Source organism: Elaeis guineensis, chromosome 5, assembly GCF_000442705.2.
Source record: "Elaeis guineensis isolate ETL-2024a chromosome 5, EG11, whole genome shotgun sequence".
Taxonomy (NCBI): domain Eukaryota; kingdom Viridiplantae; phylum Streptophyta; class Magnoliopsida; order Arecales; family Arecaceae; genus Elaeis; species Elaeis guineensis.
The window spans coordinates 93351816-93419737 of NC_025997.2; the positions used below are offsets into that span (position 1 = coordinate 93351816).

A 67922-nucleotide genomic window follows, 5' to 3' on the forward strand; every position below is an offset into this window, starting at 1 on the left:
GCTCTCCTTGATTAGCAATAATTGGAAGCATTTTTGAAGAATCATTATTATTTGTTTATCCTGGCTTTTAATCATGGATTAACTATTACTGTTGTGAAAAGACATGTATAATTTTTTAATTATCATTTTAATTTACATCACTCTGCTTTATGTGAAGCTCTTCTTGATTAGTAACGACTATAAGACTATTAAATTTGAATTTTATTATAATACCTAAATTTGATAGTCTATTATCATAATAAATATAAGTTGCTATTTAACATGCAATGCACATGCTGATTAACTAATGTTGTCAAATGATGCCAACCAAAAAATAAAATAAAATGACATCATATATTAAAAAAAAAGTAAAAAGAAAAATTAAAACAAAGTAATGTGATTTACATGTAAATTAAAAAAAAAGTACTTGAAAACAAGAAACAACGAAACAAGTACATTAAATACATGTGCCATACGGGTGATAAATTGCACATGGAGGAAATGTCCTTTTCTTTCTTGTTTGGCGGCAAGCAAAGCTCCTTTGCTTTGGTTCAACTTTCCATCCGGAGTCCAACAGTTGTCACAATTTAAAATGCCCACCAAGAAAGTACGACTTGGCACGTGTTCCACCCATTGCCATTATCAACTATTTGTATGAGCCCACTGACAAAACCTTCATTTCTAGCCGTCTGACATATGTCCACCTCAGAAGGGACCATTTCTTGCGTTCACATAACTCTAACCGTGTCAAGAAATCATACGCCATTTGAAGTTGTTTAAACAGCGACAATGGTACCCACTCGCATCTCGCCCAAAAACTAGCCTGACCCTTTCTCATCCCCAAACTTGAGGTTATCCTCTCCAAAGTCTGCGTACGCTAACTCGCAGATATTTCAAAAACTAAGGCAATTAGGTGGAACGGACAAGACATGGATCGGCTCGGATACGAAATAAAATATATATATATATATATATATATATATATATATATATATATATATATATATATAAAAGATAAATTAGATCTTGTTCGATCGGATCTCAGTTTTCATCCTGTCAGATTCCCTTCCGTTAAATCGGTGCATATCTTAAATCTTTTTTTTATAAGCTAACGGAGGAATTCGGAGGGCATTAGCTGAGCTGGTGTGTTAAAAAAAAAAAAAAAAAAAACAGCATTCCATGTGATGCGATGTGATCGTCACCGTCTCCTCCATCACCATCTTCTGATAACCCTCCCCTCCACCCATCTCCTCTCTTCTTCTCTCTCCCGTCCCCCACCCACGACTGCCATCTTCCGATAACCCCCTCCCCCACCTGTGCCTCCTCTTTTCTTCTCTCTCCCCCTCATCCACGGCCACCGTCTTTCGGTAACCCCCCATCCGCGCCTCCTCTCTTCTTTTCTCTCTTTCATGGTCACCATCTCGTCTCCTCCCAAGCCGAGTTTTCCATCCTGCAGCTGCCATCTCCTCTCCTCCCAAATCTCCCACCGACCACTAATGAATATTTTGTATGAATTATATTTAAAAAAATTTGTATTCTCATTGTTGTTTCTTATTGTTTGTGTTTATATTGAAAGAATAAACACAAACCGTAAATAACCCAAGATAGGATAAATACAATCGTGGGTAGTTTAAACACCAAATATTCCAGAATAATAAACAGAAACTCTAAATAATAAATACAAACTTGTAATAATAAATACAAATTCTGCTGGAATAAATATAAACTCTATAAAATAAACACAAACTCTGGGATGATAAACATAAACTGCCCACAGAACAAAGGACTCACGGAAATAGAGGACCCGCATCCTCTTCTTCCTCCTTCATTCACAACTTCTTCATTCACGAAACATAATTAATAAATCAATAAAATTTAAACATAAAATCGGAGAGATTGACAAAGGAACCTGAAATGAAACATGAAGGCATCTTCATCGCGTGTAAGCACCTACATGGGAATTGTAGGCACCTACAATTCCCATGTAAGCGCCTGATAGAAAACTGGGTAGGCAGCATGTGCAGATTTTAAAATTTTGAAAATATACAGTAAAAAATAAATCGGGTTAAATCCTTTAACCCCACATGCAAGATACCAAATCTAAATCTATCCAAGCCTAGAAGAAAGCACATATAATTAATCTAAAATTTAAGAAAAATATAAGATCATATCTCATTACCTTTGCGCGGGTAGAAATTCACTGCTTCAGATGATCTCGAACTTATAGAAGATGGAGCCGCATATGTGTCCGGCCTCAACGGGTATCCATCGGGATCAATCTCGAATTTTTCTTCTCATAGAAGATTCTTCTTCTCAAGAAGAACCTTGACCTTGAGGACTCTGATCAACTCTTTTGATCTTAACTGAGAGATCAACTCTTTGATCTGTAGCCTTCTTCTTCTCCTCGATCCTTGATCTCTAAATCATCAGAACTCCTTCTAGGCATATGAAAGAGAGAACACCCAATCTTTGGACATGGAAAGAAAGAATATGAGAGAGAGGAGGTACGGAGATGGAGAAAGAGAAAGTTTTCTTGATGAAAAAATAATACTAAGAAACCCTAAAGACCTCCCTTTAAATAAACATAAGCCCTAACACATATTAGGAACCCTGTCATCTTAAAAAGGTAGATCCTTATCTCATAAAAATCCTCTACCTTTTAAATATGACTTATGTCAAATAAAATCAGATATAAAAGGTAATTAATCAGCCCTTTTAAGCATGTACAATAGCCATCCATGGAATACATGTCAGGTGGTTGGAACGCCAACTCTTGGTGCCCCACAAAGGGATCTCCAGCCATAAGAGATGGGGCATGGACCCCACCCTCTCTCCTTCACGCCATGACACATAAGAGGGGGTGGGCCCCTCTAGGATATAGCGCTCAATAATTTAAAAAAAAAAATTACGTCACTCATTCTTCCATCTATTCTACATGCATACTTAGAGATAATTAGGAGATATGGAAGATATAATATTAGGATAATTATACCAACTAATTGACTTAATTAAATCCTCTTGGACTTATAATTAAGAGCCCAATTAAATCTAAATGAATTTAGGTTAGTTTGAAGGCTATGGACTTGATCAAATCAAAATCCCTAGAAGAATTAGATTTAATCATGTGCTAGCATGATTCTCATAAATCTAATAGAGTTTCAAGTAAATCTTAACCCAATTAGAACTTCATAAGCTCAATTGATAAATTCGAGATTAAATCTCTTAATGTGTGACCCCATAAATTTCATTCTATCTGGTCATGAGATATATTATGATCTCTATCACAATATCATCGAAACTCTTTGTGATGGATTGAAATATTTTTAATTCTACCCTTCGAGGACCATCGATCATCAAAATAACGCCTGATGAGTCTCACAATCCACCAGTGACACCTAGCAATATGTAGTGGTGACCTAGTAAAATAAAAATACGAACCTCTAAGTACAATTATCGTATGATTTAGTCCTTCTATCGTGAGTTCCGACTTGACAGAGGTCATAGAGAACTCGTCAAACTCCATCGTCAGTCTTATATAAGATTGGCTCGATTCGAGTTTATTTGTTAATCCCATGGAAACTCTTTTTCAATATTCATACTTGCTTTGGCCAAAGACTTTCTGAACTCAATCTCGCAAATCACATAGGACTTCTCTTTTTCTATCAAGATCGATAAATTTCATCTATATGCATCTTACTCCAAACAGTGAGCCTAAACCTACTAAAGCCAACATACACAGCAAGAAATGGCTAGGGACTAAGAAAATGTACAGTCAAACTCAATAACCATGTTGCGAATAGCCAATATCACCGCAAGTCAAAGGACCACTCATACCACTGCAGCATCAAGAAGACCACTGATGAGTGAGTAGACATCTATGTGGTTCTCATGTTGGTCATGCTCAGTGCAAGTTGTTCTCTAACAACCACCTGCACCTTCATCCCAGTGTCTATACACTGCAGACCCAAAACTCATCTACCTACAAGGAAGGTGAACCGTGCACCGATCTCAAATGGATTGATCACTGTCCTCCGTGATGATCCCTTATTCGGAAGCATTTAGAATTAACCATTAATTAATGTATGTCTCAAATTCTTAACTCTTTAAGAATATACAAAAATTATCTTTGTTAATTTCTAGAACAAATCATGGACACATAAGCATGATTGAAAAGAAAAAATTTTTTATTTATAATGAAAGTATTACAAGTACAAATTTAGACCCTAAAAATACATAATATGTCAGCCAACAATTGACTTCTATAGCATAAATCCAACAAACTTCCACTTAACCTAAAGCCAATTGACCATATACTTTAGATCCATCGTCTTAAGGTGAGCTTCAGTCTTCTGTTGGCTGAGAGGCTTGGTTAGCGGGTCTGCTATATTTAGTGCGGAGTCAACTCTCTGCATCTCGACAAACTTTTTCTCGAGGTATTCGCGTATGATGTGAAATCACCGCTTTATGTGTTTGGACTTCTAGTGAGACCTGGGCTCCTTAGCAAGGGTTATGGCACCGTTGTTGTCACAGTGCAGTACAATGGCATTTGATAGCATCAAATCTAACTCTGCAACGAACTTCTTGAACCAAAAGGCTTCCTTAGCAGCTTCAGAGGCGACGATGTACTCAACTTCCATAATCGAATCTGCAATGATTGGCTACTTGAAATTCTTCCAACTAACTACACCACTATTACATAAGAAGATACATCCCGATGTAGACTTTCTATCATCGACATCAGTCATAAAGTCTGAATCGGTGTATCCCTCAACTTTCAGCTCTGATCCTCCACCAAAGACCAACATTAAATCCTAAGTCCTTCTTAAGTACTTAAGGATATTTTTAACAGCAATCTAGTATTCTTCACCTGGATTTGCCTGATATCTGCTCGTGATACTCACGGCAAGTGCTATATCAGGATGTGTACATAACATGGCATACATGAGGCTCTCTATTGCTGAAGCATAAGGGATCTTGCTCATGCACTGGATCTCCTCAGGTGTGTCTAGATACATCTTCTTGGAGAGATGAATGCCATGTCTAAGAGGCAAAAGATCCCTCTTAGAGTTCTCCATGCTGAATCTTTTCAGCACCTTCTGTTGGGAATAATGTCCCAAAGCCAATCGTCAGCCTGTTGACGGTTGTGCTCATTTTTATATTTGTACATGAATTATGAATTAATAAAAATTATTTTGATATTTTTCATCATAAAATATTTCATCTTCTAATGAACTCCTATGTTGTGGTGAAGTCCTTAGGACTATTTAAACTCGACAAAGGAGGATTTATCATTTAGTCCTTAAATATGTTCGCGACCAAATGATACGTTGTTACCAAGGATGACAACATTTATCAAGCATAGGTCGTTGTGTGCCATATAGGTTGGTTATCCTCTTAACCAATGAGTGTGGAGACACTGGTATGGCATACAGGTGAGATGTAAAGGTACATCTATACTGAACGTGACCAACTCCGGAGCTATTTCTGCTGTCAAGATTTGCTCCGATGGGATATGGGTATAAATGTCCCTCCGACCTGAGACCGCCATGGTGACTTGCAAGCAACTCACTGGACTACCTGAATTTCTAATTCAGTGACGGAAGGCTGCTGGGTGTAGTCAAGTACTTGACTTGTCGGTGCGTGTGTCAAGATGGGATTGACCACTCCAGTTTAGAAGCTGTATACAGTCGTGTTTCAATTTAGCAAAACTTTAGCCAGGATAGTCCTTGTGAGGAGTCACAGGACTGTTTGAGTTGAGCACGATTCGGATGATCTGATCAGGGTTAACAGTTTAACCCTGAGTCGTCTTAAACACAGAGGTCAAAAGGATGAATTATACAGTAACCATATTCATGTAGGTTCTGAGTGTTGCGATTGTGATTTTTCGACCTATCCGATTGTCAGATACCATTGCTAGATGGTCACTTCGATTAGTACAGGAATTGGTTCCTGTGCTATCGGCTTAAGTTCGAACCTGCGGGGTCACACACATTAGAGGTTCCTATTTGATCTGATGGCTGGTGAAGAGTCCTACATGTCTGGGATTCTGTGATCGAGAATCAAGATTCTCTGATCATGAATTCCACACATTTTGGGTACCGGGGTCAAGAGTCCCACTAGTTTGGGACCCTTCGATCAGGGTTACATATCGATGAATTCTGATGTCCGATTATCCATCGGATTTGGACTCAATATTTATGAGAGGTTTAATTAGTGATTTGATCGTTAATTAACTCAATTTGATTGAGTAATTATTTTTGGATCAAATCTAATTGAATTGGATTTAGTTGGATTTGATCCGATTAGGTTAAGAGTTGACCTAATCGTCGAGATGGTTTGGTCTCTGATTTGATCAGGGGTTAGGCTTAGTCAATTCCTGATTTGATTAGGATTTTATTGAGCCTAATTAAGTCTAATTAAGTTGGGTTTAAATTAGTCTAATTGGATCTAACTTATTTGGTTCAATTAGGTTGGTTTAAATAATTAAACCACCTTGATCCAATCTCCATGCGCCACCTCACTTTTATTGCACCCATTTGAATTCATGAGAAGAAACTTCTCATAAATTTTTTTCTCACGCCAAGCCCTCTCCACGCCCCACTTTAATGTGCCATATGAATGGATAAGGATGATTGGTTGGCCATTCAAATTCAAAATAAAGTTTGAATTTGAATGGGCAATCAATCTTTGCACTTATCCTTTTTTTTACGTCCCATTTATTACATGAGAAAAGATTTCTCATGAAATCACTCCATGCACAATTTAAGCCACGCCTCATGCCTTTAGTGGATAAGGGATGAGTTGGTGTCCATATCGTAGCACATCAAAATTAATCTTACTCACTACTATGTAGATAGGGTGAGTCGGGATCGTATCCATAAGAATCTTAGACTGATTATTTCGAAAATATAAAAGAAAAGAATAATAGATTGCAAGAAACTAAGAAAGAAATATAAAAATTATAATAAAATTATTTTTCATTAATCAAATAAAGAAGCATACATAAAGAAAAAGAAATAAAATTGCGATACAAGATAATTGAACCAAGTTGATCTTCTCGCTGCACCCGATGGTGATGTGCTTTCTTAAATCTTTTCGTCTTCCTCCGTGTAGACAACAGCAAGATGACTGGAAGGCTTGGTACAGAAACTCCAAGGAAGAAAGGTAGATGGAGTATGGAAATATGAGAAAGAAATGATAGCGGCACTAGGATTAGGACCTCTCCTAGATTTGTTGGAAGGCGTGCTAGGGTTAGTACCTCCCTTAGACTTATGGAGAAGAAAAGAGATATGGGGGCAACAGCTCAGAGGGAAACTTAGGGTTGGCTTGATAGGAAGAGAGAAAGGAAAGATATTTAATAGAGGAGAGAAGGAGGAGATGATCCCCACAAGGGGGCTGATGTCTTGAGAAAAGAGGGCTAGGGGTGCCATTTAAAGAGTAAGGAGGCTAGGGTTCCATGAAAAGAGAGATGGAAGCGTGAATAAAAATCCTTAGATCTTCATATTGATTCTCTTCCATTGATCTTTAAGTCGTATTCACACTGGAATGGGAGCTGGTTGTCTGGTTCACTCAAGTTTGATCCAATTTGAGTCTAATTTGAGTCATATGAACCCAAACTCTCAATTACCTGCAAAATATACTAGAGAGCATTAAGTTTCAATAAAATAACATCAATTATTATAATATTTATTACTTCTAGCGACTTAAATTAAGTATTCATCAATGGTGGACTAGATTTTGAGGTTCTCAAAGATGAGATCAGCTTAGAGTCACTCAAGTTTGGATTGCATTGGCAATGCAGTTAATTTCAAGATTCTGGAAGCACTCTTTGCCTGCTCCCCCGCTCTCCAACTACTATGGGTGAACCATCATGTTTCAGTGGAGCAGCTTTGCCACCTCATGGCGTAGGTGCCGTAGCTCACCCACCTTGGCACCAAGTCCTTCAGGTCTGCTGCCACCGCCCAACTCCTACAAGGAGGAGGGAGTAGTGTGAGGGATCTAGCATGGACCCTTGCCACCTTCAAGTCACTTGTTTACTTCTCAGGCTTTCATGATGTGGAGCCAAGGGGAGTGAGAGAGAGGAAAGGGAGGGATTTGAAAAAACAAAGCATTCAAATCATGATGAAAAAAATCTGGAAACCCATTTTACCGATATTTGATGGGTCTAACCGCACGAAAAATCTGTCAATCCATATTAAATTGACCAAAAATATAGATGATAACATTATCATTTTATTAAACAAGTAATTTAGCATGTCCAACAATAAGTTGAAATAATTAAAATAAATTAAATGGTTAAATCATGTCATCCTCCGTAAGAACTAAAATATGCCGCATCTGTTATCTTAGCTGTCCAATCCATACCCTAAACCGGCGACATTATTATAATTAAAAGCATGTTATTATTAAAATTATTGTAAAGCTGGTACCAAATTTTTGCCGTCGCAAAAGGAGACCACATCAGAGGGACAGCGCCACGCGGAACAAACAAGAGAGTTGTGCACAAAATCCAACTTTTGTAGTGAACTGGATGAGGGAAACGATCCCCGCCTCCATCTCCTTTATAATTTATCCGCCGCCCCGAAGGAAACGGAGCTTGTTACAGAGGATTGCACCTGCGGCGCAATATACCGCATCTGCGTGTAAAGTGCCCTCGACGACGGTATTAAGAGCGAAAGAGAGGGGAGGCGCGAATCAAAAAGATGGCCGTGAATCCCGGCTTGGAATCGGAATCTGCAGCCGGAGATGGCGGCGCAGCCGATCTCCTGTATCCCCTCCTCCGAGCCGACGACGGCGATCGGGAGGGGGAGGAGAGGATGGGGATCGACGAGATGCTCCGGTGGCACGCCGGCGAGTTCGGGCGCTGGCAGCTGCGGCACTTCGTGCTCACCTCCGCCGCCTGGGCGCTGGAGGCCTTCCACACCATGGTGATGATCTTCGCCGACCGGGAGCCGGCCTGGCGGTGCTCCGGCGGCCCTTGCCCGGCCGACCCGTGCGGCGTCGGGCCGGACGAGTGGGAATGGGCGGGCGGTCCAGCGGAGTCAACGGTGAAGGAGTGGGGCCTCGTTTGCGGCGACAAATACAAGGTCGGTCTCGTCCAGTCCGGCTTCTTCGCCGGATGCATGATCGGTGAGTAAACCCCCCTTCTCTTCCGTTCTCGCGTTGTTAGCTGTTTCAGTAAATTACACTCGCTGGTCGTGATCGAACCTCGCCAGTGGTTCGAAACCGGGTTCTCCGTAGGGGTGGAGTTGGGTCTGATCTGATTACATAAGAGTGGGGTTGATCAAAAATTCATCGTTTCAAATCGGATTTATCCATATAATCTATTTTTTAAATAAATAAAATTAGGATTCACGTAAGTTTTTAACAATTTAAATGGATTAAATAGTATAGAAATAAATTAAATAGGATAGAAATAAATTAAATAAATTTTAAAATAAATAAAATAGATGTTAAATAAATTAAATAGATCAAAAAATGATTCGATATAATTATTAAATGATTCGGATTAAAAAGAATCAAATATCTAAATTTAAATCTACTTTATTATTTAGTTAATTAATTAATTTATTTATGATCTAAAATTATTTAGCTCTGATTGATGTTTTATGCCTTCTCTAATCTCCCTTATGGGTGGTTTTTTTTTTTTTTTGTTTTATGGTGGGCGATGTCCACGTGGACTCTCACCGGTACGTTAGTGGGACTTGTTGGTACTGTACCTTTCATGCGGGGCCAGCGTTATCTGCTCCAAAATAAATGGATGGTGGGATAAATTTCTCTGCCCGGTGAAATGACCATCGGATGGACATGGAAGGAAACGGAGTTAGAGTCTGTTAATCGACTTTGTCGTTTTGAATAATGATGTAATTGATGCTACCAAAGTAACGTGTCACTAGGCTACACCTACTTTATCAACATTTCAAATTCATGTGCATCCAGATTCCAGAGTCGTCATCCATATGTTAGATGCCAATTTGATGCTACGCGGGAGGCTGGGCATTGCCAAACCATGTTAGCGTTGGCCCAAACCCCCAGAATCTACGGGACCGTTAGATCTTTCTTTTGCATCTTTTTGTTGTTCGATCCATCATCTTTTTTTATTTTTCCGAACAAAAATTATAACGGACGGGCACTATCCAGTATTATATGGCATGTGATTCTTTTAATGCTATATTTATTCTTTTCTTACCTTATAGAAGAAATTCAAAGATTAAATATAAACGAAAGGATTCCTACTACCAACGTGAGTCCATCAATTATAAATCCACCATTCTCTTTTTTTTCCTTATCAACCATCTCCATCTTTCACTTCCTCATCAAACTATCTTTCCCATCCATGAATTCTTTCCTTTCCTACTGAATCCCTTTCTCCTCCTCCAATAAGTTAATCAATTTATTTAAAGTTATATATAAATCAACCACATAATGTATATTAGTAAATAATATTTTTAAAAACTATACATTAATTTATCTATAGGCATATATTCAATCATTACAATGGGTGCATCGGATAAACTTACAAAATATATCGGAAAGCAAATAAATATGTATCACTTAGTCATGTACTGTGTATTGGCGAACACAATATTTTAAAAATTGTATACCAATTCACATATATTATTAGAATATTAGATAACTATTTTGCTAAGTATGTATCACATAATCATGTAGTATGTATTAGAAAATACTATGTTTTGAAGATTATATATCGATTTATCTATAAATATATATTAGATTACTACTGGGTATATATCAAAGAATCTTGTAGTATCAGAAAGTCAGTGAATGTGTATCACTTGGTCATATATTGTATACAAATAAACTTCATATTTTATAACTATATATCAATTTATCTCAAAAAATGTATCGGGATATTATTTTACTAAACGTGTATCACCTAATCATATAGTATATATTGGTGAATATTAAGAGTGTGCATGATTCAGTTGAGATCAATTTAGGGTTGATTTTTAAATTGAACCGATTTGAATCGATTTTTTAAAATTGAAAGTGAGATCGAACTAACTATATAAAAAAATCGGTTTGGTTCGGTTTATTAGGTTATCAGCTATTGGGCTTATGTCAAGTAGACAACTTGTAGGATGGGCTAAATTGACAGTTTATGAAATAGGGTAAATAGTACTTTATGAGATGGGCTAAATGAATTAAAGATAAAAGCAATAAACTGATAGAGCTACGACAAAATATAAGTGAATCAGTGGTAGTTCATTTATAATATTATATTATATATATAATATACATACATACATACATATATACATCTATATCTATATGTGTATATTTGTGATATATATATATATATATATATTTCTATGGGTCAGTTTTGTTTGAATCATTTTTTTCTAAATTGAAACCGAAATCGAAACCGAACTCATTTTTTTATTTTTTTAAATTTTTAAACCAAAATAGAATTGAATTTGAAAGAAGGTTGATCCCAATCCAATTGAAATTAGTGGTTCAGATCGGTTTGATAGTTTAATTGGTTTTCTTACATGCCTCAAGTGAATACCATGTTCTCGAAACTATGCATAGATTTAGTTGTACATATTATATTGAGTTATTGCTGGATGTATATCAAAAAATTTATAATATATATAAATACTATATTTTAGAAATTGTATATCAATTTACTGATACTTTTATATTCATGGGAGGAGAAAAGAATTTAGATATGAGGAAGACTTAGCAAAAAAGAAAGAGGATGTGGATGGTCTCTCTTCAAATATAAATTTTTTAATTTTTTAACTTATGGAATTGATGAACTTCATTAGTAAGAAAAATTTTATCTCCATTTGATAGTCTCTCTAGATGGATAATTTTTTTTTTCATTTTATGAGTAAATATTTTTTATAAAAAAATATTTATCTATCTAAAGAAACGGAAGAACGTGGATAAGTCGATAAATGAGAAAGTTGATTCATTTTTTTATGACATATATCCAAAAAAAAAATTGGAGGGGGGGGGGGGGGGCTGGCTTTTGAGTATAAGTTATTGTTATAGGTACATCATAAACAAGTGCCTAATCTCTTCTTTCCAAAAGAAAGACCAACGCCCAATATATTTCATAGAATACAGTGTCCCAAATATGTGGCTTACAGAGCTCGAATGTCGGGTACAATCATATGAGTTAATAAATTTAAAAAATTAAATATCATGCATATTATTAGTTTAATTTTAGCTTAGTTAGTATTTTAGAATGGACATATATATATATAAATAACAAGAAGGGGATTGTTTTTTCAAACAAACACTTTTGATATGGTTTCTTGACGTTTAGAAGCAGACTTATCCTGACATATGATATTCATTGCCACGGTGATACTATGTCAAAATTATTATAATTCAATCAAAAATTAAAAATTGATGATTAGTATAAAACATCATTTATAAAAATTGATAAAATATATGATATTCAATAAATATAGATGTTTTCATTAGATTACGATGTCATCGTTATACCGAATATTTTCTCCTTGTCCACTCGGGGCAATGGTCTTCTGATTGCATTAACGTTCTCTCGGAAAATTGCTACTGTGTTATTGTATACCCTGTAGACAATTATAATTCTAAGACCGCTGTTCGTCTTCCTCGGCTTCTGTTTGGGTTCAAAAGGACCTGACATATTCTGTTTTGATGTCGGCTGAATGAATACGAGGGTTGGGAAGTCACGCACGCCTCCACTATTTGTCAGTGTCTTTATGAAAGCGAGGGCTGGAAAGTCAAGCACGTCTCCACTATTTATTGGAGGTTTTGTTGTTTTTTTCCGTAACATATTGTCGGAGCCTTAGACTGAACTGTCTTATTAAAATCTAGCACAAATTTAAGGAATCTTCGACTGCTAAAACCGTAATTACTAATGCCGTCTCTCTGGTCAGTTTTTGTGGTCTACTAATGTCGTAATTAACAGTGCCGTGCCGTGCCGTGCCATACCATATCCGTAAATGCCGTTCCGTGCCGTGCCATACCATACCCGTAAAGCCCTCTTCTGATGACCATCATCAAGTGTTGTACGATATTCTACGGTCCAAATATTGGAGGACGGAGAATTCGTGCTCTTCCTATGAAAATAGGTGGCAGTTTACCAGGTAGTTCCCTACGGGAAGACCTGTGTCACGGGATGCTTCCATGAAGGATGGTTTCCCCCACCCTTTTAACCCATAAACTTTCTCAGTGCCAAGTTACTTATGGAAATGGCATAGGCTAGTTTCCGGGAAATTCTTTGTATACAGTTTTCAATCTATCCCAATAGAAAATTGTAAAGGCTAGGATACCGGGAAACTTATAATATTGTACTTCAACGCATGAGACAGAGGTGTAAGAGGGACAAGAAAAATAATGAACGGAAGAAAAAGAATGCATATATAATATAACATACTGATAAATAATGTTTCTATGCTTAGCTCTCTGCATTTTAGTTTCTTTCCAATTTTCACCTTCTAGTTCTGCTCTAAATTTTAAGTTTTTAATATTATATACTTTTTTACTTTTTTTTTTTTTTTGACCTATCACCGGAGGCGCTAACTGATCCAACTAGTGAAGTCTTTATGTGATTGTAATAGTCTTTATGTGATTGTTTTTGAAGATGAATCAGAATTATTTTCCGTCCATTCTTGAGGTTCTATATTTGTTAGAACTACTCTTCTTCCACATCAATTTTCAATTTTTTGCTGAAAGTTTATAATATTTCAGGTGCTGGCGTCTTTGGCCACCTCTCAGATTCTTTCCTCGGAAGGAAAGGGTCCCTGATCATGGTCTGCATTCTAAACACCATCTTCGGCCTCCTAACGTCCATATCTCCAACTTACTGGGTCTACGCTACCCTCCGCTTCCTCACCGGATTCAGCACCGGCGGCGTCGGCCTATGTGCCTTCGTCCTTGCCACCGAGCCAATCGGCCCGACAAAGCGAGGAGCTGCAGGGATGTCCACGTTCTACTTTTTCTCCGGAGGCATCGCCCTCCTCTCCGGCATTGCCTACCTCTTCCCATCCTGGCGCTCACTCTACATCGTCACCTCTCTCCCCTCCCTCCTCTTTCTCATCGCCATCCTTCCCTTCGTCTCGGAATCCCCTCGGTGGTACCTCGTGCGCCGTAGAATCCACGAGGCCATGCGCGTCATCCGAGCCATCGCCAAGAGCAACGGCAAGCACCTCCCTAATGGAGTAACCCTTAAGCTTGACGACGACGACGACGACGACGACGACCAAGAAAACCTGAAGCGAAGCAAGAATGACCAACCCCTTAGCGAAAAGGCTGTTTCCGGCTCCATCGTCGACGTTCTCCGCTCGCCCACAACTCGAATTCGCCTCATCCTAACGGTTGCCATCAACTTCTTGTGCTCCATCGTGTATTATGGCCTCAGCTTAAACGTTGTCAACCTCAAGACCAACCTCTACCTCAGCGTCCTCCTCAATGCCATCGCCGAGATGCCGGCGTTTGTGCTAACAACGGTGCTGCTGGACTGGTTCGGAAGGAAGCCGTTGGGTGTTGGAACAATGTGGCTCAGTGGCGCCTTCTGCATCGTTGGAAGCTTGGTAGGTAGCGTCGGAGCGATGAAGATCGTGAGGATGGTGTGTGGAATAATAGGAATTTTTGGGATGGCGGCGACGTACAACTTGCTCTTTATTTACACGGCGGAGCTGTTTCCGACGGTGGTGAGGAATGCAGCGCTGGGATGTGCGACGCAGGCCGCACAGTTGGGTGCGATATTGGCTCCGCTGGTGGTGGTTCTCGGGGACGGCGTTCCGTTTGCCGTGTTTGGGGTTTGTGGGCTCGCGGGTGGAATGCTTGCCTTCTTCTTGCCGGAGACGATGAACCGGCCGTTGTATGATACCATGGCTGGGCTGGAAGAGGGAGAGAGCAGAGTTGTAGAGTGAACAAATTACGAGCCTCGTGTGATCGGAGTATCATTTTCGCCATGTTTTCGTTTTTTTTTTTTTTTTCTCCCTTCTTTTTTTCTATCTTTTCTTCTTCTTTTTTAAATAGTTGAGAGGCTTCGATTATTTTTCTTTTCGTGATGCATGGATTGAGAGAATGTGGAAAATATAATGATGTCTCCCGAAGTTTGCTTTCGTAATGCAGAAATTGGAAGATGCAACAACCGAAATATTAATGCAATTTTATGAACAGAGATGTGTAAAATATCAAAAAGCACTCAGCCAACAAATTACAGGAACCACACAATAGTTCGCAGATTTAAATGATTCTTCATGATTTATTCATGATTATTATTTATTACATCCTTAAAATGTTGGGGCTGTTGTTACTGTTTGACATGATTATCATTGTTTTTGCATTGGTTCGTACATGATTAAGAAAATTTACGCCTTTTCCCCTATTTTCTTAGGTCGTGACTCGCGATGCTTATTGGAACTCTTAACGATTGCTGCAATTATTCTCGTAAAATTCTCGGCATACTTTAAAAATTCGATTTCTTACCAAAGCACAAAAATTGTACGAGAGTATGGAAAGATAACAGGCATGGTGGAGAATTAATAAAAGTCCGACAATTCAACGAAAGTTAATGAATTACCTCATGATCTGGGCCCCAATTTTTTCCTTATAGAAATTATATTTATGAATTGTCATAGTCATTGAATATTTCATATATTTGGAATCTTTTCTTCCCCTCTTTTTAAAAGAGAATAGAGGAAGAAAGGAAGATCCACCATTATAAATTATGTAGGTTTAAATACTTAAGATTACACCATCCAAGATTTAAATGTTCATCCAATATTCGAATGTTCAAATATTTGAGAATTTACGATGCAAGATCAAAATCTAATTTACCCCCAAGGAGCCAAGGGGTGAGAGTGCCGGTGCCCACCGAGTTTAAGGTATTTGGGAACGAGCAAATTGTTTGGCCCAATAAGAATATTATAAATAATTCAAGAACAAGAAGGAATAGAAAAGAAAAAAATCTACACAAAGTTTCAACCATAAATAAGAAATTCACCCAAAGAAAATCTCGAAAAGCTAATCTTTCCGTGCTCTCACCTTTTGCTTTCGCATATGTGAGGTATGGTCTACTTCATCTTCTAACCACTATGGCACGGACTTTATATAGTTTTCTCTTTAATAAGCACCTTACAAAGAAAAGAAGATCCCATTCTATATAACTATATAAGTCACAGTTCTTTTTCACTTATAATTAATATGAGATTAATGATATCCTTTCTCCTACACTACAACATATAATATTAAGCAAACCATAGTATAAAAAATAACTTAAATACCAAGATAGTACTGCCAGTCATTGTGACCAAAATAGAGCCCTACAAGGCCGAAAAACCCATGCATGAATAGAAACAAGCATTGTGGTGCAATTAACTCGGACGCGTAAGTGGTCGAGCTGCACAAAATAGGAGAGTTTAACATAATGCCTGGGAAGGCAAACCCATCCCAAGACAATGCGGTCCTTAGTACTAGCAGTATGGATGATCTATCCAAATTGGAGACGTCTCATTGTGTCAAATTGCATCGGTGGCTACTTTAAGCTTCGCAATCAACAACCATCTGGTCGTTGGATGGAGTAGTTGCTGTGGTGGATGACTGTCGATTAGCTGTTGTGGGGTCTCATAGCCCTTCGCCTAACCCCTGGTCGACCGTTGCCTCCCGGCCATGGGACCGATCTACTTGGCTTGAATCCATGACCATACCAGCAGGTCCGGCCTCCACGGCCTATGCCGAAGCAACAGTGTTGATAGAAACAGTGCTAAACGAGAGCACTCTTGTGCTGTGGATCCAATTGGGATCCGAATTTACATCAGTGCTGGCTTTCTTTTCTTTGGAAGCCTGCAAGGTTACCAGCATTGATCATGAGGTCATCCTCCATACTCTCGACGGAAGTAGAGTTTGAACTCTGGTTCTTCTTAGCTTCTTTTTCTTTTTCTTTTTCTTTTTAAATATTTAATTTCCTTTTCCACCGGTTTTTACCAATGGACCAACAGTGAAAAGCTTGGACATTGCCGCTTCAATGGCCTATGAATTGATGAGGGTATTCGTTGCCCCACTGAAGCATTTACATGTCATCGCCTCTTGCTTGACACTGAATGATCAGTTGATATAATTCATACAAGTTGGCTAGTTGCATCTCTTGCTTATGCCATGTCACCTGAGTTTTAATTTTGTAAAAAGGAATTTGAAGGCAGATGCTTCTCACCCATATTCTCTCATTGTTCATCAGCTTAATGCTTGGAATCATCAACCAAAGAAAACTTTGGCCTGTGATCATAGGTTTTTATAGTATAACATCATCTCATAAAACTAAGACAACTGGGATGTGATGTGTAATAACTGCAAAAACTTTGACTAGTCAGCGAAGATCTAAAACCCTATTTTTTAAAGTCATATTAACAAAGGCTAAAAGAACCAATCATGAACAAAAGATGTCCACCAGGCTCTGTTGAATGGTTTATGATCTAATTTTCTTTCTGCACACAAGCTTTTTTGTAGCACACCATTATCTAAATCTCCATGCTGATTATTTTCACTGATACTGTACGTATATGTAAAATAGGCTGCTATCTTGTAGGCATAGCGAACACCCACTCAACAGCAGTATCGGTCTCTCTGTCTCATCCAATATTTCATTGCCTTTTTCCTTTAGATCAGTAGAAAGTAATGCTGAGATAGACCAGTGCCCAAGACCAACAACAGAGAACACTAAACCAAGAAAAATGAAAGCCAAGGGGTTGCAACGAGTGGTGGGCAAGCACTAGAAACAAACAAGTAATACAACTCTGGTCAATCTATCTCCCGTCAAAGATTTGTTGGATTGAGCTGAAATGATTAGAGAATCTTGCATGATATATTTCTTCTATCTTATTATACATTATTTTATTACTCTAGGCACTAAGTAAAATCAGAAGTATTTCTTTGATCATCTTGGCTACATCGGTTTGACTTTGTCAAATAAACCATCAAATGGTTGCACTTAACATAAGAGTGCTCACGATTGAGGGCTTTGCGGGAGGTAACGGAGCAGAGTATAAAAGGATGAGCAGCATTCAAAAGCTTCAACATTACACTTCAGTTTTTGTGCTAAGTAGATATGGTGGGTAGTTTAAAAATACCTATTTAGCTCTTTGAAAAGATAAGAAAAATAGCCATGATGACATTCTTCATGGGGGAAAAACTCAGAGCCACCCAACCACAAAAGTTTGCGATCTCCCTCATCTGTTTTTTACTTTCTACTAAATTATCTTTTGAAAAATTCACATCAAGATAATCTCAGGGTAGCTGACCAGCAGGCAAGACACACATTGATTACCGCATACTCATGGCTGCAAACAAGTTATCTTGCTCCACTTGCTTCAAAGTCAAATAAGAAATAACACCAAGAAAACATTTTTCTGTAATCCTTTCATTCTGATATCATCTAACATCAACAAAACCACAGAAGCCATCTGCTAGCTGCTTTAAAAATCTGATGATGTCCTTTTCTTTTAAAGTCATCCAAAAGGCTGAACATTAGTTGGACAGGCATTAAGGAACTAAAAAGCACCAAGAGTTACCAAGTAGAAAATTGAGTCCGGGTGAAACACCACAGTCCAAGGAAACCTAGATGAGAACTAAAAGACCCTGACACAGTAGTTCTGAATAAGCCAGTGGACTCTCATGGCCCTGCAACTGAGAAATGATGGATGATGACTTAACAATGAAAACAATGGATTCCTAGGTGATCACTTTAATAAACTTATTTCATAGACCAAACTCAATGATATAATAGATATTACCAAGAGGTTACTAGTCTTCTCTTGCTGAATATATTTACTCCTTAGAATACAAGTCAAGAAATTGAAGAAACTCACCATAAACTTCTAAAGCCTTGCCTGTTTTTAATATTAACTTTTGTACTTAAGAATATAGGTTTTCACAAATGCTGAAAAGCTCCTGCAAATTCTTAAGCCTGCATACTCTCTCTCCTGTTATTTGAAAAACATAGAAGTTCACAAGAGTTCCAGAAATTTGATATACATCTCCAATATATGCAACTGACATCTGATCACAAGGGCTCAAGCTATGAAACAACCTACCCATATAAAGCTGCACATACAACATGAAATTTGAGCAACCCTAAGCAACCTAGGAAGTATCTCTAGAAAAGGAATGTCCATTTTATCCAATATTTTTAAAAGCTGAGATGTCAGTCAGATCAGTGGGCAACTAAGACTGAAATGAGTTAGATCTTGATGAGTATATCAGATCTAGATAACTGGATATTGGCCTATAAAGTTAAATCAATATTAGCAACTAATTTTAAGCATTGATTTTGAGAAATCTTAATTCAAGAACTATTTAAGGAAATAAAAATTGGTAGGAGAACATTGGCTGATATGTTGTTATTGTATTGGTTGCTATATCTACATCAGCCAGGACAACAAGGGCCGAGATTTTTTATATACCATATTTTTGAGTGCCTGAGACTCATACAGACTGAGATCTTGGCCAAGATGAAAACATTGACTTCATCCTCGCAAATTAACCCTCATAGAAGAATTTCATTAAGTTCCAAAAGGCTCATGCAAATTAAACTTGTCAATTCTTGTTTTAACATAATTATTCAGATATAGCATTTCGCAAAAGTTTGGAGAGGCCTGAGATAACTCATTAGAAGTCTAAACACAAGGTATAAATACCAATAAACTCAACTAGAATTGCTCCGTAGAAGGTAATATTAAACTTGATCAACCTGTATAACCTAGAAGTACTTCCGCAGAAATCTTGCCATGCCCATCCTCCAAAACATAACCTATACACAATCACTTACCTAAAACCCATGACAATTACTCAGGAAATCCACCTATCTGCACACCCCTAAACCTACCAACCCAATGTTATGCCTAGACTCCCATGCAACTTAATACCATCCCATATTAGAAGAAGAAGAAACCATGTTGCTATCAGAATCACTCCTCCCACTTAGGCAATTAAAAATGACCCCTCCCACCCATACTGTAGCTTCTCCAGGGAACTCAACAAATTCATGCACCTTATCTGAGTCGATCTTGTAAACAAGAATCAGCAACTGACCTCTGTCACAGAACATGCCAAGATAGCCAGATGGTTTGTTCTAGTTCAGAATCAGTTTCACCAAAGACTGAAAAAGGATGAAGCACTTGGTATAAGGTATAGATCACCAATGGGTTTCTCAGTTGAAACTCCAACTCTTCCACCCCCTTCTGTCTCAGGAGTGCAATATTTTTTTTTCATTGCAGGCATGGAAATCTTTTTCCAGTTTCTGACATAATATATCTCTGAAGATTTTTGCTCTAGAGGAGAAAAAAGTCTGAATATCAGCTCTTTCAAATGACAATTAACTTGAATCATTTCAGATTGATAGTCTAATAATATCCATTACAACTGAATCCATATAAAAATGTTTCTGATTACATGTCCTATGGGTCTTCTTTTGATTTTCTGAACAGTAGGATGAAGGAAGATTTTGCCGTTCAAAATTTGAGATTCCAATTAAAAATAAAAATAATGGAAAAGTGCTTCTGTTCCACTCTTCTCATTACCATATTGTATGGCCCTTACTTTAAGCACCACCCTGGTTCAAATGGGATGTCAGGCAAATGATCCATCAAATTAGAAAGCATATGACATACAACTATATAAAGCTTTTTCTTGGATGTACATAAATCCAACTGTAAGTTTGAAAAAATATTCAGGAAATTTACTACAACTTATTTCTCCATTTACCTGTCTGCAAGAAATCACAATGCCCTTTCTAAATCTATAGAATTTAACTTTGCAAGCATCATTATGAAACTATGTCAAGTTGGGTTCTTCAACCCAATCTTGCAAGTCATGACATAGCTTAACTAATTCACATGAGGCTTCCAAGAAGGCAAATGTGTGCAAGCAACCAAGACTTTAGAAAAGACGAAATTCTCAACACAGGCAACTATTGTGCAAGTATCATAGATTCATATATGATCAACAGAAAACAAACTTAAAAACAGTTTTAGAAACTTGATCTCTTTAACGACATGATAATTTTGATGTTTACTACTGGGACTTTCAAACGGTAGCAATATCTGAAACTGCTTAGCTCTAGGATACCTTGAGTATATTTGGCATTGCTTCTCCTTAAGAAAAACAGAAGAAGCTAGAACCTAGATTTCCTAGGGTATATTTGGTTAGCCATTAAAAAAGTATTTTTTTTGCTTTTTGATTTTTAAAAATTAAAAATCAAAAAGCAATGTTTGGTAGCATCATGAAAAGCAAAAAACAAAAATTAAAATAATCAAAATAATCGCTTTATATGCAAAGCAAAAATTTTTTGCTTTCCAAAACTTGCTTTTCTATTTTTTTTGCTCCCCCATATCTAAAACACCAAACCAAAAGGTAAAGAGCCCGAACCCTTCTCCCTCGTCGAGCTCTTCACCTCCCCACCCCCTTCTCTCTCTCTTCCTGAACCCTTGTCCTTCGTCGAGCTCTTCACCTGCCATCTCCAAATGTTGCTTTTTGCTTTATAGCAGCGTAGTTACCAAACATATTTTTTGCTTTTTTGCTTTTACTCAATAACAAAAATCAAAAAAAATAAAAAATATTTTTTAAAAATAAAAAATCAAAAAGTGTAACCAAACGCACCCTTAGCTTCTCCTAGAAGTGATTTTTTGCCTTTTTCTAACTGTAGAGGCACTTTTTCGATGATAATACTGAAACACACACATATATATATATATATATTTGAAAAGTACCTTTTTGCTTTAAAAGTCACAAAAGCACCTTTTTAAGCAATACCAAGCATGCTTTCGACCAGATTAGAGCTTTTCAAAACATAATCCAGAAAATGCAAAATCCTATGACATGCAAAGCTGCATTCGGCTTGTCCTTAGAAAAATGGCTTTGAGCTGTAGGAAGGGTAATCTAAACTATCATAGGATAAATGTAGATTCGGTTTGGAAGTTGGATTTGGTGGGACTTTTATTTGTAATGCCTTATGGAGTTAAATGCGATGGCTTAGGATATTGTGTGAGGCATATCCTTACCATCCTAGGAAAAGAGAGTCGCCTGTGCATGTAAGTCTCCCAGTGGGTTGAAGTCTCACTGAAATGGGATTATCATTATGTTGATCCATATCAATATAGATGGATGTGGATGGTCATAAATAGAGAGAATAGATCTGACACATATATTATAAGTTTGTGTCAGCTATCTCCCTTCTCCATATATACATTTCCACCATGCTTCCATGTGAAAACTTGAACCCGAGAAGGTTCTACAACTGGTAGCAAAGCCTAAGAGGGGCTTTTTAACACAATGGTGATGGCAAATCTCTAATGTGATGGTGATTGTGGAAGCAAGCGATTGTCAAGCTCCAAATCTAGAACATAACACAGTCATGCTATCGAGGGATGTTGCCCTCGATAACACGAAGTCCAGCAATCATAATCCACTAAAATCCATCACAAATAAAATATAATAAGATGTTCAATTCGATCATCATCAAGTAATAAATCAAGAATGGTTCAAAACATCTAGATCCAAAATCAAATATCAAACCCAAGTCATAAAATTCATAAATAGTTAGCTACAAGTCTACGGTCATCCAATAAACTAAGTTTGAGCTACAAAATTTTCAACTTTGTTACGTAGACCCCCAAGCCTACATCCTTCATTGTTTCTAACATTAGTCCTTTAAAAAAAGATAAAGAGATGTGAACTACACCAGCTCAGGAAGTAAAACATACGCTTCCTTACTGGATCAAACATAATTTTTTTTTATGATGATGCAATATTTAAAAAATAACAGATATTATAAAAATAAAGTATTTCATAGAACATATAATAAAATGAGTCATAAAAGCAATCATACATATATAAATCATAAACATTTCATAAATATGATTCCCAAATCATTCTTGTTATGTATTCATATAATAGTTTAAAATATTGCTCTTAGATATTCATGCTACGGTCACTTTATATCCATGACAGGATCAGTATTTTTAATCAACAAAGTTCTTGTTTCGTATGCCAACTTTATACTCGCTCGTAGGACCTATGTTCTTATGGATGCTAGCTCCAAGTGCTGACCTTCTCAGTTCTATAGATTTATTCATAGCTATCTGAGAGCCTTTGAAATTTTTATATCTTTTTCTTAGCTTTTGAAATCTTTATATCTTTTTCTTAAAATATACATATACGTAGATAAAAAAATAATAAAATTCATATTTTATAAACATATCATTTTCATAAAACATATTCAATTGGATCACTTGCCACAATAAAACATACTTTTTATATTTTATATGCTAATTCTTATTTTATGAAAAATATGACTTTATTACCAACAAATCATTTGCATAGAAAATATGGTAATTTGAAAATGAATAAGGAGTGTAAAATCTACTTATCTCTTCGTCCTAGATCTTTAGACTTCGTTAGAAAAATCATGTGATCCTATTTAAAATATTAAATCATAATAAATTTTTATTCAATAAAATTCAATAATAATGAAAGAAGATGGTTGACCAGGTGATTGATCTAATAGACCATCCAGATCCCAAATTGATTTGAGGTCATCTTGTTGGAGTTAACATAGATCCCTAGAAGAGGAAGTTATAGCTCAATGTTGGAGTCCTTAGGTCTTCTTAGAAAGAGAAAGTGGATGAGAGAAAGTCCAGAGAGAATGAGTTTTCTTTTGATTTCTTTTATTTTATTTTTTTCAAGAGAAGAAAAGTAGGAGGAGAGAAAAATACTAGAGGGATGGATCTTCTCTCTCTCTCTCCTCTACTTTTGTTTTCCTTTTCTTCTTCTTTTCTTTTCTTCCTTTTCTTGATTGAATAGGAGAGGAATAGGGTTAGTGGCTGGTGGCCGAAACATCGATAGCAAGCAATCGATGGTGAGCAGTGATGGACAGTCGACGGCGGTAGCTGTCGATGAGAAATCATGGGAAAGAGCTCGAAAAGAAGGGCATCCAACCCCTTTTTTATCTTTCCAACCATTGGTCGGTCATCGACGGCCATGGCACCATTATGGAGAGTCATGGGGAGGTCGAGATACTCGGCCTAGGGCTCGACTGCAAGAGATGGCGACATCGATGGCTCCCAAAAAAGAAAAGAACTTGGCTAAAAATAGGGGATGAGGTGGAACTCTCTTTCTATGAATTTCTGGCGAAACCAACAATCGATGGCGGTGCGCAAGGCCGTGGGAAGAAAGGAAAGAAAGAGAGGAGGTGAGATCATGGTTTTACCTCGACTCTGGTGGTGCCAATAGCTCTGATTTCTAGCAGGCGTAAGCATGAGAGGCCGCGAATCCAAAGAGAGAAAAGAGAGAGAGAGAGAGAGGCGCAACGATCACCAATCGAGGACCTTAGAGGGGAGAGGGATTTATTTATGGAGAACCCTAGGGTCCCGATGGTCCTAGGACTCCTATTCTTTCCAAGATTTAGCAGAGAAGAAGACTCCATCGGGATTTATTTATAAAGAATGCTAGGGCTCCGATGGTCCTAGGACTCCTATTCTTTTCAAGATTCACCAGAGAAGAAGACTCCATCGGGAGTCTTCTTCCCACCCTTTCTCTTTTTTTCTTTTCTTTTGGCCACTTTAAGATACGTGCAGCTGATCCAATTAGACCAACTTAGCACAATGATGCCATATAAATCAAAGATCGTTGGCAAGCACTCATTCAATTGTATATAGGTTAAATAGAAGATGCGTGGATGCAAATACAGATTGGTGGATCCAGCCACAATTGTGGAAGTTTGATTTTAGAAACTTCAAGCACTAGAAGATGAAAATGTAGTGTTTCTTCTCATCTAAAAGCTAATGGATGTGATTGAGCACACCTATAGCAAGGTGGAAAACAAAAAGGAATCTGTGATGTTCCCTAAGGTGTAGGAGATGTTACAATTAAACCAAAAGAAATAGCAAAGAAGCCTTTTCTACCATATGTAGATGAGTTGATCTTTGAGAAGATTCTGATAGTAAGAATGGCAAGAGAAGCATAAGGATTTTGAAAAAGACATATGGAGAAGTCCAAAAATAATCGAAGAAAGCTAGATCAAATCATTGATAAGATGGCAATTATGATCATGGTGATAAAACAGCTTGCAGTGATAAATCTCATGTCAAGCTGACATGTTCAAGTAATAATCCCAATTTCAAATATGCTGTGTTATGACATATTTGAGGCTGTACAAGATAAGGAAGTGGTACAAGCTATGGATTGTGCAGATTGGTTGATTGACAAGAGCAAGGAGGCTACAGTGGGAGATGATGATGCTCAAATAAAAGCAGCTCCTTCAAATCTGATTGTGTGAGCATAATGAAAGGCTAGATAAATATGTAGCATGTGTGCAAAGAAGAAATACAAGAACATATAAGGCTTGATTATCTTCATCAAGGATGAAACAAAAGGGGTATTCTATGAACGACACTAATCTATGGGAGATTGATGTACAAATCCAAGTCGGTGTGCTTGGGATATATGATTCAACTTCTCCAATGGATGAAGGTGTCTAAAGTGATCAAGTGACATCAAAGGCATATAGCTGGTATATGAAGATTTGAAGTTCATGAGTATGGATGGTCCATATTGATTGCAAGGGCATTGGTCATTCAGCAACATCTCATGTACGAATAATTACAACAACAAAAATGGCAATCATATTTGTGGCTTTTCATGGAATCACATTAAAGGAGAATGTTGAGTGTGATACAAATATACTATTGCAGGATAGGTTAAGATTGAGTTCAAGAGTTGGATTTAGTGATAAGTTTATTTGAAATGTCTTATGGAGTCAGTGTTGGCTCAAGTAAGATGTGGTTGTGTGACGTACATCCTCATATAGACTAGAAAAAGAGAGTTGGCTCTGCATGTAACTTTCTAGAGGGTTTGAAATCTTATTAAATCAGTCTTGGTATCTTACCATGAATTATCATGGCATAGTAGTTAAAGCGAAACCACCAAGAATCCATTATCGTATTAGAGTGTAGCATAGGTTGAAAGCTGGTTGATGTATAGAGAATTTATTCCATGAAAGAATACTCTAACCTGTATTATCTCTCTCTTCTCCTCCCTACCATCCTCTCAGCATTCTCCACCATGCTTCCATGATAACTTGAACATGAGCAGGTTCAATATGACCCTAATCTACTTCTGTAATATGAGAAAATAGCTTTGTCGAAATAAGCTGTGTAGCATAAAATTATCCAGGGTAATGCCGACTATTCTCAGCATCTAGATCATGCTCCAAAGAAAACCAGCCTAACTCCAACACAAATTGTGGCATATAAGCAGTTCCTGTAAAATGAATATCCTCCTAACAGCAGATTTCTTCAAGTTTTTTCATGATTTCTTTCCAGATTTATTTGTAAGATTTATAAGTCTGCCATTTCCATAACTGCAAGGGCTTAGTATAAATATCAAAAAATTGCGGTCATGATCATCAGGAACGTAAACACGAAAGGATATACGAGGCTACTTTGTTTGTAATTTACATCTGAAGATGGACAGAACACCTTTTATATGCATGTTTAACTCCAACAACCAAATGATTTTTGTTGAATATTGTAGTGTTGTAATAGCAAACAAGTCACCATGAGAAACATAATTCACCATATCAACAAGTCAAAGAAAAAGCCTTATATGTAACTGTAGGCCCCTCTATTATTTGGATTAATTGGAACAGAATTGATGGCCCTGATAGCTCTGACTTTTTTGCTTGGATGGATCTTTCTTTGAGGATGATATTACAGATGCAGTTTTGAATCCTGGTGGAGATAAAGCTTGTGATTTTCATGCACTCATTTCTTTCAGACCTTCAGGGAACTTACGAAAATTTACCATATTCACTCTTCGAGGAACTCTACGCTGGTCAATCAGACTGCAGAGGCTCAATTATGCTTGTCTAGCCCCTATACCAAGAAAGAAAGTGTCAGTTCTCCAAGAAGTGCATGGTTATTTGTCTATGCAGCAACATTTCAAGATGGTCTCCAAAGTCCTTGCTTAAAGACTAGCCCCTTTCCTCGAGCTTCTTGCTCACTCGGCTCAGCTTGATTTCATTAAGGATTAATTTGATTTATCCTGGACAGTTTTCTCTGTGATACCAGCATTATCATTTATCAGCCATTGCAAAAGGAGCGAAGATGGTATCCCTTATAAGCCTGACTTTGACAAAGCTGTCAATCTACTCAACTGGGATTTCATACTTGTAAACTCTGAAGAATAAATGTTTTTCCAATGCTCGGTGTGGATGCACCAAGCAAATTATCTCTGGTTAAAAAGTAGTTGTATTCTAAAAGAGACCCTTGGTAATTGAGTCAAGTGCAAAGAGGGCAGACAAAAAGGTGAACCTCTCTTCCCCTTCTAATTGTCCTTGTTGTTGACTCTTTTAGCAGGATCCACCTCTGGGCCAGCAAACAAAACTTAATCCAAGGTCTTGGTGACAAACTCTTGATGGGGGAACTCAGAAATTTAGAATTTCCAGATGACACGTTGTTTTTTCTATGGGCAATAGGGATCAAATAACCTATCTCAAATTTATGCTGTACCGCTTTCAATTGTATCAGGTTTAAAAGTAACTTCAACAGAAAGTATGTAATCGTTTCTTGCAAACACTTAGCAAAGAGGCAGGGAATTCAGTGTTTTATTCAACATCAAGTGAGATTAACTTTCTCTCACCGACTTTAGCACTCCACTAAGTGATAAACCCTTCAACAAACAGGATGGGTAACCAGTGGAAAGTGACAGCTTCTCTCCATTTGGAAGCAAACTCGCTCTGATTATCTCCTTACTCCCCACATTCCCTTCCTATTCCATGTCAACCTTTAGCCTATCTGACTGGGTCGTCAAACAATTGGATTCCTTTTGACAAGCCTTCATTTGGAAAGGAAGGCAGCAATGAATTAGGTTCTCCTGTTTAATCAGCTGGGAAGTTGTTTTTATGCCTAAATCTGAGAGATGACTAGGCATTAAGAATCCTAAAGCTATGAGCAAGGCCTTCTAGCTAAGTGATGTTGGATATTCCTGTGGGACTGGGACTATTAGGAACTGTTTAGATCTTCATATTTTAGGCCTAGCAGATTCAACTCCACTTTCAGAGGTTTCAGTCCTCAAGCCTCTTTTGTGCTGCACCGAATCATCAAGTCCCTCTCCCCCTTCTAGAATTGCATTGGTTATAGCTTGGGCAATGGTAACTCCAACCTGTTCAAGAAGACACATGGCTTTCCACTTTTGCTCGATCCATATCCAAGTCACAGTCACGTGGCGTAGTCCAGAACATGAATAAGAAATTTTCTCATACATGCAGCATAGTCCAAAAAATTTTAAGAACTTTCCATCTACAGTGCTTTATGCTTATACCATTTAAACTTTTAACTAGTCAAATGTGATCAGCAAACTTGGAATGTTGAAGAGAACATAAGTGACTACAGTATCATGGATCTTCTCCCTACAGCATATCATGTCATTTTGAAAAAGAACAAATACATTAAAAAATAACTGGTATTTTCCTATTAACTTCCACAGAAAAGCCATTCCAGAATTTCAAGATTAAGCCAGAACCTGCAAAAGATTGTGGCAAAATCTTTTCCTTCTCCTTGTACATGCTATTTCGTGCTTCATGCTGTATGAAATCATTTCAGATGTTAGTAACACTAATCACCAAGGAGCATCAGCACATTGTCACACCCAGGCTACCCTATGTCTAATCTAAAACCTTGCTAATGTGCTATTGCATGTTCTCCTCTAGTAAACTTATCCTGATATATGTACCAACAATGCAAAACATTTTTCAAATTCCAGGAGGTGGTAGATCAACTGCAATAAATCCTGAGAAGAATCCATCAATTATGAGAACATCTGAATGCATCCTACATGCAATCGATTCCCATATACAGAGCCAAGTCAGATATAGAGAATATTCGAAAATTTCTCACTGCCTTCATTTATGTAGTTTAAGGGCATTTTGTTAGTTCTAAGGATCCTATTATATATACCTTCCATTATAAGAGGGGCTTAGTGTGATCTTAATGTCTTCTAGGCCCATCATTGAGATTATAGATCAACTTTATCTATGTTCTCAAGGTCCGTGATTTAAATTGTAGAGGATCTAAGTTGTCCAATACAGATTAAATAAGGATGATCCACATCCTGATTTCTCAGAAAAGAAGAGATACAACCTCTCCTCTAGCTTACAGACTGAAGGGCACTGTCCATCCACTAATTGATGAATAAAAGATCTGAGAAAAGGAAAAAGAGCGGAATTGTAGGAAAATAATGGAAGAAAGGAGAAAAATGTAAAAGAGATATATGGGAGCCACCTGACTTTTCTGGCCAAGATCTCCTCTCTCTCTCTCTCTCTCTCTCTCTCTCGCTTGCTCGCTCTCTCTCATGTGTTGGTAATTGATTTTTATGGTCCATAAAATCGATTTTCTGACATGGTCGATGTTGCGATATACGAAGATAGGAAAGGAGTTTTTTGAAAACTTAATGTGATAATCCGGCCTGTTGGGCCTAAAGCCCATCCAAAAAAAAAAAAAAAAGGGGAAGAAGACTCCCAATCGGAGCCTTCTCCTTTCTCGATTTCGATTGAAAATTGGAGTCCTAAAGCCATTGAAGGACCCTAGGATGAGCCCTATAAGAACCCCCCTCCTCTCCTCTGTGAGAGGACATAACAATCACCGACGATCGCCGGTATTTCTTCTCCGATTTTTCCGACTGAAGCCGCAGCCCCTTGATTCGTGCTCGCCGCGATTTCTCACCGGCGGGGTCACCGAAGGCTGAGGTAAGCCTTTCTTCCTCTTCCTCTCTCCTCTCCTTTTTTCGTGCCTCTGTGCACAACTGCCGGTGACGGGTGTCGCCGGATTTCGTCAGAGAAAAGACCCCCCCTGTTTGGTCTCTTCTTCTCTTTGATTTTCCAGTGCTGGCGATCACTGCCGACCGCCGGCCTTGGCCTCTCCGAACTCGAGAGGGTTGCCCCCTGCCTCCGGCCTTCGCCGTACCGACTGCAGTCCGATCGACCGGTCAAAGGGAGGGGACCTGTCGGTCCCCTGTTTCGGCCAGGGAAGACCACGAGAAGAAAAAAAAAAGAAAAAGGAAGGAAAAAAAAGAAAAAGAGAAAAAAAAAAGAAAAAGGAAGGAAAAAGAAAAAGAAAAAAAAGGAGAGAGAGAAATAGAAGGAGAGAGAGAGACTTTCTCTCCCTGCTCTCTCTCTTGGATTTTTTTTAGGATTGATGGATTTTAAAAATAATAATAATAGTAGTAGTAATAATAATAATAATAATAATAAAATACAAGAAGAGTTTTCATGGATCAATTCAAAAATCCTAGATGCTGTCATCTAGTCGATCCATGTGAGGACATTGGATTTTAAGAATTTTTATTTTTTAATTTGATGAAATCTTGATCAAAAATATGATATTTGACGTACCAGGTTCAGAGAAGGATTTTCAAGATTTCTAAGATCCCTAGTTTGGATTTTCTTTTGAGGTAAGTAGTGTTTTACTTTTATTGAATTTATCTGATAAATTATAAATTTAAATTATATTAATTCATGGTATGCTTGTGATTGAAAATATTTGTTGAAATTAATTGTGATTAAAAATAATTGTTGAAAATTATTTATGATTGAAGATATTTGTTGAAAATTATTATGATGACGTATGATCATAAAGAATGATATAATTGATTTACTCGAATATCACTTATTTATATTATTATCGAAATAATATATGAATTGGAAGATGATATGAATTGACAACCTGGCTATGTAAAAGATCCCGCTAATGGGGGCATATACGTTGGCAAATAATTTATCCTGAAGATTTATGTCGCCAGCGAGACCAGCGACAAACCGCCAGCGAGACCAGCGGGTTCGAAGAATTTTGCTGCCAGATGATTCGCAGCCTACCGCAAGAAGATACGCGGTATTATGACCCTGCCACAGAAAAAATATGGTCATAGTTCATGGTTGGTAAAAAGAACTTAAGAAATTTGATGAATTTAAGATGATAAGCATAAATTTGAAATTATGATGAATTGAAATTTTATATATGATTGATAGTGTGATGAATTAAATTATGAATTCATGAATTTACATATTGATTTTGTTATTATCAGTAAACCGATATGTACAGTATTATTGTCTGATTTATTCAGTTAAAGGTATATACTGCTTACTGAGCTATTTAGCTCATGATGAGTTTTATATTTTTTCTTTACAGATCTAGAAAATTAGCATGATGCGGGATTTCGGTTGGGAGAGCGATTAGAGATGGAATTAGTTTATTTGATTTAGAATTTTCTCAGAATTGATGCAAGATTTTTATTTTAAGTATTAACTTTATCAGATAATTATTTTTCTTTTTGACACTGAGTTTTGATTTATTATTTAAACTAAGGTTTGATCATTAAAAATTGAAATTTATTTAACTTTATGTGTATAATATCATGATGAGATGCCTTGCATGCTTATAAGAAAAGTTTTTTATGAGTATGCGGTGGTTGCCATGATTTTTGACTTACAATCTAGGGTCGGGGGCGTAATAATTTATATGATATCAGAGCATAAGTAGATAGATAAAGACATGTAGAATAGAATGAGCGAGTGATGGATAGATATTAGAAAATTTGAGAGGTTAGTTATGATGATTATGATCTGACCTGTCTTAAGTAAGTTTATAACTTTATTAAGGATAAGTTATCATCCCAAATTTGTCATAGGTCAATACGCCTCCACGATGAATGAAGAATACTCAAGGAGCGATAGGAGGGACATCAAATTCACTTGGTAATAACACTCCCCAATTGAATAGCAGCACATCTCAGCAGGAGAGAATCATTGACCCTACTGGAAATACTTCGACAGTACAGGAAGAGCCGAACATGACTCAATTAATGCAAACTCTGATTGGAGTAGTACAAACACAGCAACAGTTACTTCAACAACAACATACGCAGCCACGTCAGCATCCTCCATCGACATCTGGACATGAAGAACATCTGATGCAGAGAAACAACATCGTCGAGTTTAAAAAGCTGGCTCCTCCAGCCTTCAAAGGGACCATCGAGCCACTGGAAGCTGACAACTGGATTATGAAGATGGAGAAGTCATTCACCGTGCAAGAATGCCACGATGATGAGAAGATCCGCTACACAACATATCTGTTACAAGGTAAGGCATACAACTGGTGGCGTATACTTGAACAAAAATATGAACACGATAGGATACCACTCACTTGGGAGAGATTTCGAGATGAATTCTTTGACAAGTACTTTCCTCGAAGTGTCAGAATACAGAAAGAGCAAGAGTTCATTCATTTGAAACAAGGAAACAGATCCATTGTAGAGTATGAAGCTAAATTCATGGAGTTAGCCAAGTTTGTTTCAAGATTAATTGAAATTGAGCAAAATAGAGTACATAAATTTGAAATGGGACTGAAGACGAAAATTAGAAAATAAGTTGTACCCTATGAGTTAACTACTTATGTCTCAATTATGAATAAAGCTCTAATAATTGAAAAAAAAGTTAGTAAAGCACATGCGGAGAGAGAACGAAATAAGAAGAAGAGAAATAGGTTTGGTGGAACTCAAGGACGAAATCAGAACAATAAGGGTCCAGCAAAGAAGCCAGCAAATGATAAGAATCGTGAGAATGAGACGGCTAGATATTTGAGATGTGGCCAAAGAGAGCATGAGTCTTCTAATTGTCCATGAAATACTGGTTCTTGTTTTAGCTGTGGACAGAAAGGACACAAAATTGCAGATTGCCCCCAGAAGAATGAGAATAGATCCACACAAACAAAGGATGAAGGTCAAAAGCTGAAAACTCAAGGAAGGATCTATGCACTCACACAACAGAATGCTCAGGCCTCTAATGCTGTGGTGACAGGTATCATTCCTGTATCTGGTATTTATGCTTCTGTTTTGTTTGATTTTGGTGGTACATACTCCTTTATCTACTACTTTTATTAGACAACATGATATAGTATGTGAACCTATGAAAACTAAATTATATGTTGAAACACCAGTAGGTGATATTTTGAGTACCAAAAATATGTGCAAGTCATGTAATATCAGAATAGGAGAAAGAAAATTACCGACAGATTTGGTGGTCCTAGATATGCATGATTTTGATGTCATTCTAGCAATGGATTGGCTTGCTACTTATCATGCCTCTGTGGATTATCATGGAAAGAGAGTGAACTTTCAAATACCGAGAGAATTAGCATTCAGTTTTGATGGAAGTATAGGAACCACCCCTCCACGTATTATTTCATTTGTGCAAGCTAGACAGATGCTAAGAAAGGGATGTAGAGATTATCTAGTATCAATAAAGAATACAGAATATGATGAATGGAGGTTACAGGATATTTTTATCGTAAATGAATTTTCGGATGTATTCATTGATGATTTACCCAAACTACCACCGGACAGAGAAATTGAATTTACTATTGAGTTGGCACTCAATGCCGGTCCAATTTCTAAAGCTCCTTATCAAATGACTCCCATGGAGTTGAAGAAGTTAAAAAATCAATTACAGGATTTGTTGGATAAAGGTTTTATAAGACCTAGTGTATCTCCTTGGGGAGCTTCAGTCTTGTTTATAAAAAAGAAAGATGGTAGTATGAGACTTTGCATCGACTATAGAGAGTTGAATAAGATCACTATCAGAAATAAGTACTTCTACCTCGAATCGATGATTTGTTTGATCAGCTGCAAGGTGCACAAGTTTTTTCTAAAATTGATCTTCATTCAGGATATCATCAATTAAAAATCAAAGCAGAGGACATACCAAAGACTGCATTTAGAACTCGTTATGGACATTATGAATTTTTAGTGATGCCATTTGGGTTAACCAATGCTCCAGCGGTCTTCATGGATTTAATGAACAGAATATTCAAATTCTATCTTGATAAATTTATTGTCGTATTTATTGATGATATCTTGATATATTCAAAAAGCAAATTGAAGCATGAAGAATATTTACGGTGTGTACTACAAATATTGAGGAAAGAAAAGCTTTATGCCAAATTAAAGAAGTGTGAATTTTGGTTGGATAAAATAGTCTTTTTAAGACACATCATGTTTAAAGATGGAATTTCTGTGAATCCAACAAAAGTAGAAGCTGTGATGCAGTGGAACAGACCTACAAATATTTTCAAAATTCGGAGCTTTCTGGGAATGGCAGGTTATTACAGATGATTTGTAGAAGGATTCTCCCGCATAGCTGTACCTTTGACTCGTCTTACTCAGAAAGAGGTTAAATTCGAGTGGACCGAGGATTGTGAACAGAGTTTTCAAGAGTTAAAACAACGATTAGTTTCAGCCCTTATCCTTACTATACCAACAGAAAATGAAAGATTCACAATATATAGTGATGCATCTAAAAAGGGACTTGGCTGTGTATTGATGCAACATGGTAAGGTAGTGGCTTACGCCTCAAGATAATTGAAACCATATGAACAGAATTATCCGACACATGATTTGGAGTTAGCTGCAGTGATTTTTGCCCTAAAATTTTGGAGACATCATTTATACGATGCGCAGTGTGAAGTGTTTACTGATCATAAGAGTTTGAAGTATATTTTTACGCAGAAGGAATTAAACATGAGACAGAGAAGGTGGTTAGAACAGTTAAAAGATTATGATTTAATAATTCATTATCATCCCAGAAAAGTTAATGTTGTTGCTGATGCCCTTAGTAGAAAATCCATAAGAAATTTGGCTATTTTAATCACACATCAAAACCAATTATTGGAGAATATAAGAAAACTAAAATTAGATATTCGAGTATATGACTCAACAGTACGATTAGCCAACATAAGAGTTCAGCCAACACTCATTGAAAGAATTATAGTCGTCCAGAATGGTGATCCACAATTAATGAAAATAAGGGATTTAGTGGAAGCTGGTGTTCAATCTGAATTCAAGATACATGATGATAGTTCGTTGAGATTCGAAAATAAAATTTGCATACCCAATGATTTGGTACTCAAACAAGAAATACTTCAGGAAGCCCATCAGATCGGTTATATAGTTCATCCGAGAGGCACTAAGATGTATAGAGACTTAAAGAAAATGTACTGGTGGAATAATATGAAGAGAGAGATCGCTCAATTTGTGGCTCGATGTTTGGTGTGTCAACAAGTTAAAGCTGAATATCAGAGACCTGCAGGATTACTTCAACCTCTCGATATTCCAGTATGGAAGTGAGAACATATCACTATGAATTTTGTAACTGGATTACCTAAGACTCCAAGTAAAAATGATGCAGCCTGGATGATTGTGGATCGATTGACAAAGTCTGCACATTTTCTATCAATTAGAGTTGGATTCACTTTGGAAAGACTAGCAAAATTATATATGAAAGAAATTATAAAGCTATATAGAATTCCAGTGACTATTGTATCGGATCGAGACACCAGATTTGTATCACAGTTTTGGAAGAATTTACACAAGGCATTGAGAACAAAATTAAACTTTAGTACAGCATTTCATCCACAGACTGATGACCAGTCAAAGAGAACTATTCAGATCTTAGAAGATATGTTGAGAACTTGTATTTTAGAATGAAAAGTTCATAGGATGAGCATCTACCTTTGATTGAGTTCACTTATAATAATAGTTATCAGGCTAGCATTGGTATAGCACCTTATGAAGCATTATATGGTAGAAGATGTCGATCACCGATTCACTGGGATGATGTTGGTGAGCGGAGAATATTGGGTTCCGAACTTATTCAACAAACAGTCGAAAAGATTCAATTAATTAAAGAACAACTTCGGACAGCACAAAGCAGACAGAAAAGTTATACAGATAATAGGAGACGAAAATTAGAATTTCAAATTGGTGACCATGTATTTCTCAAAGTGTCTCCTTCAAAAGGAATCTCAAGATTTGGCATTTGTGGCAAATTGAATCCTAAATATGTGGATCCGTTCGAGATTTTGGAAAGAATTGGTGAGGTGGCTTATAGACTTGCCTTACCACCTTCACTTGCCGGAGTACATGATGTTTTTCATATTTCTATGTTGAAGAAATATTTACCAGACCCAAGTCATATCATGAAACTTGAACCATTGCAAGCTAAAAACGATCTATCATATGAAGAATATCCTGTACGGATCATGGATCGTAAAAAACAAGTGCTAAGACGACGCATCATTCCATATGTGAAGATTCATTGGAGTAATCATGAGGAGAGAGAGGATATTTGGGAGCTTGAGGATGATATGAAGTCGAGATATCCATACTTATTTGAAAATGAAGGTACGTTAAATTTTGAAGACGAATTTTTTTTTAAGGGAGGTAGAATGTGATAACCCGGCCTGTTGGACCTAAAGCCCATTAAGCCCATCCAAAAAAAAAATAGGAGAAGAAGACTCTCGATCGGAGTCTTCTCCTTCCTCGGTTTCGATTGAAAATCGGAGTCCTAGGGCCATTGAAAGACCCTAGGATGAGCCCTATAAGAACCCCCTCCTCTCCTCTGTAAGAGGACATAGCAATCACCGACGATCGTCGGTATTTTCTCTCCGATTTCTCCGATTGAAGCCGCGGCCTCTTGATTCGTGCTTGCCACGATTTCTCACCGGTGGAGTCATCAGAGGCTGAGGTAAGCCTTTCTTCCTCTTCCTCTCTCTCTTTTTTTTCGTGCCTCTGTGCACAACTGCAGGTGATGGGTGTCGTCGGATTTCGTCGGAGAAGGGACCCCTCTGTTTGATCTCTTCTTCTCTTTGATTTTCCGGTGCCGGCGATCACTGCCGACCGTCGGCCTTGGCCTCTCCGAACTCGAGAGGGTTGCCCCCTGCCGCCGGCCTTCGCTATACCAACTGCGGTCCGGATGGCCGGTCAAAGGGAGGGGATCTGTCGGTCCCCTGTTTCGGCCAGGGAAGACCACGAGAAGAAAAAAAGAAAAAGGAAGGAAAAAAAGAAAAAGAGAAAAAGAAAAGAAAAGAAAAAGGAAGGAAAAAGAAGAAGAAAAAAAGGAGAGAGAGACTTTCTCTCTCTGCTCTCTCTCTTGAATTTTTTTTAGGATTGATGAATTTTAAAAATAATAATAATAGTAATAATAATAATAATAAAAATATAAGAAGAGTTTTCATGGATCAATCCAAAAATCCTAGACGCTGTCATCTAGTCGATCCATGTGAGGACATTAGATTTTAAGAATTTTTATTTTTTAATTTGATGAAATCTTGATCAAAAATATGATATTTGACGTACCAAGTTCAGAGAAGGATTTTCAAGATTTCTAGGATCTCTAGTTTGGATTTTCTTTTGAGGTAAGTAGTGTTTTACTTTTATTGAATTTATCTGATAAATTATAAATTTAAATTATATTAATTCATGACATGCTTGTGATTGAAAATATTTGTTGAAATTAATTGTGATTGAAAATAATTGTTAAAAATTATTTATGATTGAAGATATTTGTTGAAAATTATTATGATGATGTATGATCATAAAGAATGATATGATTGATTTACTCGAATATCACTTATTTATATTATTATCGAAATAATATATGAATTGAAAGATGATATGAATTGACAACCTGGCTATGTAAAGGATCCTGCTAATGGGGGCATATATGTTGGCAAATGATTTGTCCTGAGGATTTATCTCGCCAGCGAGACCAGCGACATGTCGCCAGCTAGACCAGCGACAAACCACCAGTGAGACTAACGATTCCGAAGGACTTTGTTGCCAGATGATTCGTAGCCTACCGCAAAAAGATACGCGGTATTATGACCCTGCCACAGGAAAAATATGCTCATAGTTCATGGTTGGTAAGAAAAACTTAAGAAATTTGATGAATTTAAGATGATAAGCATAAATTTGAAATTATGATGAATTAAAATTTTATATATGATTGATAGTGTGATGAATTAAATTATGAATTCATAAATTTACATATTAATTTTGTTATTATCAGTAAACCGATATGTACAGTATTATTGCCTGATTTATTCAGTTAAAGCTATACTCTGCTTACTGAGCTATTTAGCTCATGATGAGTTTTATATTTTTTCTTTACAGATCCAGAAAATTAGCATGATGGAGAATTTCGGTTGGGAGAGCGATTAGAGATGAAGTTAGTTTATTTGATTTAGGATTTTCTCAGAATTGATGCAAGATTTTTATTTTAAGTATTAACTTTGTCAGACAATTATTTTTCTTTTTGATATTGAGTTTTGATTTATTATTTGAACTAAGGTTTGATCAGTAAAAATTAAAATTTATTTAACTTTATGTGTATGATATCATGATGAGATGCCTTGCATGCTTATAAGAAAAGTTTTTTATGAGTATGCAGCGGTTGCCATAACCTTCGACTTACAATCTCGGATCGGAGGCATGATACTTAATGTAAGCCTCATCTTCTCTTCATCTTCCTGCCCTTTCTCCACTACACTTTTATTTCTTAGTTGATCTACCTCTTATGCTACACCAAGTCAAACTCGCATGTCAGGTGGAGGTGCATATCTATGCATCTGATCCTTATCTATGAATTTCTTCCCTTATAGCTGTATCCAAGTGTCATATCAATGCCCGTGCTTTAAGTGTCAGGTACAGATGCTTTACTTAGTTGACTAAATTGGAGGGTCTAGGTAACATAGCCTACCTCCATCTGCAGCTGAAGGACTTTTCTGTTGAGTACAATTTGTCATTTCAATTTGCTGACTTTTGATTATAGACCAAGAAAAATTCAGATCCAAGGAAGATAACTCATATCTAAATGTTATTTTGGTAAAGTATGGTTTGAGAAGATGGATTTGAAGACTAGCCGTCATTATGCATCCATGTATTAATTTGGCCAGCCCATTCTATTTTGTTGTCCTTAAATCTATGTTTAAGATTCCTTCTTCATCAGGTCAATCCGTAGCCTAACTTGCAATGTAATACGAGTCAAGTTTTCCCAATCAATGACTAAAAGTGCAACAAAATCAAGTACCAGTGCTTCAAGTTAAAAAGAATGAAGTATTATAAAGAAAATACAGGAGAGCATGGATAGGATCCAATGTTACATATGGAAGAAAGTAGGCGATGAATAGTAAATAATCAACTATCAAGAAGAGAAGCAAATGTTCCAAAAGAAAGAATGTACCGTGACACATTAGGTTGAGATGCATGCACACTGAGATATTTAAATTCTACAAAATGAACAAACCCTCTGAAAACTCTCCAAGAAAACAATCACTCGTCAGAAAAAAAGAAAAAGGGCACTTTTATAAATTGTCACATAGAGAAAAAGATATGAAGAATTCGAGGCTTTATTTGGATATATAAAATTAATGACTACTGACTCATACATTTTCAAGCTCACAGGCGAACCCTTTGACTTGGTCTTTCTAAATTGCATCCAAATCCAAGTCATTTATGTGTTTAATAAGTCTTCCACTGGTCTCAGTGTAAAGCAGTGTTATCAGATTCTCATGGGAATCATTTTCTTTCTGGAAAAAGAAAACCTTCAAAACATTCCAAAACCAACCTATAGGACAGAAGGATAATTAATTCTTATCATAGAAATAAGATTCTAGCATATCATATCTGACCAACAGAAGTTAAACCAATATTATACTCATGATGTTGCTTTGACATTAAGTGAAACCAGTTTTCACATAACCTTGACAGTTTTAGTAACCATACATATAGAATGAGGGTTAATTTTCAGTCAGTAGACCCATTTCCTCATCTCTTGCAAGAATTTGAGACTCCTTGAAGTTCCAGTCAACAATTTTACAAGGGGGCGTAAGAAGGAAAAGGTTAGAGTGAAATAAAGAATGCAACCTACGTCAAGATGTCTCATACTTTGACTTAAGGATTACAAATCTAATAAAAAGGCATAAGAAGCTGAGGAGCGCAGCACCACCAAGCACTGGAATCAATATAGCAAACTCTTGGGGAAGGAAGTACTTGTGTATGAAGTGATCCTCATCCACAAATGGCTAGAAGGAACCAAAGCATGAACTTGAGTCTATGAACTTTAAAACAATATAGAATCAAAAATAGAAGGCAGCCCACAAAACTGAGCAGAATGATGACCCAGAAGGTATAATAGGAGAAGATGGATAGGCTGATGGCGGATATCAGGATCCCAACTCCGTTATCTTCCATTACCACCCTCTGCACTATCAAGTTATAAATCCTTCTAACAACCTGATTAAAAGGATCAAATCAAACACGATACAAGAATCAAAATTAATGGATCCATGAACCTAAATTAAAGTTTGATTCATAAAGGGGTGAGACCGCCTTATCTATCAACTCTTATCACTCTCTCAGTATATAAAATTTATCCGACAACTCAAATATTCATAATCCAACAGAGTTCCCGAATCAAATAGCAACCAGAAGTATTCGAGTTGCCAGTCTTATATGCCACGCAAAAAAAAAAAAAAAAGAATCCTAATTAACTAAGATGGGTTTTTTCCGGTGGGATGCCTACCAAATCCCATTTTGTTACCACCAAATGGTTGATTAAAGAGAAGGGGAAGACAGTACCTTCGGAGAAAATCGCAAAAAAAGGGTAGGGACTTCCCCCGGGATGTCCTGTTGTTTTGACCAGCGTGGTCCGAAGAAGAGATTTCCACGGGAAGTTGAGAACGGTTCAGACTCGAGAATGAGATATCGAAAGTAATTGTTGGGTCGAATCTGTTCAGGTGGGAAACACACGGATCCGACTTGGTAAGGATAAGATGGGAGTGTAGATTCTGGATCTCGAACCCACCTACTTTTTTAGCTGGCAGCAGTGGTTGCCGGTGCTTGACCGGAAGAAACACTGCAAGGGGATGGTATTGGTCCATTCCCAAAAATACGACTCACTTTCGAAAATTGACAACATCTGGATCATTAAATATCTTATTAAATATTAATATATTACTGTAAGATTCTGGTTCGAGATGAGTACGGTCGGGATCAAACTTCTTTCGATTTGAAAGTTCAGCTTCAATCCGAGGAATGGAGCACCAAGAAAAATCTATAGGATATGTCCACTCCTACTGGAGGTTCTTTAGTGGAGAATTCTTAGATGCTTAAACCAGCCAAAATTGAAGAATAGTAGAGAAAAGAGTGAGAGAGCAAGAGCATGGGTGGCTCTTTCTCTAGAGTGAAACTTATTCTAGAGTCTTTTTAGTATCTCTTTATATAGAAATGGAGTTGTAGACTGTTATGCCTGAATCTGATAGGCTGTTAAATCCTAGTTTCCTAGGTTGTTGGGCTTTGATCTGATAGACCATTAGGATAGAAAATCCATCCACTAACCTATGAATTTGAGTTGTTAGTCGTGAGTGTTAGTTATGAATTTTGTCCACATTCTAAAAGTCGTTGAGAGATTTCAGTGAATTGTGCACATGGCTAAATAGATTGGTGGCTTAAGGTTAAGTACAAAGTCGAGGTTCCACCTCAGATATATTCATGTCCATGCTCAAGATTTTAGGGTGTTATTTTTCCTTCTGTCAATCATAGGACTTCATTTCCTATTGTTGGTAAGATCCCGACCATAAGGTTGGTAAATATCCGAGCCGAGGGTTAGGAAGAGACCGATGACAAAAAATCACTTCACTTTGATTTCTTGGATTTCTCCCAACATCCAAGATGATTTTGTTGAATCATCGGTGAGTGCTTGATTATAATCCGAGATGGAGAAGTTCGGTTCAGATGGCAAATAACCTCCAAAATACTTATCCCTCACTTTCAAGTCTAAAGTGGTGAAGAAGAAAGTAGTCAATCTCAAGATTGGTCTTTAGTTGCCGATTTGATCTTCTCTTCGGAGCATTTAATCATCAGCATTCGGTGAAGAAAATCTTGAGGTTTCATTAATGTGTTTCTTTGCAAGTCCCACCGCAATTGTGAGAGATGGGCAGCTTGAGGTGTTGTGATGTAATGATTTGAAAAAGAAGATCTAGAGATCAATTCCAGACACGTTATGGTTTGGCATGTGTCGGACGTCGATAGGCCCTATATTGTAGCTCATGAATTGGCTTACATGGCTCAATATAAAGGTCGTGCAATGAAGAGTCATATGATTCAATGTCCCTAATGCTAGCCATGTAGCAACATTGGGTGATTTAGGGATTTAATCTAGGCAGTTGGTTGTCAGTGTAAATAGGTCTTTTCCCTATCACTTTTTCTCTATTTTGCTATATCAAGTTTTTGTTTATTTTGCCAGTCGCTCTCCTACCATTGCAGCCATCGGAGGGAGGGTTTTCAGTTTCCATAGTCTTCTCTGGTGCCAGTGACCTCGAAATTTCATTTTTTGGTTGGTCCTTCCTTCTTGTTTTCCTTGTTTTTCTGCTAGTTTTCAATTTGGTTCCTTCTCTTTTTGGTTCAGTCCTTCTCTTCTTTTTCTCATTTTTTTAGTTCTATCAGTAGTTTCTTTTCTTTTAATGTCTTCCAACGATGGTGAGTATAGGGGGCGAAAACCGTCATGGCAACCAAAGTCCTCGTTTGCCACCTCCTTGGGCTTGGTCTGAGCATACTCCTTGGTTCACCCTCAAGACCAACTCATCATCTGGGTGCCGAATCTCCAACCATCGAAGCACAAGCAGTCTTGTGCATGGGTTCTATGATTTTTGGGGCCCGAGAAATGAAGAGACAAGCGTTATTGAGGATGACCTTAGAAGGTTTTGTGCTCAGTTCTCCATCCTCTTGGCCTTTCGGCTTGAAGTTCTTGGTTGGAAAGGTCGAGTTGCCAATGCCCCGATGGGACGAGGAGTCCTTCTGAGCCAGTCTTCGTCTTCCCCTCTGCCCCTTCATTAGCAACATCTTAGATTTTTATAGGATTCTTCCAACGCAGATCACCTCGAACTCTACTTCGATGGTCGTCATTTTTATTATTCTTTGTAACTGGCTTCACATCACCTCGAGGTGCTTGCTCTTCAGAGCATTGTATACTTTGAAGAAACATCCCCATGAAAGAGGATGGTAGTACTTCTCTCCCCAAATAGGATGTAAGTTTATTATCAGATTGCCCTCTTGGTCCATAATTGGAAAAGCCATATCTTCTTTGTATCCTCGAATCTACCTTGGGGATTCAATTGGACCTAGGGCGATCCTCATCTATCCTCGAATAAAGACAACTCAGTTCGTCCCAAGAACGAGGGGGATTACTAGAGTGTGCTCGATGGTGAGGTACCAAAACTAAAAGTGCTGGTGATTAAGCAGAACCTCTATGATGTTGGCATTAGTCTAGCATTACCTCGGGGTACGGTTGATATCTTTTCTGACTTAACAAATTTTTTTGATTATTGTTGGAACTTGAGCTAACCACTTTCTCTTCGATTTTACAGCAATGTGGCCTACTCTTGAGTCCATCAAGTAAGCACTCTAGAGAAAATTGGGCTCCTTGGGTTGGGGGGAGTCATCATCAAAAAAGCTGAAAAAGTCTCAACTGAGGACTCTTGTCCCAGCCCCTGTGCTATCTATAGGAACATCGACTATTGATCTGACAGAGATTGATGATGAGCCCATGGTGGTTGTGCCTCTATGATCTACTCCACCAACAACTCCAGAGTCGACTCAGGTTTCATCCCTACTTGCCAGATGGACTCCATCCCCACCTTCATTGTTGCTATCCCCTGAGGTGCCAACTAGGTCAGCTAGGTTTAAGACGGGCCCCTCCTCATCCAGGATTAAGGGCTTCAAAATCATCAGCTCACCTAGGAGCTCATGAAGATGACAGTGCTACCGATCGACTGGTTATAGAAGTATGCTTGTCCCTTGGACAAGGTCGTGGGTACTTTCTATGTGAGTCTCCTCAAGGTAAGTTATTCTGCTATTTATATTCATCTTCAATTTTGATCCATAGTCACGAACTTGTTTTTTCCATACAGTTGGCACATGATATCACTATCCTCAGTGAGGGCCTTATCAATTTTAATGGAGTAAAGCTATCGCTCGAAGAGAAGCTTCCAACATCCGAGGCCCAAGCAAAAGCTACCGAAGAGGCAAGGCAAGCCACTAAGGAGGCAAGGAAGGCGACCGCAGAGAAAACCTCCTGAGTTAGGTCAGAGCTCCTGACTGTTCAGGGGAAGGTTGAGGCCCTAGATGGCTTCATCACCATTGAGTGCTAGGCTATCAAGGCACATCGGCGGAGAGTCACCAAGCTTGAAGTAGTGGAGCTTAGGGAGGCACCAATCAAGGCTATCGAGAAAAGGGTGAAGTTGATCAAAGCCCAAGCCGAGGTAGAGCATGCAAAGGCGATCGCCAAAGCCAAGCTCAAAGCCATTGATGAGTTTAGGGCCTCAGAGGATTTTGAGAATGAGATCGCTGAAGGTTCCTCAATGGCCTACAAGTATGGCTTTGAGGCTTGCAAAAGGCGAGTGGCCTGGATGCTTCTTGGGTTAGATCTAAGTTGTCTCCAGCCCAAAGACAGTGATGATAAGGATGAGCCTGCAGTCAATGAGCCTTTTATCGAGCTTGCCATCAAGAACATCACGGACGGTCCTACCAAGCAAGCTATCGATCCTGCCATCGAGCCATTCCTGAGGATCTCAACTCATTATATTTTTTCTTTCTTTTTACTTGTAATAGTCTTTTATAATGAACTTTCTTTTAAACGAATGAAATGAATTTTTGTCATTACTTTCCAACTTGTCTGTTGATTGAATAATCTTTGTCTTTGGGGTTGGTCATTTGTCCAACCAATAGGGTTGTCGACTCGATCAACTGACCAAGCTAGTTATAAAGTGGGAGCCCTTGGTTCGAACTTGAGTTCAAAGCCACAATATCCAAAATTAGTTCGAAGTTGCAACATCCAAAATTAGTCCGAAGTTGCAATACCGAAGTCAATCTGAAGGCAACAAATTTTGCCAAGTCAGTGTCATGTCTTTTCTCGACAATAATTAGTATCGTTAGGAAGATCCCGATGAGGTTTCATCCAAAGTTGATATGAAGTCGACTCATGACCATAATTTTTTCAAGCTACTATCGTCGTCTTCATCTGACCAATTATTGATGTGGTCAGAAAGATCCCAACAAGACTTTGTCCAAAGTCATTGCGAAGTTGATTTATGGCAGTAATTTTGTCAAGTTACTATTGTCATCTTTATCCGACCAATCATTGTGTGGTTGGGAAGATCCTAACAAGGCTTTGTCCAAAGTCCATGTGAAGTTGATTATGGTAGTATTTTGTCAAATTACTATCATCATCTTCATTCGACCAATTATTGGTGTAGTCAAGAAGATTTCGATGAGATTTTGTCCAAAGTCGATACGAAATTGATTTATGGTAGTATCATTATCTTCATCCGACACATCATTGGTGTTTCCCAAATGCAACAACCCAAGAGGGAGGGATGAAATGGGTTTTATAAAACTTTAAACTACAAAGAATTTCTGTGCCTAAAATAAGTCAAATTATGTGAGTGAAGTGATATATAATAGAATATAAAGTACCAGCAGAAATAAAAAAAAGATAAAATAATTACAAATATGATAATTTTATACTGGTTCGGTACTAAACTTAACACCCACATCCACTCCCCAAGTAAATCTATTTGAGAATTCTAACTATAACCTCTTCAAGTTTACAGTCTGATTATTTTTTTAGATTTACTATCCAATCCAGTTGGTTTTCACTAGTTTACCAACCAAATCTTACCACTGATTATTTTCTTCCAGACTTACAATCAATCCTGATTATTTTCTTTTTGGATTATAATCAATCCTGATTAGTTTTTTTGGAGATACCAATAAAAATCAATAAATATTCAATTTTTAAGACTTGGACCAATCTCAAATTTTTTACACCCAAGAAACTTGTTACGAGTAAACAAAAGAGTACGAGAAATAGAGTTAAGAATACTAAAACTCTTTTTGGACTTGAAGAAGTCGAGACAGTAGAGAATTTAATGCTTGGATTTCTTTCTTGAATGCTTGAGAGGTTAAGACAGCTTTTAATACTTCTTTTAATGGTAGCTAGCTGAAATTCACTCACTCTTCCTCTTTTTTAATTTGACTTTAATGTAGGAAGGACAAAATTTATAACTCTCTTAAATTTCTTTCTTTTTCTCTTGTGGTTTATTACACTTTTCTCTTGAGTCATACTCAGTATGCTCTCCCTCTTTCATATATTGTTCAAAGTTGATTCCCTCTATGAAATTCTCATATTTATTGACTAAAAAATATCTTCATTTAATACTATAGCCATTTGGAATGAGAAACTAGCTATTTAGAATTAAATTTCTAAGAAATTAGCCATTATTTTATTTGCATTCACTGAGTCGGCTCACCTCAGCACTTAGTCAGCTCAATAATAGGTGCCAAAAATCCAACATTCTATCTTCCTCTACTAGCCTGAGACTGGGTTAGCTCAAATTTTATCTTGGTTAACTCTTCTGAGAGCTAGGTCAACTTGCTGAATCTCTAAGTCAGCTCAGAAGAAATGTTGATTTATACTACTTTTTATGTTCATCTTCATCTAAGACTGAGTCGGCTTTTCTCTTCATTGCGTCAGTTAAGTTGATCACTGGATTGGCTCAAAGAATTATTCTATATTTTGAAGATTTCTATCTTTCTTTTAATACTGGATCGACTCAGATGCATGCCAAGCATGCCATTTAGAGTTTCAAATAGTATTTCTTGAACTAAATTATTTCTAGGCTAGGCTTATCTTTTCAAACATAATTTATACTCATTAAGGAGTACATCTAGACTAGATTAATCTCTAAAATTCTTATACTTCTTTGCTTCTAATTTTGAAGATTTTAAGTGGGGAAAATTAATTTTTCTTGAGAGTAAGGCCTTTGAATTTTTTTATCTTTGAGTTTTTTCTTACCTTTAAGTATTTCTTGAGGATATAGCCTTTGAATTTTTTTGCCTTTGAATATTTCTTGAGGATATGGCAAGGAATATGAGTAAAATGATTAAGCATTTGAGGAGACCTACAACCACTCTCAAGCACACTATTAGTAGACATAATCTATATTCAAACTCTTTTAACATCATCAAAATTAATTCCAGGGCTAACAATCTCTCTCTTTTTGATGATGATAAAATCTTTAGAGTAGACCTTTTAAGCATTGAAAGAATTTTAAATTTCAACAAATATGAGCTTTAGATATTCAACATAAGACTCCCCCTTTTTTAAATAATTTTTCAACACAAGAATACCTTAACTTTCTAGTTCCAAAAGTTCAAGTTACTCATAAATATTTAAAAAAATAATCAAATTTGATTATCACTTTGTTTCTCCCCCTTTGTTATGCAATTCATTATATTTTTAACTTTAGCACTTTGTTTCTCCCCCTTTCTTATTGAATTCATTATACTTTCAGCTTTCAACTTTTATACAATTTAGACATTATATGATCTATATGATTCTTTTTATTTGCTTTTACCTTTATTTCCATCTTAATCTTTATTTCCATTTTTATCTCCCCTATTTTGTCATTATCAAAAAGTAGGGACAAAGTTGTAGGAGATGTAATCCTAATTAATTCAATCATAATTAATTAAAATCATTCAAATCTATTATTTAACCATACAGCCAACATATAGCAATTAAACATATTATATCCACATCAAATAATATAAAATCATTGGAAGACAAACAAAGCTTAATATTGATAAGCAAAAGGTTTAGCATTCAAAAGGGTGCCTATCCTTTACAAAAAGAAATACAACTAGGATCAAGCAAAACAACCAAAAAGATTTACCCAAAAACATAATGCACTGATGATCTAAAGAAAGCCAGGACTATGGCAAGATTCAGAAGAGCTGCTAGAAGGACAATGAGTAGAAAAGGGTCTTGAAGCAATAGGATTTCTAGTAGTGTTTAAGGATTGGATAGAAGGAACTATGGGCATTGTTTGCTCCTGGAATCTTCAGATAGCTTTTACATCATCTTCAAATATTGCAGTCCTTTGAGCCAAATTTTCTATAGTCTAATGAAGATTTGTTATTTTGAGATTAATGTCTGTCATCAATCGCTGCAGAGCTGAGATATGTCCTTCAAAATCCTTGGATTGTTAAGAGGCATCTGTATGTTTGAACGATGAATCCAGTAGTTGCAATTGAGGAGCAGAATGTTCAGAGGATTCATCCTCATTTTCTTTTTCAAAAACGTTACCCTTTCTCTTGCCTGATAGAGGTTTTCTTATCCATTTCTCCTCAATTTTTTTATAACCCATTTGATGTAGAGAATGTATGTTGTATGTGTCTAAATGAAGTAGCACTTTTCTTGGCTTAAACTCTAGATTAATTCTAATAATATTGAATACTATGGTAAGAGCCATACCAAACTGCAAAATTTTTTTACTTTTGATAATAGTCTCTTGCATTTGATGTATAATAAGTGTGGCAAGGTCTAATAGATACTGACATACTATGTTGTATATGATCTGCAAATCCTTCTTGGTTACATAGTCAAATTTTCCATCTCCTACTATAATGATTCTGCAAATAAAACTATATAGCAAACACATTTATAAGGATAGTTAGTTAACGGACAGACTTTTTGATTCTGCAACATCGGTTCTTTCTAATATATGAACTAATGCATCTCTTCTTATGAAAGGTGGGTTAGGGGATTTATCAACCATCGACAGACAGAGCAGATGATGGAGAAAACCAATAAAGACTCTCAGCTCTTTGCCTTCAACTTTTAGAGTATAGCGCATCGCACTCCAGAGAGGCATACTCATAAAACTCAAGCACTAATCTAGGATAAACCACTGCATTTAATGAATAGAAGAAGTCCCATCCAAGATTCTTGAGTTTACTGCAAATTGAGAACTTCTCTCTCTTCAAAATGTTGAAGTCAGCTCTTCTTCCCAATGCGATAGGATGAATTGAGAAATGTACTGTGATAACCCAGCCAGTCCAAACGAAAAAAAAAACAGAAAACAGAAGAGAAGAACTCTCGAAGGGAGTCTTCTTCCTCCGTTCATCGGCTCCTAATCGGAGTCGGAAATAAGTTCCCTCTGGCCCTATTTAAGGAGGAGATCCCTCATCTCCCCTTTCCACCGAAAATCCTAAGCTCAAACGGCGGCAATCGCTGAAAAAATTCCGTAGAAGACCGTCCCTGTGCCGTCCAATTTCTCGCCGGAAAAGCTTCACCGGCGACGGAGGTAAGCCTCCTCCCCTTCCTCTCTTCTCCCTCTTCCTTCCCGTGCCGATGTGCACGCTCGCCGGCGATCGGAGTCGCCGGATTTTGTTGCGGAAGTAACCTTCATTTTTGCCGTTTCTCTTTGATTCCGACGCCGGTGGTCACCGCCGACCATCGAGTTTGGCCTCCTCTTACCGCCGGGTCGCCTCTCCTCCTGCCGACGGTCGCCCCACGCGGGTTGCACCGCCGACCGGCTAGCCAACGAGGGAACCTCAAGGTCCCCTGTTTCAGCCCAAAAAAAAAACCCACGGGAAAGAAGAAAAGAAGAAGAAGAAGAAGAAGGAAAAGAAAAAGAAAAGAAGAAGAAGGAAAAGAAAAAAGAAAAAAGAAAAGAAGAAGAAGGAAAAGAAAAGAAAAAGAAAAGAAAAAGAAGAAAAAGAAAAGAAAAAGGAAAAGGAAAAGAAAAAAAAAAGAGAAAGAAGAAAAATAAAATAATAATAATATAATAATATAATAAATAGGATTTTCTCTCCTCTCTCTTCCGTGAAAAAAAAAAGAATAAAAAAAGGGAAAGAAAAGAAGAAGAAAAGAAAAAAAAATTAAATTAATTAATAAATAATGATATAAATACTAAAATATGAGAAAGAGAGTTTCTCTCTCTTTCCTCTCTCTCTTCAGTTTGAATTAGTATTTTCTCTCTCTAAAATTAGACTTTCTCTCTCTAGAATTCTCTCTCTAGATTATTTCTCTCTCCTAAGATTTCTAAAATTTTGAGAAGAATGATGATGAATTTAAATAATCTTCGTGATGGATTTTTGATCTGTGATCGTCAGACGGTACACCGACATCCACTTTGATCAGATTAGGTATTTTTAGATTTTATTTCTCATGATTTTATTGAATTGTCCACATGATAATCTTAACATGATTTGATCTGATCGATCGAATTTGTTGAATCATATTGTCTGAAGAATTCAAGATGAGTTTTCTCTCTCTAAAATTTTCTCTCTCTAAAATTTTTTCTCTCTAAAATATTCTCTCTCTTGATTGATTCTCTCTCTAAAAAGATTAGTCAATGAAGAAATTTTTTTCAATAGTTTTGATCTGATTCTAATGAAGAACCCTAATCCATAGTTGTCGGGCAGTGTACGGACAATCACCTTGATCAGATCCGATATTTCTCAATTTGATTATCCATGATCCTGATTTAATCATGATTTGATCATGTTGATTTCACTAATCGAGATATTGGACCAATCATAATGTTGGATTGTGTCACCTGATCAATTCGAATTGTACCTCATGAATTTTCTCTCCTCTGGTTTTCTCTCTCCATTTGATTTTATGAAATCGATGAAGAAATCTCAGTCCTATCACTTCGAATCCGATTTGATCTGATAGTCAAACTTTGGATCGTTTAGGTCCTAATTAGATTTTGATTAGATGAAATTAGATGATCGGACCCAATCTAAATCGTTGAAATATGGTATTCGTATTCTTTCTAATTATTGAAATTGATTCTGCATAGGATTGTGGATGTTTGATCATGGGATATCGCGATATGATCTACGAACAGAATTTTTGGAAGAAAATTTATAAAATTTTATGGATTTATTAGAATGCGTTCGAGGTAAGTAATGTTTCATTTTTTCTAGATTTATCGGTAAATTATAATGTATTTTTCTGACATGATTTGTGAAATGATGCATGAATTGGATGAATGATATCTTGTTATGAAAATATCTTATTTGAAATGTTATGATGAAGCATGATTGAACATATTGATTTCATGATGCATTATATTGATTGATTTCGATACTACATGATTATATGTTTTATTATCGAAATTAGAATATGAAATATGATTTATGAAGAATTATGATATAAGAAACACTATGAATTGACAACCTGACTATGTAAAGGACCCTGCCAATGGGGGCATATACGTTGGCAATTGATTGTCCTGAGGATTTATGTCGCCAGCGAGACCAGCGACATGTCGCCAGAGAGACCAGTGACAAAACCGCCAGAGAGACCAGCGGTTCCAAAGGACATGGCTGCCAGATGATTCGCAGCCTACCGCAAGCAGATACGCGGTATTATGACCCTGCCACAGAAAAAATATGGTCATAGCTCATGGTTGACGAAAAGAATTTAAGAATGAAAGAAATTAAAATTTAGAAAGAAACTTGAATTTTCGAAAAAGAAATAAATTTGGCATGAATTATGTTGCATAATTGAAATTGATTTTAAATTGATGAACTCTGTATACTTATTTTCTATAAATAATGATTTACTTAAATGCCTGATGAAATCTATTGAAAAGTGATCATTGCTTACTGGGCTGTCTAGCTCATTACCTCCTATTTTATTGTTTTTACAGATGTTGAGGAATTAAGATGATACAAGATATGAATGGAAGAGTGATCAGAAGCAGAATCTTCATACTTTTATTTTGGGTTGAAAGGCTTATTGAATTTGATGCAAAGTCTTTGAATTGTTGTTGAATTTATTGAGATATTAAAGAAAAAAATTTAGGTCGTTATATTTTAGATTTAAATTGTTGACTAATTATTCCGCTGTTGTTTTAGGATAGTAAGATAAGATGCCTTGCATGCTTATGGAAAGAGTTTTCTATGAGTATGCGGTGGTTGCCATGACCCTCGATTCAAAATCTCGGGTCGGGGGCGTGACATGTACCTTTGGAAAAGAAGTCAAAATTGACCGAGTTTGAGTGGAGCTCCTTGGATGCCTACTAGGAGAACATGGTGCTGGTTCAACTGTAAACATATTTGGTCTAGATAAATTTCTTTTGGAACCCTTCCAGCTTTTCATTCACATAGCAAGCCTCTTAACCGAAGCCATTTGCATACAAAACCCACCACAAACACTATAGAATGTATAAGAAGAAGAATGGTTCTTGTGGGGTAGAGCTTTTGGGAACGAGATGATATGAGAGTAAAAATAAAATAGTAAAAATGAACGTCCAGGACATCAGTAAAAAGGTCTGGATTCTCACCTCTAAGTTGACTCAGCTTATAATGAGTCGGCTCAAACGTGGGTCGACTCAGTCTAAAAGTGAGTCAGCTCTAGTGGCAGATCCAAAAATTTTACTTTATAGGATCAATATAATAAAAGAAATGAAGAAGCAATGGAGAAAGAAAGAAGAAAAAAAATAATAATAATAAAATATTATTTTTAAAAAATAATAAAATATATAAAAATAATAATAATATGCAATATCTTAAATATTTTTTATAATAAAAAATAAATTGATGTGATCTTCTTAGGATATAAAAAATAAATTAATGTGAGATTTAAATATAAAAGATGGATGGATGGGATTGGGATGGAATATTAAAAGATAAATAAAAAAAATAATTAACAAAGAAAGAGAAAGAATGAGAGAGAAGGAGAGATGTCAAAGTCGTGTGAGAGAAGGAGAGAGAGAAAAAGAGAGATAAGATATGTGAGTTATTAAAAAAAAATATAGGTCATAATTACTCTTTTGATATGATCTTTTTATCTTTTATTTTTTTAAAATTTTATATGAGATATGGAGTCAATTCATAAAATTAGTGAGATCAATTTTGATTTTTTCTAATATTGTGGGGTCAATTTTGACTTTTTTCATGGCTTTTCCTACTAGTAGTTTAGTATATAAATATATGGGTCAATTTTTTTTTGTGGGGCCAATTGATCCCACATTTTCTCTCTTGCATCCATCAATGGTTCGCTCAGTCTGGTACAGAGGATGTTTTATAAATTTTTTAAAAAATTTTACAAATTTTGGCTTTTCATGCACTCAGACATGCCAAAATATAACTCATCTTAAAATCAATTTAATATATATTATAAATGAATCAAACCAATTTAATCATTCCTAAAATTCAATAAAAAATATTGCATATGAACAAAACTTTGATTAATCAAGATAATTCAATTACATGGATCATAGATACCTAATTTTTTTGTTATTCAATAAACTTTATCTTCACTTAAAGATTTTATAAACATAGCAGCAATTTGACTATCAGTATAAATAAATTCAAGAACAACATCATTATTTTGAATATGATCCGTAATAAAATGATGTCTAATTTTAATATATTTATATCTTGAGTGCTAAATTAGATTCTTGATTAGATTTATGATACTGTGTTATTATATCTTATTGAAATTTTACTATACAAGTCATACCGTATTCTTCTAGTTATTATTTGATCCATAAAAGTTGAGCACAAAAACTTCTAGCTACAATATATTCAGCTTTAGTTGTAGATAATGTCACTGAATTTTATTTCTTGCTAAACTATAAGATCAAATTAATAATTAAAAATTGATATATATCATTTGTACTTTTTCTATCTAACTTATATCTAGCAAAATCAGTATCTAAATAAGTAATTAAGTCTAAAAAAAATTACTTTGAAAATCATAAATCAGCATTTTGAGTATTAATTAAATATCTAAAAATTCTTTTAGTAGTCATTATATGTGATTCCTCGAGATTTGATTAATAACATGTATACATGCAAATATTAAACATAATGTCTAGTCTATTAGTAGTTAAATAAAGAAGTAATCTAATCATATCTCATATAACTTAAGATCCACTACTTTATCCTTTAAATTTTGATCAAGCTTGCAATTTGAGCTCATAGAGATGTCAATTTTTTTGACATTCTCTATTTCAAATTTTTTAAGAATTTTTTTATATATTTATTTTAGTTAACAAAAATTTTTTCTTTTGTTTGCTTGATTTGGAGTCTAAAAAAATATTAATTCACCCATCATGCTCATTTCGAACTTTTTCTACATCAACTTAGCAAACTCTTCACACAAGAATTCATTAGTAGCACTAAATAATATGTTATCTATATAAACCTAAACAATTAAAAGATTCTTTGATTTTCTTTCGATGAAAAGAGTTGTGTCCACATTTTTTCTTTTGAAATTTTTTTCAAGTAAAAACTTATTTAATCTATCATATCAAGCTCTTAGTGCTTGTTTTAATCCATATAGTGCTTTATTTAATTTGAAGATGTAATTTAAAAAATTATGATTTTCAAAATCATGAGGTTGTTCCATATATACTTCGTCTACAATATATCTAATTAAAAATATATTTTTATATTCATTTGAAAAAGCTTGAAATTCATAAAATATGAAAATGTTAAAGGCAATCTTATAGCTTCAAACCTAACAATTGGTGTCAAGATTTCATCAAAATTAATTTCTTCTTCTTGGTTGTAATCTTATGCCATCAATCTAGTCTTATTTCTTATTAAATTATCTTTCTCATCTAGTTTATTTCTAAAAACTAATTTGTTCAATTATTGGATAGTTTTTAGATCTTTCTCCTAAGTTTCATACTTGATTTTTTTCAAATTGATTAAGTTTTTCTTGCATAGCCATTATTCAATTTGAATTCTTTTCAGCTTCATTAATTATTTTAGATTCAACATAATATACAAATGCAAAGTGATTTAACATATCTCTATTTGAAGCTCTAGTCCTAATACCTTGATATAGATCACCTATTATAAGTTTTTTTGGATGACTATAAGTATACCACCATTCTTTTGATAAGTCATCAGTACATTGTTGAATCATTGAAGGGAGCTCTTCCATCTCTTCAACTTTATCTTCTTCATCTTTCTCCTTACCTTCTTCTTCCACTTGTAAAGGAGGGTTTTCTAGTGTAATGTCTTTCATATTCTTTTCAAGAAAACCTACATCATCATCCACATCTATTGCTCTAGATTTAAAACTATTAGTTTTATTAAAAATAATATAAATAAAATTTTACAATAAATGTTCTTCTATTAAATACTTTATATGCTCTATTGGATGATGAATATCTCAAAAAAATACCTTCATCAAATTTTGCATCGAATGTTCTTACTTTATCTTTACCATTTATCAAAATAAAATATCGGTAATGAAAACCTTTATGGTAAGAAATATTAGGTTTCTTTCCTGTATAAAGCTGATAAGAGATTTTCTTTAAAATTAGTCTAATCAAAATTCAATTAAGCATATGACATGCTGTGTTTATAGCTTATACCCAAAAATATTTTAACAAATTGCTTTCACAAAGTATGGTGCATGCTATTTCTTATAAAATTCTATTCTTTCTTTCTACAACCTCCTTTTACTGAGTTATTCTAAGAGCAAAAAAATTATGATTAATTCTATTTTGAAGTATTTTTTTTTTCAAAATCATGATTTTCAAACTCAATACCATGATCATTTTTAATTTTCAAAACATTACAATTATTTTTAGTAGCTATTTTCTTGAAGAGTTTCATAAATAATTCAAAAGCTTCAACTTTGTGAGCAAGAAATAAAACCTATATATATTGAGAGAAATCATCAATTATAATAAATCCAAAATATTTATCATTAAGACTAATTATCTTAATAGGTTCAAATAAATTCATATGAAAAAATTCTAATGGCCTAGTAGTTGAAACCATATTTTTAATTTTAAATGAAGATCTAATTTGCTTGCCTAATTAACATACATTATAAACTTTATTCTTTTTAAAATTTATTTTAAATAAGTCTCTAATTAGTTCTTTTTTAATTAATCTAGTAATAGAGTCCATGCTTATATGTTCTAACCTACTATGCCAAATTCAACTAGTTTTATTGACTTTAGCATTTATAGCAACTAAATAGTCAATATTGTCCTTGCTAAGATCATCAAGATCTATTAAGTATATATTTTCATATCTTTTTTCTATGAACATAATTTCATTGTCATTGGAATTAGTTACTATGCAATGAGATAATTTAAATAAAATATTAAAATTTTTATCATATAATTGACTAATGCTAAGAAAATTATGTATTAAACTATCTACAAAAATATACTTTCAATAAAGATGATAGGAGTGATTTTGATATTACTGAGATCAATAATTTTATCTTTACGATTGTCTCCAAATATAACAACTCCACCATCTTTTGTCTTGAGAGAGATAAACTATGATTTATCTCTCATCATGTGCTTTGAATATCTGCTATCAAGATACCATTATTTTGTTGATTCATGGTATGCCAAGCACATCTATAGAAATATTTTCAAATTTGTTTAGGTACCCAAGCTAACTTGGATTCTTTGGGGTTAACTATAATTGTTCCTTTTGAAACTCAGATTTGATTGATCTTTTTATTTTTAGATTTAATAATTTTAGTATTGTTTGAATTACAATTTATAGCCTTATGTCAAGGTTATTGCATTTAAAATAAGTAATAGAATGCTTTTTAGGTGTTGATTTGCCAAAAATATTTTTCAAAAAATCTTTACTTATTTAAAGTATTGAATCCAACTTCAGTTTTATCAAACATCATTTTCTCTTTTTCCAAAAGCATCTGAAGATTTTGAGAATCTAAAGTAAATCTATCTACAATTGACTTTAATTTATCAACTTTTTTTTTTGTAAAACATTATTCTTCTCAATTAAGTCTAATTATTTCTTAAAAGTTTTTCTTTTCTTTCTAAAAATTTTTATTTTCTTCAGCCAAAGATTGATTAAGTTTTCTAAGTTTCTTATTTTTAATAGAAATTCTTTTGAAATCAACAAGTAATTCATTAAAAATATCATACAATTTATTAAACATAAAATCATCAAAAATATTTTTAGTTACCTCATCATCAAATGCCATCAAGCATAATTGGCTTTTTCTTCCTTTGTTTCTTCCTCATCTTTAGAAGTGGAGTCTTTATCATTACTCCAAGTAGCCATCATTATTTTTTTTTTGAATTTTTTTGAGCTTTTCTTGAGTAGAGGGCAATCAAATCTTTGGTGAGCAGGCTTCTTGCACTCATAGTAGATAGGTGTTTGCTCTTTATATTTCTTCTTTTCTTTTTCTCTTTCTTTGCTTCCTTCCTCTTTTGTATATCTTTTCTTTTTGGAAAAAAAAAAATCTTTGCTTCTCATAAACCTCTTGAATCTTCAAGTGATCATCGCCATCTCATTATTATTCTCTAAATCTTCAGATGATTCACTTTTTAGCTCTTCTATGGTACATGATTTTAGTGCAATGGTCTTTATCTTCTTCATTTTTTCTTCAGCATCCTGATTCATACTTAGCTCATGAGTCATGAGAGAGCCAATGAATTCTTTTAGGGCTAATTTATTGAGATCTTTTGCCTCTTGAATTACAGTCATCTTGGCCTTCCAATTCTTCGATAATGACATAAAAATTTTATAGACTAATTTACTGTTAATATAATCTTTACCAAGACTATTCAAATTATTAATAATATCAGTAAATCTAGTAAACATATCAGTGATACTTTCACTAGATTTCATTTTAAATAGTTCATACCTATGTACAAGTATATTTATCTTGAATCTTTTTACTTGATTGATACCCTCATGGATAACTTTAAGTCCATCCTAGATTTTCTTAGCAGATATATATGTAGATATTCTATTAAATTTATTTACATCTAAAGTGCAATATAAAATATTTATAGCTTTAGCATTCAATTATGCTAGTCTCTTATCTTGTTAATCCCAATAATTTTCAATCTTGAAAACAAATTCACCATCTATTATAATAGTGGATGTGTGAGGATCTTTAACTATAACATTTCACATATCATAATCTTATGCTTGAATAAAAATTTTTATATATACTTTTCAATTAGTGTAGTTTGTGCCATGAAAAAATGGAGGTCTATTGGTTGATCTTGAACTCTTGATTGTTAGATTAATTGAGCTAAGTGTCTGCTCTCATACTACTTATTTTCTAGAGACAGCAACCCAAGATGGGGGATAAATTGGATTTCATAAAACTTAAAAGTTTAAACTTGAAAAACTTTTATTGCCCAAAATAATTCAGATTGTATGAGTGAAGTGATATACAATGGAATATAAAGTTGCAATAAAAATAAAAAGAAGATAAAACAATCACAATCATAAACATCCTAATTTTATAGTGATTTGATGTTAAACTCAGCATCTACATCCACTTCTCAAGCAAATTCGCTTGAGATTCCAACTATAACCTCTTCAAGATTATAGTCTAATTATTTTTTTGGATTCATAATCCAATCCAATTGATTTTCACTGACTCACCAATCAAAATTTTATCACTAATTATCTTCTTTCAGACTAACAACCAATCTCGATTATTTTTTTTCGAGATTACAATTAATCCTGATTGATTTTTTTAGAGATATCAATTGAAACCAATACAACATCCAATTTCTAAAGCTTGAACCAATCCCAAGTTTCTATATCCAAGAAACTTATTACCAGTAAAAAAAGAGTACAAGAAATAGAGTTAAGAATACTAAATTTTTTTGGATCTGAAGAAGTCGAGGTAGCTAAAAATTCAATGCTTGGACTTCTTCTTTGAATGCGGTTGAGGCAGCCTTTAATACTTCTTCTCAATTGTAGTTGACTGAAATTCACTCGCTTTTTCTATCTTTTAATCTAACTTTAATGTAAGAAAGACAGGATTTATGACTTTCTTAAATTTCTTTTCTTTTTCTCTTGTGGTTCCTCATACTTTTCTCTTGAATCAATACTCCATAAGCTCTCCCTCTTTCATATATTGTCCAAAGTTGGTTTCTTCCATGAAATCCTCATATTTCTTGACTGAAAGACATCTTCATTTAATGTTATAGCTATTTGGATTGAGAAAATAGTCATTTGGAATTAATTAGCTATGTTTTTAAATTTTTGAAAAATAGCCATTTCTGCATTCACTGAGTTGGCTCATCCAAATATTGAGTCAGCTCACCTCAACACTGAGTCAGCTAACTAAAAATCAGAGTTAGCTCAACAACAGATACCAAAAACTTTAGCATTCTATCTGGCTCTGCTAGCCTGAGATTAGGTTGCTCAAATCCTATTTTGGTCAACTCTCTTGAGAATAGGGTTGGCTCACTAAATCTCCAGGTTGGCTCAAAAGAAATATTAATTTATGCTACTTTCTATATTCATCTTTCTCTAAGATTTGAGTTGGCTCTTCTCTTTTTTGAGTTAACTAAGTTCATCACTGGGTCGACTTAGAGAATTATTTTATATTTTGAAAGCTTCTATTTTTTCTATCTTCTGATACTAAGTCGGTTCAAATATATGTCAAGTGTGCCACAGAGAGTTTTAGATAGTATTTTTTGAACTAAAATATTTCTAAGCTAGACTTATTTTTTCAAATATAATTTATGCTCATTGAGGAGTGCATCTAGACTAAATTAATTTTTAAATTCTTATATTTCTTTGCTTTCAATTTTGAGGATTTTAAGTGAGAAAAATTAATTTTTCATGAATGTAAGGTCTTTAAATTTTCTTGCCTTTGAGTTTGTTCTTATTTTTGAGTATTTCTTGAGGATATGGCCTTTGAATTTTCTTGTCTTTGAGTATTTCTTAAGGATATGATAAGGCACATGAGCAAAATGATTAAGTATCTGAGGAGACCTACAACTACTCTCAAGCACACCATTACTAGACATAATCTGTACTCAAACTCTTTTAACATCATCAAAATCAATTCTAGGACTAACAATTGGTCTAGTTGGAAAGATCCCAATGAGGCTTTTTGTGGAGGTCCTGACTTGGATCAAGCTATCTTCTATGATTGGTACTTTATCGATCATCGATTTGGAGGTCTTAACCATAGCTAAGATATCCCCATATGGTCGGTGCTTTCTAATCGAGTCATCAGGGTCCAAGCTGAGGTTGGATATCCCAAAGATTGGATTATATCCAACCATCCTTTTTCGAGGATTGAGGTTTGACTTGATTATCTTAGATATACTCTCGTGATATCTTCGGTTATTTTTTATGCCTTTTTTTGTGGTTAGCTATAGCCAACATTAGTCGAGTATTTTACTTAGTCGCTTTAAACAAAAAACTTATATCAAAGCTTAAAGAGAATATTTTAATTGATATAACCAATGGGCATATAACTTATTGATATTTCATTCTCAAATTTTTGACAGTCTATGTTCAAGGAATGGGTGTTTCATCGAAGCCTTCCATTTTATATACACCATGTTGGATGACTTTAGCAAATCCTATAGGGCCCTTCCCAATTCGGAGCCCATTTATCTTTCTCTATAGGTTTAGACACTCTCCACTCAATAGAAGATGAGGTCTCCTGATCAGAATGTCTTCAATTTGACCCATGCATTATTGCAGTAGACTACTAGTTGCTAGTACGATGCCATCATAATCCGAGCTTGTTCTCTAGCTTTTTCCAGCAAGTCTATGTTCGTTCAGAGTTGACTCAAATTCTCTTACTCTAGTGTTCCACCCCGATCGAAAATATTCCGATCTCGATGGAAATAGCTACCTCAGCACTAAAGGGGAGGTTGAATGGTATCTCCTCAATAGACATCTGAGGAGCTATCTGATAAGCTTAGAGCACACTATGGAGTTCTTCAGCCTAGAGTCCTTTAGCTCGATCAAGCCTTGACTTCAGTCCTCGTAAGATCATATGATTTATCACCTCAGCTTTTTCATTTGATTGTGGATGGCTAACTATAGTAAGCCTATGGTCAATATGAAGTTTTGAACAAAATTCTTTGAACTTCAGATTATTGAACTATCATCCATTATCAGTGATGAGGGCTCATGGAAGTCTAAACTAGGGGTGCAAACAAGTCGAGCTGCTCATGAGCTATTTAAGCTTGATTCGACTCGATTATTATTAAGCTTGAGTAGCTTAAATAATTTTTTAAGTTAAACTCGAGTAGCAAAATACTCGGCTCGAAAGCTCGCGAGTCTATTCGAGTTTACATATATTCTTAATAGTATTATTTTTATTTATAATATATATATTAATATATATTATTAATAGACTAAAGCTCGATTTTGAGTGCAAACTCGAGCTTGAATATGGCTCGATTGATATTCGAGTTGAGTCAAGTCAATCTCGAGTTTTGTCTGTTTTCTATTAAGCTAAGCTTAAGCTAGGGATATCAAAGCTTGATCAATCTCGAGTCAAGTTTTAAGTTTGAGTATTTTGAGTTGAGTTAAGCTCGAACTTCCAACTACTCGATCAGCTCGGCTCGATTGCATCTCAATTTGAATCAGCAAATAATAAACTTTCAGATGAAGTCATGAACCTCTTTCTTTATGATCTAAGTTAAGGGCTTGGCTTTCACTCACTTGATGAAATAATCAATCATGATGATAAAAATTTTCTCTAAATAATTGCTTGTGGGAATGGTCCGAGGATATCAATTCTCCACATGGTGAAGGGCCATCAAGTGATAATTGATGTAAGCTCGATTAATCGGCCTTCATTATATGTTGGCATACTTCTAGCACTATTCGCACTTCCTGATGAGATCGGCGGCATCCTATTGTAGGGTTAGCCAAAATATCTTTGTTGGATTACTTTACAAGCCAATGATCTACCCCTTAAATAATTATCATAAATCCCTTCGTGGACCTCCTAAAGTGCATAATTTGTCTAGATTAGCTACAGACATCAAAGTAGAAGTAGCGATAATGACTTTTTACTTCTAAGTAAACATACCAATGGGCTTGATGCTTGATTCTCCAAGCCTCAATAGGGTTTGTTGGCAAAATAACATCAAGGAGGTAGTTGATCAAAGGATCCATCTAACTCAATTCATGATCGACTTATAGGACGGCTAATTCTTCCTCGATACTTGGCTTTTGCAAATACTCGATGAAGACTCGTCCCTTGAAATCGGGGTATCCCGAGGGAGCAAGGTGAGACAATGCATCCACTTGGGCATTCTCCGATCTTAATATTTGTTGCACTTCCAAATTCTTTTGCAAGTATCAAGCCATCTTCAGTCCTTGGGCCTTATATTATCCTCGGATTTGTCTAATGACAAGCTACGAGTTGGTGAAGACCCTTAGATCTTTTATCTTGAACTCTCTAACAATGTTGAGGCCTACAATCAATGCTTCATATTCAACCTCATTATTGGAGGTGCTGAAGTTGAACCGAAGTGTGTACACTATCGTAGCTCCTTCCAGACTTGTGAGAATGAGTCCGACTCTATATCTTTGGGAATTTGAGGCTCCGTCTACAAGAAAGATCCAATGAGGAAGTTCTATCTCCTCGAGTGGTACCAAAATTGATTCCTCATCCGATATATTGCGTTCTTTGAGGAAATTAGCTAGAATCTAAGCTTTCATTATGGCTCAAGGGAGATGGTTGACATCATATTCTCTAAGCTCAATTGCCCATTTTACCATCCGCCCCGAGGTATCGACCTTTAGAGAATTGCCTTCAAGCTTTGATCTATTAAAATGATCACTGAGTGGACTTGAAAATACAATCAAAGTGAAGAAAATTCGAAAGCATGCAAGATTAAAAATTAAAATGTAGTGGAATAAAATCAGATTAATTTATGCATGCAGGCATGAGATCGCATGTTAAAAATCCAAGATCCCTCATTGTTAAGATTAAGATAAAAATAAAAGTAGATAGGAAGATCTGATCTTCACCTTGAGTGGATAAATCTTCATCATGATTCGATGATCCATGGATGTCTTGAAGGTTCCTCTCAAATCGCACACGCATCTAATCTCTATAGATATTCACACATGGATGATCTGATCAGGAGATCCTAATCTTATCGGGGTGCTAGCTCTCTTGTAGAGATCGCTCTTTGGATTGTTGAATCTTTTCTCTTATTTTTTCTTCTCAAAAGAACACAAGAGATTTAGAGGAATATGAGAGAGGAGATGGAGACATGAAACTTGGAGTCCAACTGTTAGAAATTGTGTCCTAAAACTAATCGTGTGACGATTGAGTTCATCCTTGTATATGAATTATTGATTATTGAATAATAGTTATTCTGATATTTTTCATCATAAAGTGACATCTTTCTTGAATTCTTATACTATGATGAAGTCTCTAGAACTATGCTAGTGTACAATAAAGAGAGAATTTATTGTATAGTTCTTAAACAAATTTACGATCAAATGATACGTCATTATGGGATGATGATGTTTATCGAGTGAAGATCATTGTGTGCCATATGGATTGGTTGTCCTCTTAATCAAAGAGTGTGGTGACACTGGTATGACATACAGGTGAGATGTAAAGATACATCATCACTAAACAAGTGACTCACCTGCTGAGCGTTCTGCTATCAAGAGCTGCTCGCGAAATACATGGATATAAATATCCTTCAGACCTGAGTCACGATAGTGACTTGAAAGTAACTCACTGTGCTTTGATGTCGAACTACCTGATTTTTAATGCAGTGACGGAAGGCTACTGAGTACAATCAAGTACTTACGAAATTTATGTGTGGATCAAGATGGGATTGACCCCTCTGGATTATTGAAATTGATGTATCGCTATATTTTAATTTAGTAAAGTCTTGGCCAGGATAATCTATGAGATAGATTCGAAAGGTTGAAATATAATGTAGATGAAGCAATCTTGATTGACAATTAATCTGAGACCATCCTAGAGCATCCAAGATCAAAAGGATGAATTATGCGGTAACCATGAGTATGGATTCTGAAATATTTCTTTATGATAATTTGATCTATCTGAACATCGAAAATCATTGCTAGATTGTATCTCGATTAGTGCAGAAATTGATTTCTGTGTTACCGACTTAGTGTTTGAACCTATGGAGTCACGCACACAAATCAGATAAAGTAGGAAGGAGTTGAACTATGTTTATATGTCCAATCTGAAAGTACTTAACTTGATTGAATATATAAGCTAACTTGATTGAGAATTGAGTTATGGGTCAAACGGGATTGAAGAGTTGACTATGTCTAGCTAGCACTATACATGATGTTCAGATTTAATTCTGAGGATGAATAATTTCTATCTATGATCCATAGAACATATAAAATATTAGATTTAAGTACTAATTAATTTTAGATTAGATTTAAATTAATTAGACTTAAATAGATTTAAAATTTAAGTTAGACTTAGTATAAAAGTCCTAAAGAGTTTAGGATTGACAGTCTTTTGAAATTATTTCGAACCGACTTCGAATCGGATTCAAATCGGACCTGTTTTGGATGAGATAAGAGTATTCTTACTTGCACTGAGAATATCCACTCATGAAGCATGATCAAAATTAGTTTGGTACTTATTTGGGATGTCCCAAGTGGATGTGAGAGTGGGTGCAAAGTGGATGTCATAAGTGATGATAATTATATCTCATGTAGGAGTCCTTTCATGAGTACTGGATCAATTCAAATCAGATTTGAATAAAGAGTCCTCCTCTCATTGGATCATGAAAATCATCTATAAATAGAGAAGATCTCTACTTATAGATGAGAGAAGAGAATAGAATAGCAAACAAATCAAATTGAGAGAAGAGAAAAAGAGAGAGACAGGCATGTGAAGAGAGAGGTCATTCATCTTCTACATCTCTCCCTTTATTGCCATCTCCTCTCCTTGGGCATGGATCCTTCTTGGGCATTCTATCTGCTGGTGTGAAGTATCACATCATCACATCTCATTCCTCGATTGATTGAGTTGCAAAGTTAATTAGATTGAAGTTCATCTTGCTTTCCTACGATGTCTGACGTGCATACGAAGTAGAGGGTCTGCATATCCAGACCTCCATAAAAGTTTATATCAGATAATTTGAGATTTGATCTCTGGTTCTACTATGATTCAGGTAAGAATTTAATCTATAAATAAGTAGAACATTAGAAAAAAAATTTAGATGCAACCTGGACATTCTGAAGAAAAACTGTACCCTTCTCTTCAACTGGTATCAGAGCAGACCTAAAATATATATATATATAATAGAATTTTTTATGATTACTTATATGAGATATAATTAAAATTTTTTTTATGATATTAAATTTTATTTAAATATATTTATATAAAATTTTTGATCTAATTTTGATTGGATTAGAGGTGCCTAATCAATAGTTGATTGAGGTTGTTATAAATCTGCTATAACAGAATTCTGCTGTTGCTAAATTTTTGATGAAAAATAATGTAAATTAAAAATCTATTTTAAATCTATTTTAATAAAATTTTAATTTTATTATTTTTTTATGAAGTAAAAATTATTTTAGATTTAAATTAGATCCATTTCGATGGATATTTAAATCTGAATCCTATCATAATTCAGCACTGTACGAAAATAGATTTTACTAGAAATTAATTTATTATATATTCATATTTGTATCTAATTATTTTTTTATTTAATATTAAATCTAAAATTGATATTTTATAATCAGTATAAGATAAATTTTAGATTTAATATGATGTATATGATACATCAAATCTAATTGGATTAGATGAAGAACATAATTGATGAGATCAAGGATATGTTCATGATATAAAATAGTTTTATCAATAATTATATGTTGATGTAATTATATATAAAATTAGATTTCAGATCTTAGTAGCCTAATACTCGAATTGATAAGATCACCAGACCGTCTAGTCATAAGAGATTGAAGAGATTAATCTCTCTTTTGCCTATTCGATAGGTTCTCTTATGATGTGTAGGGATATCGTTGTGATCCAGTTTCATGAAAAAAAAATGAACAGACTTTTATGTATTATTTTGATCATAAATATATTTAGATTAGATCTAAAGTGATTTATGATTCATTATAATAGAATAAAATTTATATATAAATTATTTTAGATCTGAATTACATGTTACATATGATGTAATTAGTATTGATCTAAAAATTATCATGATACATGAGATGTATAAATAAAGTTTAGATCATACCTATGTATATTTAATTATTAAATATATTATAAAAATTTATTTTCATGTGTTGAAATATATGATATGCGTCACTTGAAATTTTTGTAGAATAGTTCTACAAATCGAAACACACGTTTCACATACTTAATTTTAAATTAAGTTTGAATGATCTAGAATTGAGAATTAAAGATTATTAAGACACCACATAATATGATGAGCAAAGGGTTAGCATGAATCAGATTCTTTTAATGGGTTAGACCTAGGGTTAGGAACACATATGGATCAAGTAAAGAAATTGATTAAATCTAATCAAGTATTAAATTAGGTCAGTATTTCTCTAAATCAATCTCAATAGTTGAAGTTTGACCAAGTTCATGTATTTGACTTTAATAAATGGACAATGATCATGGCTCCATGGTTGATCCTGAATCTTCTGATGTGTCAAATCGAAACTAATTAATCAGTTGGTGTCTAAGATAAGTTTGGCAGACTCGATCAAGTGATTTTTAATTGGAAGCTATTCACCTAGATGTGTCTATGATGAGTTAAGAGCAGATCTCTCTCACTGATCTTACTTACCTGACCAACATGGTTGATTATATTTTGATTAGGTTACTAGTCGATTCATGCAGACCCATGCCATTAAGGTGAATCAGTGTGACTGATTTAGGTATCTTTAGACCAACTTATGTTTAATCCTTTACATGACTTGGTGAAGTCAGTGGAAGGATTTGCAGCTTACAGATCGACTTTTTCTCTTATTCTCAGGTCAATGAAATCAAATTCTCTAAATTATTAGGTCTATAAAGTGATAAAGTTATGAGATAACTTTATCATTGCCTCCCATTAAGGTGTGTGATAATGAGTCCAACATTCCAAATAGACATTGGAGGTGCCACACGCCTGGTGTCTATTACGTATTAGAATTGTCATTCATCATATGACCATCATGATGTACCTTCAGATCAATGCTCAGGTTGGTTGAGCCACACTCGGATCTGAACATCTATTTGTTGGATGGACTTGATGTGTCATGTTAATGGTTAGACCTAATCAAGATTTTCAGTGGAGGTGCACACGCCCACTGAAGGGATGTCTGGGGCAAAACCCAATGCTAGAAGTTGTTTGGAGAAATAATTGATTATGAACCTACCCATGGATGCACTAGGGTTAGCCGAGCCACACTCAGACCGAATGCAGTCCGTGTGGATTCTAGTACCCACTAAGGAATTAATGTAATTCCTCGAGTTGGAGGTAGAGGCTACCAATTCGCAAAAAATAGTGAGAGAACCTTTAGACTAAGTTCATATCTTCAGGATTAAATAAATAATTCATATACTAATAGGCTAATATTTTCTCCTTTCAGTTATAGCCAATATAATATCCCTCCGTTCGCTGTTGGACAGCGATAAGTTCACTAAACCTAACTTCGATAGCTGGTATTGAAAGTTGAAGATCGTGTTGGAGCACAAGAGGATTTTCTATGTCCTTACGGATCAGGCACCTGAAGAACCTACAGCCAATGCTCCTCGTGCTGTGAGAGACACTTATATGAAGTGGCTCAATGATCGCACGACTGTGCATTGCGTGATGAGGGCAGCTATGAATGATGAACTTAGTCGTAAGTTCGAGGATGTGCAGTCTAAAGAGATGATTCAAATGCTAAATGAGTCCTTCGGTATCCCTGAGGATGCGGAGAGACATAAAACCTCCTGCTCAGTGTTTAATGCCCATATGCAAGAGGGAGTTTCAGTCACGATCATGTTTTATACATGATTGAATAGATTGAATGCCTTAGCAAATTTGGCTTTTCGTTGCATAAACAGTTAGGCAAGGATGCCATCCTTAATTCACTATCAAAATCCTACCTTCTCTTTGTCAGTCATTATAGAATAATGAAGCCTACAGTAAACTACCATGATTTGCTAGGGTCACTGCAGACTTTTGAAAAGATCACCAGCTCCAAAAGGAGCTAGTAAATTTAGTGAGAGATTATCTGCAGGGTATCGATCTTCTAGGAGGGAAAAGAAGAAAAAAATACAAAAATTTATGCCGTCAATCCCAAGCAGAGTAAACCATCAAAAGTTGATAAGAGCTAGGCAGAGTGCTTCTTCTATAAGAAGTTGGGTCATTAGAAAAGGAATTGTCCTGCTTATATAGCCACCTTGACCCAAACAGGCCTAAGAACAGAGAAAGAGGCAAGTGGTTGCTTCACAAGGTATTTATATGATAAACCTTGTAATT

At 35.6% G+C, this 67922-nt stretch overlaps 1 protein-coding gene and 1 long non-coding RNA gene across 2 annotated transcripts; one reads left to right on the forward strand and one right to left on the reverse strand.

The window, feature by feature from the left end:
- Positions 1-8562: 8562 nt before the first annotated feature.
- LOC105034631 (organic cation/carnitine transporter 4) lies at positions 8563-15125 on the forward strand. Its single transcript, XM_010909851.4, has 2 exons — positions 8563-9108; positions 13690-15125. The coding sequence occupies exons 1-2, from the start codon at positions 8682-8684 to the stop codon at positions 14871-14873; spliced, it is 1611 nt and encodes a 536-aa protein (XP_010908153.1). The 5' UTR covers positions 8563-8681; the 3' UTR covers positions 14874-15125.
- Positions 15126-20308: 5183 nt separating this feature from the next.
- LOC114913096 (uncharacterized) lies at positions 20309-40760 on the reverse strand. The gene is made up of 2 exons (XR_003799136.2): positions 40462-40760; positions 20309-20551 (listed from the first exon to the last, which is right to left on the reverse strand). It is a non-coding gene; the product is annotated as an uncharacterized lncRNA (long non-coding RNA).
- Between the last annotated feature and the right edge of the window lie 27162 nt (positions 40761-67922).

What these genes read in the sequence shown, in the direction of transcription:
- LOC105034631 (XM_010909851.4), top strand. Translation starts at nt 8,682, where the DNA reads ATGGCCGTGAATCCCGGCTTGGAATCGGAATCTGCAGCCGGAGATGGC. An exon ending in CTTCGCCGGATGCATGATCG is followed by an intron (nt 9,109 to 13,689) that starts GTGAGTAAACCC and finishes ATAATATTTCAG; the next exon opens with GTGCTGGCGTCTTTGGCCAC.